This window comes from Glycine soja, chromosome 12 (assembly GCF_004193775.1).
Source record: "Glycine soja cultivar W05 chromosome 12, ASM419377v2, whole genome shotgun sequence".
Lineage (NCBI taxonomy): Eukaryota > Viridiplantae > Streptophyta > Magnoliopsida > Fabales > Fabaceae > Glycine > Glycine soja.
In genome coordinates this window covers 15165344-15237432 of record NC_041013.1, presented here as the reverse complement: position 1 = coordinate 15237432, position 72089 = coordinate 15165344, and the positions used below count along the sequence as shown (strand labels likewise).

The 72089-nt window shown below is 35.0% G+C and overlaps 1 protein-coding gene across 5 annotated transcripts; it reads right to left on the bottom strand.

Annotated features, from left to right (window-relative positions):
• Positions 1 to 14955: 14955 nt before the first annotated feature.
• Positions 14956 to 40570, bottom strand: LOC114379148 (stromal processing peptidase, chloroplastic-like). Of its 5 annotated transcripts, XR_003659424.1 has the most exons (7): positions 40018 to 40570; positions 39783 to 39837; positions 39568 to 39719; positions 38651 to 38769; positions 37332 to 37404; positions 36973 to 37049; positions 21755 to 26733 (listed from the first exon to the last, which is right to left on the bottom strand). XR_003659424.1 is itself a non-coding variant. In XM_028337747.1 (6 exons), exons 3-6 carry the CDS (start codon positions 39625 to 39627, stop codon positions 14995 to 14997), a joined length of 315 nt encoding a protein of 104 aa, XP_028193548.1. In that variant the 5' UTR covers positions 39628 to 39719; positions 39783 to 39837; positions 40018 to 40570; the 3' UTR covers positions 14956 to 14994. The 5 variants fall into 5 exon arrangements, 3 of the variants coding, with proteins under 3 accessions (XP_028193548.1, XP_028193546.1, XP_028193547.1); XM_028337747.1 differs by lacking the exons at positions 21755 to 26733; positions 38651 to 38769 and adding an exon at positions 14956 to 15045 and having other exon boundaries at positions 36973 to 37103; XM_028337745.1 differs by lacking the exons at positions 21755 to 26733; positions 38651 to 38769 and adding an exon at positions 21279 to 21738 and having other exon boundaries at positions 36973 to 37103.
• Positions 40571 to 72089: the final 31519 nt, after the last annotated feature.

Below are 72089 nucleotides of genomic sequence, written 5' to 3'. Positions count from 1 at the left end.
GATTAAAAAGGTTACAAAATATTTATATATAATATGAATCTTATCATATATATATAACTTATCCCCTCAACCTATTTCATAGGTATAATTCTGACTATTTTAAAATAAATTTGTATTTCATAAAAAATTTGTCATATTTTTATTTTTTAAGCCAAAGACGTAAGATATATTATTATAAGACCACGAACTGTGACCTATCAAAAAGAATTACAAAGACTCAAACTCTGTAACGCCGTCACAGACAAAGTCTAAAATAACAAAACTATATAACAAAAACAGAACTTCCTACCACTACTACAAAATCACTACTTAACCGACTTAAAATGTCGTATTTCTAGTAGTGATACAGAACTGAACAGAAAAATCAAAATGTGTGTGAATCCCTTATAAATTAACCACCCCAAAATTTGAATATGTAAAACCATGCACAGATAAGATATGTGGCTCAGAATGGCCATTTAATTACATTTTTTATATTTTAGTTTCAGAATTGTCTCACCAAACCGAGATTTCGTATCAAAACACTTTCATGATAATGATAAAATCACGTACATAATATACTATAATAACTTTGGTTTGCATATAGTATTAATAATCTTCACTTTTAGTATTACGAAAATTAGTTCAATTAATTAGTTATCATTGTAACTACTTTCAGCTGATAACAGTGATTGTATATAATCACCTACTCGATCAGTTTTATTTCTTCACAATTCAATAAGAATGAATTGATCAATTCTCTCACAAGCTTTCCTGGGAGTTTCTTCCACCCCTCTGATAATCAATATAGATATTTAATTATCATTTCTCCAAGTTTCGAGGAAATAATTAACTTATTTTTTCTTCTTCTTTATATACACTCTTAGAGGCGAGGCTTTTAGGTTTTATATATTTAATAGTATTATGTTTTAAGTTGAACAAACCCACTATTACTTGTTTGACTATTCCGCTTACTTTTTCAATTAAGCTTAAATTTTACTACTCCCCCTCTTTCATAATAATTCTCCCAAGAAAAAAAATTATTTTAAAAAAATTATTATTTTAATTTTTTAATATAATATTATTATTTTTACTTATATTCTTTAATATTAATGATATGAACTATAAAATTAAAAATAAATTAACATTCATAAGGTTAATTTTACAAAATTATTATTTTTTTATTTATTAATTTTTCTTTGTCTATATAAATTAATATAAGACAATAATAATAATGAAATGAAAAAATAATCGTTTTTAATATATATATATATATATATATATATATATATATATATATAAAAGATATCTCTTGAACATAATATGAGTTTTATATATAAAAAAATTATGTTTGTACTTTTTTATTTATAAATATAAAAGATAATTATAAAAAATACAATAGAATTCACTTATCCTACTTAATAAATTGAAATACACCCCTCATATTGTTTTTACATGTGTGGAATGTATTTCTCAAATATTAGTTGAGACAAGACTATTCATATACCAAAGTCGAAAGGATATGACTACGTAAGTAGTACTAAGCACCGCTAGAGCTGGCTACTGGGCAAATATGCTTTCCGGGAACATGAAAGTACTTTTACCAAAATTGTAGAACATAGCCATGCATGCAATCAACGGTGAAACTAGCTATTTCAGAAAACAAGAGTGCTAATAACACATTCTATACATGTTTCTTTTAAAACAAATTTTTATTATCAATTAAAATTTATTACAGATTACAAAATCATGAGTATTGTTTATTAAATAAGAAGTAAAATGTTCAAAGTTTTATAATTTGTAATAAATTTTAATAAATAATAAAAATTGTATTAGAAATAAATGTATTAAAAAATATATTATTATATCGTCTCTCTTTAAAAGAAAAAAGCAAATACCATATATCTAATCTCCACCAGAAAAGACATGGACCATATAGGACACATGCATATTTTCTAAAAATTAAATCTTAGTGACCATTTTGTCTAGGACAAAAAACACGAGCACTATCCCGAATAGTCGTTGTCAATAAAACCTTTCGTAGCTGAAGTTTATAGGGTGGATATATATCCTCCCACTCCCGAGTGCAAGCTTTTAATGGAGACAATGAACAGAGACAATGAACGGAGACAATGAACAGAGACAATGAACATGTGGCCATCAAATGCCAAAAATCTTTGTGTCAGGAACATTTGATTGCTAAACACAATTCTGAGTCCGGTAAAAGTTGCAATTTTGGGTCATTCATTAAGAAATTTTATAGTAAATTTCAATAATATGTTCATGCAGCATTAAAAGTTGATTTGGTATTTTATATAACTATTATTACATTCAAGCCTCGTTATGATGTACCAGATATTAAATAAAGATATCGCATATTTATCTCGAGGAGTAACCAAATTATATTAAGTCAATCTTATAATAATATTTTAATGGGTTTATTTTAAAACTAATGTAATATGTATTTTAAATATATAAAATTAAAATAATTAACTTGATACAAATGATTTTTATGTGATAATGATTATTGTATTCTTACACTACTAAAAACGTGTTTTTTATGTTGATGATTCTAAGACGGTTGTAAAGGACTGTATTAAAAAGTCTGACAGTGACATTTTTGTAATTAACAGGAAGCATCATTTTCACAAACCCGTCTTTGAAGTGCATGCAATGACAAAGTTGTAAATTTTTTATTAACATACAAAGACGATCTAGTCTAGAAGACTGTCTTTGTATGATTAGTGATTTTATGCACGTGATTGTCCTCGAACTCTCGTGACTACGTAGCTGTGTGAATTCGATCCGTTCTGCAATAAAGCATTGTTTGTGCCCTAGCAACTCACTCCCTATCTTCGGTGTCATCCGTGTTGACATCGCAACCAGCTCCACCATTTTCCATGCCGGTCCGCCACTTGCCATGCCGCGCCGCGCCGTCATCTTGCTTTCACTAGTACTACTTGGTTGAAGTACATAAGGTTCTCGGACGTGAAGCTGAGCCCCAATTTAGGTATGTCTCCTAATTAAATGTTGTGCGTATTACATTCATCTTCTAGGTTGGCTTATTTTTTTGTATGAATACATGCATGGACAATGATTTTTGGGTGTGGGTCTTAAATGGCGTTGATATTTGATATAAACAACATGAAGTTTACGCTTAAAAAATATATATTGTATGGATGTTGGGGGCATGAATCTAAAATCCAAAACTACAAAACAACAGGGGGAGTTTGCTCGATCATTGGGTTCACAACCAGGAAGATATGATATGTTGTTTTGTTGGTTGTAGTTTTGCATTTTAGAATCCCCTAGGGTATGTGTTGTGGTAGGATTTGTATTATGGTTAATTGACTTTGTACATTCGGTTGACAACTACGAAGATATGATATGTGAGTGAGACTCAGACAAATTCCAAAAACCAACAAACACGTAGAAAGCTACCTTACCCTCATTGTTTACTCATTCCCACCTTGGAATTTGGATGGAAAATTATGGATTAAAAAAAGCCTTTGTGGATTAGTGGAGAAAAGACTCATTGGACACAACCTTTTTAGCCACCATTTTGAGGCCACTTGCCCACCAAATCTTTGAATTTTCACTTAGATACTAACTTTCTTAGGCCCTTTGTATTATTATCGACATTTCAAAAGCTTGCATCTCTCACCCATAGTTTACGCTTATAAGTACCCCTTACATACTTTACTATTAAATTTTTTATTGATATACCACAGTGGGAAAAACCCACAAAGAATAACACAACATAGTCATACATATTGTAATTGTGTACACGAGGGAATTTAATTACTAGGAAGGAGGGAGAAGGAAGGCATTTTTTTTATGGCTATGGTGGTAGGATTTGTTTTATGGCAAGAGAAGCCACCACCACCTATTTGGGGGTAGCTACAAAGAAAATTCAAAGTTGAGTATACTAAATTGATTTTTGTTTGTTTTGTATTATTATTCCAACTCAAATCTAGTGACACTAAAGAAGGGCCCTTGTTTGAATGGTTTGCGACGTGGTGGGGTATGCATATGATGTTATCCCCAACTACCACGCATAACAAGAATACGTAGACCATCGAAGTTCCCAGGACACAATGTCAACTATTTTGCTAATGTTTCAAATAATTATTTTATTTTGGATTTTGCTTTATTTTATTTTCCCTCTTCATGTTTTCTTATTTTATTTTGGTTTTTAAGAAGCATTGATTTTGCACTTTTTGGTATTGGCTTTAATCGTAGCAGTGTCGTTGTGGATCCATAAACACTACATGAGGCTGAGTTAACATCTCAATTGGTAAGCCTTTTTTTTCTCTCTACTACTTATGCCTCTGAAATACCAATTCCCAAGTCTGCTATGTGCACTATCTTCCAGACCCAATTCAACCTTATCAAATCGCCTACAATCATATGGAAAGGAACTCTCAAATGAGCTACAATCAGTCAACAGGGTTTCCTTGACTATTACAATTATTTTTTTTACAGCCATAGTTGTTTCTCCAAAATATACAGATATGCCTTACCTGCAAGGAGGACCAAATCATTGAAAAGGTTCAAAACTTGCCTGGTGAATGGAGCGTATAACTATTCTTCCATCATTTGCAATATTTGAAAAATAACAAAATCACATACAAAGCAGCTGCACTATCCAACCTAGTAGTTTGTTCATCCACAAGCAGTACATGAGGTTGAGTTAAGATTGCAATCCCTATGGTAAACCTTCTTTTCTCTCCACTACTTATGCCTCTGAAATGCCAATTCCCAAGTCTGCTATGTGCACTATCTTGCAGACCCAATTCAGCCAATATGTTGGTTAGAACCTTATCAAATGACCTGCAATCATATCAAAAGGAACTCTTAAATGACATGCAATCAGTCAACAGGGTTTCGTTGACTATTATAAGCTATTTTTTAATTGTAGTGTTTTGTTATTGTGCATGTTGACTTTGGTTGGCTTGGAGGAAAGGACTAAGTAGCTTGTGTTTGGTGTTTAAATTGTTAGTAAATATGATTTTTTTTTAGTGTTTTGGGGTTTGAGTTTTAGGAGAATAAAAAAAACTTTCACTTTCAACTGCTTTTGGATCCGAGACATTGTTGCGAGTATGGGTCTTAAATAGTTTATATGACTTGGTGATTCAAATAACAAAAAATATAAATTATGTATTTGGGTTGTGGAATTTTTTTTGTATGGTTCAAACCGGGATCACTTAATAATGACATGTCAATATGCCATTTATGAAGGAAGTGGTCTTCATGGTTGTCTCTAATTTAGAGTTGTTATTGATCTACCAAAATGTGATGTTTGCTTTTTCTAGCAGTCAAGTTTTGTGGCTACTAAGGCCACATTGTATTTGGTTCTAGAAACCCCTAGTACAAATAAAAATCCCTGAATTCATATTCTTTGGAAGAGGCCTCTTTGGTGATGGTGTGAGTTTATTATAATCGCGATGTGAGGCTAGCATCCAAATTAGAATTTAGTATATGCTTTGATGTAATTGACAGATTGTTGGTGGTTATTCATGAGTTAGTTTAGTATTGAATATTTGCAAGGAAATAGCATTGTACCTCCAATTTATGATTCTTTTTGTATGAATTATACATATTTTTCTTATTCTGTGATTTTATAAGATAGAAACTCCATTTTTGTGACTTAATGTTGAATCCAACTCAGTTTCAAGCCAAAGAAGAAAAGGTTCAAGCAGTTGATGACTCGCTTAGCGGATGGGAAACCCTAGAAAAGGAGAAGTCAGAGATTTGCGCGCGTAGCACGCAGCCAGCCCGCCCAGCGAAGAAGTTGTTTCTTCTTGCGCTCAGTGCGCCCATGCTCACTAAGCGAAAATTCACTAACTCTCACTTAGCGAGCCAAGCGAGCCTTCAGAAGCTGAAGAGTCCAAGAGCCTTTAAAACACTGAGGTTGGTGGAGTTTCAGAAAGATAGATGAGTTTTGAGCAACAAAGAGAGCTTAGTTTAGAAAAACTGAGTTAGGGTTTAGAGGCTGGAGGAGACATCCTCCATCATATTCTTCCAAGTTATTTCACCAAAAATAGCTTCTTTCTTGTAGTTTTGAGGTTTTGCTTGTTATGGAAGGCTAAACTTTTTTGTTGGGGAGTTCTACTGAACAATCTCGATGTAACATTCTTACTATCTATTTAATGTTATTTTTCTGTGTTCATTTCTTCTATCTATGCTTATTTTTTATGCTTGTGGCTTGATCACCCATTTGTATGTGTAGTTAGACTTTTTAGTAATGGGAAATGCTTCAAAACTTGATAGTTGGGGATAACATCATATGCATACCCCAACGCTCCCCAACGCTCTTAACTTGATAGTTTTAGATATTTATTTATGTTCATATAGATTTTCTAGTACAGAACTCAACATTTGCCTTATTTTAATCCATATAAGTGTTTACATACTGAATGTACATGGTCTAGGTGAAACAAATTCCCTGAGGATATGATACTCGGTCTTACCATTTTATACTACTTGTGCGAATCGGTACACTTGCCGAAAGTAGTAATCAACACAGATAGATTGGGAAAAAAACAGGACAGAAAAGAGAAGGGGTTAAATTAATTAATTCCTCTGGTTTGATGAATTAACTTCTATGAAGTGCTTTGCTAAATAAGAGGTCTAAAAAAATTGTTCTAGAGTAAATTTGTAATTCTTTATAGAGCTATGGACAAATCATGTTTAAGTAGTTGTTTATATGGACGGCTGATTAAGGTTCCCATGGTAGTTTTCTATTCTAAATGCTTGTTATTTTAACTATTACTCTGTAATTTTAAAAGATTTAAGAGGATGGATTGGAGAGGGTAATGCATATAATATTTTCTTTATATATCTTCCACTTTTTCTCGTTCACATTTGCGGGACATCATCAACATATCATATACTCTAGTTTAGAATGATGTTGGGATTTATCACTCATTGATTCATCCATCCAAAATATTGATAATTAATTAATATATTATGTGCAAATCTGGCATGACATCATGTCGTACAACAACATTGCTGACATCTGGTCAAAACTTTTATATTCCCTGGTGGTAGTACAATGTTTCCTGATGGAGCATAAAAATATATAGAAAAACTTGGTCAATACATTCCCATAATTGAAGGTGTTCTGAGGACTGCACTTGACATGGGGGTTCTGTGGTAAGACAGTAATAGTTGTTATATTGTTTTCCTTTGAGATCATACTAGAATTTATTGTTGTTTAACATGCTAATACATCTTATTTTTTCACAGCCTGCTAGTTTTGGAGGATATATGTTGCCTAAGAATATTTTAACCATATCTTTTAATTGTATTTAAGCTTAGTTCATTGGAAAGAGGAGTACCAACTTTTGTTGCTATGCTTGGCACCCGTAGACTCCTTTTTCATGCGTTTGGATTTGACTTAGTTCATTGCTCTAGGTGTTTGATCCCATTTACATTCCATAGTAAGTTCTTCATTGCGACTCACTTATGCATATATTCCAATCTTCTGCATGCTTGTCCTTTCCCTAATGTAACAAATGTGCCTTGCAAATGCCTCTTATTTCATTGAAGTGGATAGATTACTTCGTCCTGGTGGATATTTTGTCATCTTTGGTCCCCCTGTAGTCAGTGGCCTAAACAAGATAAAGAATGGTCTGATCTCCAAGTTGTGGCAAGAGCCTTGTGTTATAAACTGATTGTTGTAGATGGTAACATTGTGATTTGGATGAAGCCAATTGTAGAATTGTGTCTTCCTAGAGATCACAATGTTAAGTGTACGTGTCTTGAGATGCATCAAATGTGTGTAGGTATTTGCCTGACCTCCCTGCATATGCTCAAAGTGGACAACTTGCTTCATTAGTCTTGCAAGACCTTTAAAGCCACATTTTATATATAATGTTTGTTATAGATGCAAATTTAATAAGAGACATTTGGCCCATCGATCATGATTATTGTATATATATAGTTGACGATAAAAATAAATGGCATTTAAAAAAAAATCATCACTTTCTAAGACGGTTCTGTGAAAGACCGTCTTAGAATGTGATATATTCAAAGACAGTCGTGATATCGAAACCGTCTTAGAATGTATTGTATACTAAGACGGTGATAGTTCTGTAATCGTCTTAGAATGACATACATTCTACGACCGTCTTGGTGTCACGATTGTCTTGGAATGACGTCATTTTAAGACGGTCCTTTGAAACCGTCATTGTAGATCCCAACTCTTTTTACGACACTCACTACAATTACGTCTTACAACCAATGTCATGTTAAATATAACGTTGAATATAACCGATGTAAAAGACAAGTTTTTTAGTAGTGTTTACATTAATGTAAATTGATTTTTCTATTATAAATTTCACATTGATAATAAATATAAGATTAATGTCTTCCATTCATTCGACGCTTATTTTGGTCATACATTTCCCATTTAATAAAGTTGAATGTTTAAATATCGACCTAATTTGGAAACATGATGTAAGCATCTAATAAGTTTTATCTCCTACGTAATTATACAGCCTCAATTCAATGTTTAACTAGGAGTTAGAAAACTCTAAACTAACTTTCATAACAAACCTTTTTTTTTATGGGCATCATAACAATCTCTCTTCAAATGAACAAAGGGGCACTAGCTAGACAAATTAATTAATTATTGTTTCTGTTACAGGGGTCCTTTAATTTGCTATGGAATCAGACAACCAACGATGGGGCATGCCCACCAAATGTCGCCTGCATAGTAGACTTTTGTCATCTTGTAAGTAAGCATTTTTCTCTTTTTTAGCCTTTTACTCTATTCCATTTTTGCCCTCTTAATTCTAATTGGCCTATCTATTTTCAACATCAAAAATATTTTCTTTTAAAAAATAAAAATAGGTATATTTTTGCTATTGATTTAATTTGAACGTAATTTATATCAATTCATTAAAAATTAGACGTATATATATTTTATCTATTAATTTTATAAGAGTATTTACAATGAAAATAGTTTATGATCCCAATATTCTAATATATCATTATCAAATTTACCCCATATTGATACTGTAAATATTTTGATTATGGCATAAAACAATTAAAGGAGTCAATTAAAGTTAAACATGCATGGTTTAAATCACTTTCCTTTTAATTTATAATAATTGCAATTAAGTTAGGTAATATGTATACGAATCTAATAAATAAATAAATTGATATATATATATATATATATATATATATATATATATATATATATATATATATATATGTATGTATGTATAGATCTTGAGAGAGAGATGTTTCGACATCACATTCTAGAATAATGGTCGATCACGACAAGGCTACAAGACTAAATGGTACGCTAATTATGGGTCACTAGTATAAGTCATTCGAATGTGAGACAACTTTTTTTGTTTATTAGAGTTGTTGTGGATTCGCACAAGAGAAACAATTAATTAGAGGCTGATTAAAATTAATGTCATGACATGGAGCATTGAGTTGAGGCCACCAGATAGTGGGGTCCATACTAACATGACTTCTGAAGAAATTGTTCCTAATTTAGGTCAAATGCCTTTGTATTTTCCTTTTCAAAGACGTAATCTAATCAGGGATTCCGGTCATAGTTAGAGGAATGGCCCTTTCAGCTACATAATTGTCCATGTCAACATTAATACACATAAGGGTGAAATGGCACGTGGGGCATTAATACACGTGCGGCCTACCCGTTTGCTTTTAACATGCCAGCCTGTGAAGCCTTTAGTTACTATGTACACCTATCACAAATGGATACCAAATCTCTTCATATTTTTTTTTTATGAAATTTGTTAATATACATATTCTTACTTTTTAAGTATAAGCACACTTTTAGTATAAGCACGTTAATAAATTATAATTAGAGATTATTTTAAAATATATTAATGACATAATTTGTTAATAAGACTCATTATAAAACAAGAATGTGTATGTTAATAAATGATGATAAAATTCATTAACATATATACTTATTTTTTAATATGACTACATTAACAGCTCATAATTAGAGATTATCTTAAAATATATTAATGACATAATTTATTAACATATTTATATAAAAAATAAAAGTGTGTACGTTAATAAATTTCATCTTTTATTGTATAAATTTTTCCGCAAACCACATATGCACTGAGATAGTCCTTAAGTTCATGAATCAACATCATTACTATGGTGTCACAGAGTTGAGTTAGAACACATAATCACCCACGTAAAAGGAGCGAACAATCAACATTGTTTTTTTGGGACAGTTCCAATCGGATAAAAGAGAAAAATCTTCAATCTAATGATTTGCTTCAGAGAAATTAATATAAAGGAAAAGAAAAACTAAACGTGCAATTTTGATGACGATAGCATCATCATAATATATCTGTTTTATTTCAGCATATTTAATTCGTTCATTCTCTTTTCATATATTCACGTACACTTATGATTATGAACCTCATTAATTGAATATCCAAACGACCTAGACACGTTTTTTTTTTCTGCCGCTCATAGCCTCCTATTATTCAGTTCTGCTTGCACTACGAGAACTAAGAATCAAGCATTAATCTACTCCTATTTGTTTTGGCATTATGCAGTTTTTCATTTTGCAGTGAAAGATATGCTTCTCATCATCAGTAGTATTACTATTATTTTCTTACGAAGTATGTAGCAGCAAAATATTTTTGTCGATTCTTTTATCCGATATATGAGATGTATAAGGAGATATAAAAAAAAAAAGACTTAAAGATGTCGCCTTAAAAAATTGAACGTTTTTATTGAAAAAATTATTTATTCTGTTAATATACAAAATTATTCAATATTTTTTATGCAATTAAAAATATCCAAAAGTTTATATTTAATATATACTCACTTTATCTCTAATTATAAGACTCCTTCAATTAATTTATGTCTCTTAAAAAAATAATTAATTTAGTTAATCACATTAAATATATTAATTATGTGTATTATTATTTTAAAATTATTCTTTTTTTTATTCACTTAATTATTCATTAATATTTGAAAAGAGAATAATTAAATAAAGATACGTAAAAAAATAATTAATACATCTAAAAATTAAAAAAAAATCTTATAAAAATATAAATTTTTTAAAAGAGTCTTATAATTAAAAATATATGAAGTATTTAATTTTTTTTAACGGAAACATTGAGTTATAAAAGTGTATTAATTTCCTTTTTCTGACTACTAGTAAAAATAACCAAAGGAGAATCAACGAGAGACACACACATGGTTCTAAACCTCCTCCTAAACCACTAGATGGGGAGGGAGAGGGTGGGATATTTTGAGTTTCTTTTCAAGATAAGATGATGGCGAATCAATCAGCGATACCTAGGAAGGAATGAGCGGACTTGATAACGAGGAAATTGTTTCAGATTGAGTTGGAGGACGAAGATTGGTTGAAACTGAGGTGCTATGTAAAGGACAGTGTGCTGGAGGATTTGTGGAAGCCTTGGAAGGATGCGGTGATTATAAAATTGCTGGGGAGGTTTTTAAGTTTCTTTGTGATGAGAGATCATTTGAAAGTAATCTAGAAATTAATCGGAGGTTTCGACATGTGGATGAAGTTTGATCTGGCCCAGGATAGAGAAAGGGTCATTGGAGAAGGTCCTTGGATGTTATTCAATCATTACCTTGCAGTGTGCAACCATGGGTACCCGATTTTATAGCTTCTAAAATAAAGATAAAAAGTATGTTGGTTTGGATTAGGTTTCCATCACTAAGGTTGGAATATTATGATGAAAGCCTGCTACTGGCAATGGCGGCGGTAGTAGGAACACCTGTGCGAGTAGACTTTCGTACGATGGATGCGATGAGGGAGATTTACATGGATGTGTCAATATTGATCTAAACAAACTAGTCATGGGTAGGGTTCGGTTCCAGAATCATTGGTTTAGTGTGAGTGTGAAGGTTTACACCGAAGATTTAATTAATTGGGCCTTAGACATGATGGAGAATCATAGGAGAGAAAAAAAATTATTCCATAGCATCCGCCAAGGTTATTTCATTTCCTACAAAACTTCACTTCATTTTTATTTGAGCTTTATTGTTGTACAAACCTACAATTACTTAGTAGCAAGGAAGCATAAATAGATATTTAATTGTTCATCCACAAGAGAAAAGGAAATGACATTTAGTTGAAATTTTCATACTTCATCTTTACACAACCTGTTAAAAAACACATTGGTCATCCAATGCATCCTCAAATTGTGGTTATATCTGACCAAATGATTCCACAAGATCATTCTATGTGCTGCGTGTGTGAAGATTGTGCAACTAGCACTACTCTTAAATTAGGTACTTAAAAATACGACTTTCAACACCATTATGCTCCATTGGTTGCTAAACACAATCAATCCTCCACACATCCTAGTTACCTTCTACAGTTAAAAAACATTTATTAAAATCAATCCTACCCAACTTTAAAACTAACACATGCTATAACTTTCTAACATGTTCTCAATAAAAATTATTTAGCTGAGTTTTTAAAGGCTAAATTGCTCTAGAAATCAAACAGACATTCCACTATTAGTCTATGATTAGGACCTATCAGTTTGTGGGATGAATGATGAGCTAAATACTTGTGTCTGGATGCTATATTATTAATTATACCATAGAAGTTTCATGTTCATACAAAGACCATAACATTAGAAACATATAGCTTCCATAATATACCCTGTGCTAGGTGATTTGTGTGGGTAATATGACTAGAGCATTCATGGAGCCACAAGTTTCAGTTTGTTTTTCTCCTTTCTTTCGTCTCTCCTCAAAACATAAGACAAAAACACAAATTCTAGAACAATGGATACCCGGTCGTGATGTGCGAATGTGGGATCGACAAAGGATGCATGAATGAGGGTCAGAGGACACACGAATGTTGATCGGCGTGACAGAGTTAGTGAGTGACTGAGACAAAGTGTGATTGAGACGAAGTGAGTGAATGACTAAGACAGAGTGAGTAAGTGACAAACCAAAAGCCTTGATGAGGTGCAATTAATCCTTGTAACTTTTGTGACTAGCATGAAGAAATAGGGGAGGAGCATACGAAAGCAAGGAAACCAGAGTGACCAACGCGGCTAGGGTTAGGTTGTTTTGTTTTGGAAAAATTTAATTTTCCGATGAAATTTACTGATGGACAAAATTATTTCGGAAATTTTTTAATCTGTCGGTAAATTCTGTCATAAATTCAAAAATTTCTGATAGAATTTATTCTTTTTGTAAATTCCATTGGTAATTTTTGAATTACCGACATAATATTTTCCGTGGTAAATATTCCGTCAGAAAAAATGCTTCTTCTTGTAGTGTAGAAGTAGTATTACGTGTGGGCCAACTAATACTTTGGTGTTTCCTGAAAGGTTAGTGAAGATTGTGAACGTGAATATAAAGAGTGAGGTTCAGGGAGACAAATCCAATGGAAAGAAGGTAGCCTTGTCGGTGATAAATAGAAGAGATAGTCAAAACTATGGAATTAAGATAGTAATGTCAATGAAGTTTGTAGCGCCTAATAGGATGGTGTGGGAGGATGAATCAACTCCTTCAGATATATTAGGAGCGAACACTCAATTTCAGGGAGATCAAATTTTAGCAAGTTCGAGTCAAAAGGTGGAGGAAATGGAGGGAATTGTGAGTATGGTAGTGGAGATGTCGCCGGGTTAGCTTATCAGAATCTTAAACTTCTTAAATCTATAGTTGTTATGATGTTAGGGGTTTAAAAGGTGTCTGATTCTATCCTAGAATACCCGAGGGTTTGCGAATAAGAGAAGTTTTCAACATAGGTATGAGTTGATTTCCATGTATCATCTAGATGTGATTTTCATCTTGGAAACACTCATGAATATTTTGAAATCTTTAGGATTTTGGGATAGAATATGAAGTTATTGGAGTAGAGGAAGCACAAGGTCAGGATTGAAGGATATGGGGGCTTTGTCTCAAGGGATGAACTTTAAAGCCACAATGGAGGAGTCTATGCATCAATGTGCGACATTGAAGCTAACGAGAGGTCGCCTTGCCTGGTGTTGCTTCGGGGGGTATGCAAATCTTTCTTTTGCAATAAGGAAATAAGCGATGCACCAAAAGTTATAAACAAAGTATATCATGCACCAAGAGTAGTTATAAACATTTTAAAGCAAAATATATCATAAATGTGTTCAGCATGTTCCAATATTTCTCACAAAATATATCATGAAGACTTATAAACAAAAATTTACAATTTGGTAATAGTAGAATAGTAATGTGCTTTAGTTACAAACAAGTCCAAAAATAAACAAAGTTAGAAGTTTTGCATTTGAATTTGAGTTCTAGTAAGCAAATTTTGTGATTGTGCAAAATTCCTCCATTCATTTTCAATTTTTGCAGTCTTCCTATAATGATTATAAACTATCCTACAGTCCATAGTCCCTTCCATGTTCAAATGGGTGAAACTTGCAACTTTCATAAATGAGTACATGGTACTCGGCACATCCTGAAATTAACATGAAATCATATTATATATGCATATGATTTTAAAATTTGACATACAGAGGAGTGTTTAATTCTCACCAAACTATTGCAAGTCGTTTTGTACTTAGTCAGTAGGACTTTAAAAGTGATTAAGTTAGGAACTTGGTGGTACAATGAGGGCCATTTAGGGTAAGCTTTTGGTTCAGAGCTTCTTTTGAAGATGATGAGGAGGAAAACACTTTATCCAAAATGGATCAAGGTCACCTGATGATTTCCAATGAGGCCATAAAACTCTTTAAGTTTTGTCCATCCAACTAGTAGAGATGGGCTCACTAGATATTAATTATATGTAACAGAGTGCATACTACCACAAGAGTGTAGCAGATGCCAAGTAGGGTCTAGTTCATCCTCCCATCTTACAGCAAATGACCTACTAACTTTATCATAAGGTTACATTTAACAAGCAAAGTAATATAAGCAAATGTGTTATATCATGTCATTTTTATTTGAGAATAGTCTTGAAATTTCTAACCTGATCCATAACATGAATAGTGTTGAACATTTCCTCTACTTTTTTGTTAATCTTCATCATTGTGTTAGCCATTTTCTTCTAGTTCTGTTGATCTTCATACATCGTTTCTAAACTCCATTTACAATATAAACATGACATTAAATAGATTTTGTCAAACCAACTAAATCCACTAAGTGATCCATTCACAAAGTGACTATGCACCATGCTTATGAAGGAGCTTATTCCATGCAACTAATATAATATGCATGATACATTTGACATAACAATATGATACCAATAAATATGCAAAACCAAGAATTCTTCCACCAGCACAAAGTCTGTGGTAGAATGATATTCCTATTTTGTAAGCCAACAATGATATTCCTATTTTGGAGACCTAAAGCTATGGTAGAATTCTGACAACAGCACAAAGTCCTATTAACAAACATTTTCATGTTAGTAATATGCACAAATTCCCATTATTAGTATTTATATATCCAGAAAATAACGCATGTTTTCAACAACATACACAAAAACAAACATTTTTCATGTTAGTAATATGCACATTAACAAGAAGCAATACACGTATAAACACATAAACAAGCATTACCATCACCATTAAAACCAAGAACCAGCCCTAGTTTGTCGCTTACCATTACCATCAAAACCAAACACAGAAACAAGCATTTATAGAAGACTAACCTTTCGTGAGTGAGTGAGAGCACTAGAGTGAGAGAACGAGAACGACAGCGTGAGAGTGATTACGAGAATGAGACCACAAGTGCGAGAACGAGATGATAGCGAGAACGAGAACAGTGTGGCCGCACGACCGCAGAGAGTGCGTGAGAGTGACAATGAGACAAAGACAAATTTAATTTAACTAACACAACATTGGTTTTTCCAAAAATCGACATTAACAAACTCGTGTTATTTACGAATATTCCACCGTGTTTTTGTTAACATCAATTTTCTAAAAAATCAATGTTAACATAATGATATTATATCCATTCTTTATATTGGTGTAGCGAAGAGGTTAGATAGAAGGTACTCAGACCACAACCCTCTTCTAAATTGTTGTTGTAATGCTCGTACGGGGAGACCTAACAAACCTTTTCATTTCTAAGTTATGCGGTGTACTCATGAGGATACCCTATAGTGGTGCATCGAGCTTGAGAGATGTGAAGAAAAAGTATGGCTATGGCTTTGTAACATGTGTTTGAGGACTCTTTGAAGTTTAATACGAAGGTCTTCAAAAGTGTAGTAGGCAGGAAGAAAGAGACTGAAGCCAGACTTAGGAGTATTCAATGCACTCTAGAGCAAAAAGATTCAACACAATTATGTATTCTTCTAAATTAGATATTGGAAGAATATGAGAGAATTTTATTCCAAGAAGAAACATTATGGTTCCAAAAGTCGAGAGAGAAATGGATTCATCTGAGTAGATGGAACACGTCCTTTTTTCATGCTAAGACAATTAATTGTTCGTTAGAAGAGGAATAAAATTCATGGCCTTCATATCCTTTTTTCGAGAAGGGTGCACTAATGGTGAGGTGTTGAAGAAAGAGGTTCTTAGTTACTTCTAGGCTCTTTTCTATACAAAAGAGGCTAGGGGAGGTGAACTGATTGGTGAAAATATAGTAAGGCTATCTCATGAAGCAAGGCTGGAGTTGATAGAATCAGTCTCTAAGGGAGAGGTTTATAGAACACTCATGTTTATGAAATCATATAAGGCGCAAGGGCTTGATGGTTCCCAACCAATAAGTTTCAAGATGTATTGGCACATGGTGGGGGATGATATATGATAATTTGTGGCAAAAGCGTTCGAGATTGGCTCATTTGATGCCCGAGTACTAGAGGCTCTAATGGTGCTCATTCCCAAAGAGGATGTCCCCTTTCATTTTAAACATTTTTGACCTATCAGTTAGTTGAATGTAGTGTATAAATTGATTTCTAAGGTGTGTGTTAGTAGTTTAAGACCTTACTTACTGAAGATTGTGAGTCCGTTACAAAGTAGATTCATCTAGGTAGGGGGACAAAAGATAATGTGATTGCCCTTTAAGAGGTTATTCACCATATGTGAAAGTCTCAAAAGAATAAAGGGGGACATCATCATTTAGCTGGACTTGGAGAAAGCTTATGATAGGGTGGGTTGGGGGTTCTTGAAGTAGACATTGAGGTTTGTTGGATCAAGTGGCCTCAAAATAATTACGAAGGGGGGTTGAATTAATTATCCCTAAACCTTTACTAATTAAAAATTTACTCTTCTAAGGCTTTTACTAAGTTGTTAAGTGAATAAGGAATAGAAGAGAAACTAGACTAAAAGTAAAAACGAAAATTAAAATGCACAGCGGAAATTAAAAGAGTAGGGAAGAAGGAGACAAACACACAAGAGTTTTAAAATTGGTTCGGCAACAACCTATGCCTACATCTAGTCCCCAAGCAACCTGCGGTCCTTGAGATTTCTTTTCCAACCTTGTAAAAATCCTTTTACAAGCAAAGATCCACAAGGGATGTACCCTCCCTTGTTCTCTTTGAAAACCTAGTGGATGTACCCTCCACTAGAACTGATCCACAAGAGATGTACCCTCTCTTGTTCTCAGTCAAACCCAAGTAGATGTACCCTCTACTTGTACCACAAAGGATGTACCCTCCAATGTGTTAAGACAAAGATCTCAGGCGGTTAAACCTTTGATATATACTTTGTGAATGGGGATACAAAAGAATTCTCAAGCGGTTAGTCCTTTGAAATCTTTTGTATAAGGGAAAGGGAAGAATCAAAAGAATTCTCAGACTGTGTCATTTTGAATTCTTTGACAAGGGAGAAGGGAGACACAAAAGAATTCAGGCGGTTAGTCTTTTGTTCTTTTGGAAAAGGGAGAAGAGAGACACAAAAAGAATTCAGGCGGTTAGTCCTTGGCGAATTCTTTTTGGCAAAGGGAGAAGAGATGAAAATAATGAATGGCACAAGTTTTCAAGGTTTAGAAAACCAAAAAACTTTTGGAAAGCTTTTGGCACAAAAGGAAGAAGAAGAAGTTCAAAGAGATTCAAGGCTTGTAAAGAATTGTATTGGATTGATATGATTATTAAATGCAAAACAAAGTCTTACTTTTATAGACTCTTCATGTCTGGTCAAGAGAACCATTTAGAAGAGTTATGACTTTTAGAAAAACTTAAAACCAATTTGAAAAAGTAAAAAACCATTTGAAGAGTTACATCTTTTGATTTATTCAGAAACAATCATTGGTAATCAATTACCAAATCAGTGTAATCGATTACACAAAGCTTTTATGTGAAAGGATGCGACTCTTCACATTTGAATTTGAATTTCAACGTTCAAAGGCACTGGTAATCGATTACCAAAACAATGTAATCGATTACAACTTTTTGAAATCAATTGGAACGTTGTAAATTCATTTGAAAAAATTTTCAAAAACATTTTGCTACTGGTAATCGATTACAACAATCTGGTAATCGATTACCAGAGAGTAAAAACTCTTTGGTAAACATGTTTTGAGAAAATCCATGTGCTACTCAGTTTTTCAAAAAACCTTTTCATACTTATCTTGATTAAGTATTCTCTTGATTCTTGAATCTTGAGTCTTGATCTTGATTCTTGGAAGCTTGAACCTTGAATCTTGATTCTTGATTCTTGAAATTAACTTTCCTCTTGAACCTTGAAGTGTTCTTGATTCAATCTTGAACATCTTAAACATCTTGAACTCATTCTTTGATTGACCTTTAAGCTTTTTGTCATCACCTTTGTTATCATCAAAACATATTTGAATCAATCTTGATTCATCACGAAGCTTTGCTTCTACAAGGTTGTTATGTTTTCCAAAAGTGATAGTTTGTTAATCATGCATCAGATTCAATCAACCAACATTTTAGTGTTGTGAAATGGGGACAGGCTAGATAGCTTTATGTCGAAAAGAGGGCTCTGGCAAGGGCCCCCTCTATCCCCTTACTTATTCATACTTTGTATGGAGAGGCTGGATGCTATGATGGTTAAAGAGGTTGAGAAATAGAGATGGATCCTATTCAAGTTTCAAGTTTGGGCCCTAGCATATCACATGCATCTTTTCTTCGTAGATGATGTGTTGTTATTTGTGAAGGCTACAAGCACTCAAGTTGTGGTTGCTCAAGATATTTTGAATTCCTTTTGTGAATATTCTGGTATAAAGATTAATATGGAGAAATCTTGAGCTTTAGCCTCAAGAGTAGTCACTAAGAGAGCCTAGGGAAGTATCTAGCTTTAAAAATGGCTCATAGGAATTTGGGAAGTGATGACTATAAAGAGCTTGTTAAGGAGGTAAGCTTGAAACTGCCAATGTGAAAGGGTAAGCTTTTAAATAAGCCAGGGCGGTTGGTGTTAGCCAATTCGATGTTAGGTTTGTTACCATCTTATGATATGCAGGTAGTTTGGTACCCCCAATACATATGTGAATTTATTGATAGATGTATAAGGGGTTTTATTTGGAGAGGCAATAATAGTAGAAGGGTGCACTTGGTGAACTGGGATGTGATCACTGAGCCTAAAGAAGGTGGTGGCTTGCGAGTGAGAGTAGCAAGAAACCATAATATTAATATATTGGGCAAGTTAGTTTGGGATCTCCTTCACCTAAACAACCAATTATGGGTTTCATTGTTAAGAGATAAGTATTTTCTAGATGAGAACCTATTCATGGCAGAAGGTAGAAAGGGGTCGATGACTTGGAATGCAATCATGAAAGTGATGAAGCATTTTCAAGAAGGGTTAGAATGAAGTTGGGTAATAGGGAAGTTGTTTTTGGTATGACTCTTGGATCACTAAGAAGCCCTTGCCATTTCAGGTCCCATGGATTGATATCTATGATGGGTTGAAAGTGAGAACTATGTGGAGTAATAGGGACTGGAATTTGAACTCCCTATACATAGCAATATCTGATGAGATTCATAACACTAAAGGAGTTTACTCATGTAAGAATGCATATGACTTTCTTCAAGAAGTTGAGGAGGTGGGTGATCAGGAAAAGACCTGGAGTTGGATTTTGGAAGATGAAGGTTCCAGCTTTGGTTCAATTTTTCATGTGGCAGGCAAGTAGGAGTTATTATAGTAAGAAGTTTACTAGAAACATAGAGGTATTATGGAGTTGGATATTTTCCCAAGGTGTAGTTAGGGTTCAGAAGCCTCCTTTAGACTCCTCCAAAATGATATGGGAGGAGTGATGTTTAGCCGGCTTCAACTTTTTGTTTTTTTACCATTTTTATCCTTTTTTTTGAATCAGAAAAAATTAAGAGTATTAATTTTTTTTTAATTTCTTTTGATGCCTTCAGTTCTAATATAAACCCTTTTCATTCTGCTTAGCCCTATCTCCCCCTAGTAGGGGTATTTTAGTGATAGGTTCTATAAGAATTGGACGATCTTATTTGGTCAAATACCTAGCGACAAATTCCTATGTTTCTTTCATTATAGTATTTATGAACAAGATCTTGGATAATAAGCCTAAGGATTTTCTTATTGATGATAGTGACGATATTAATAATAGTTACGATATTGATGATATCAATCGTGACCCATATATATATATATATATATATATATATATATATATATATATATATATATATATATATATATATATATATATATATATATATATATATATATATATATATATATGGTGATGATATCGATCGTGACCAATGTCAAAATGTCAAGTTGATGCTGATCAAAACTTTTAAAATTCATCCTCTTTAAAAAAATTTAATTGTCGTAATTGAAATAAAAAAGTTAAAAGTTGTTTATTTTTAATTTATTAAAAAAGCTCTCAATAAAGGAAAATAATTTGATTTGATATGTGCACACAATATTAATCAAAATCGAAAGAATTAATTTTTTGAAGAACCAGAAGAATTGTAAGCTCCAACTGAATGTGTGTTCTCATTTCTATAATTTTTTACCAAAATATATTTTCTATGGGTCATTTATATCAAATTTAAATTCTATAGTTATTTCAATTTTTTTTTCTATTGGATTATAGTCAATATAAAATGATTTTTTTATAACTTTTTAATAAATAATAAGACATTTTAATTTCTCTACAACAATATCTGTATGTATATTTTTAAATTATATAATCATACTAGCAAATTATTTATAAATAATAAAATAAATTTTATCATATATGATTTAAATTAAAATATGTTAAAAAAAATTAAGAGCCTTGATAACTATAGGCCTAAGGCGTCTTCATTTGCCTTGAGGTAACACGGCCTGGAATATTCCTCAATTTATATTCTTATAATGTATATTACTAAAAAAATCCCATTTTCATATTACAGCCCATTTATAGTTTGCTTGGATAATACACATAATTGATTTCACCCTATAAAATCATGATGAAACCATTAAAAAGTAGAAATAATTATTTATTACTTCGCTCTCCAGAAAAATTAATTGTTTTTTTCTCACTATAAATCTATTTCAAACGCACAATTAAATGTTCTATCTAACTACGAAAACCAGCCACAAAATTTGAAGCAAAGTGTGATAGCTAGTGTTAGTGTTGCTTTGAGATGATTGATTGAAAATTGTGGTAACCTGGAGCATGTATAGGGTTGTAGTTCTACTTTCCAATAGTGATACAGTGATTTGTACATATACTTGAAAGCATAATTAATGTGGTTGAAGCTGAATATGTCACATGGGTCATGATGATGAGAAATGAGTTAGTAGTATATGCCAGGAAAATCACTTTCGCAAGAAACAAACGGAGCTTTAAATGCAGCTTAAGATTGGTCACTTTCTCTGTAGCATTTGCCTTTGTCGTCCAAGGGAAAATCTAGGTCCACATAAGATGTAGATTCACTAACGGGTATATCATTATATATGGAAACTGATGGATATTGAAAATGCAGAAATCAAGACACAAGAAATATAGAGAAAAAGTAACTGTATTTTATTTATTGAAAACCAAGAAAATACAGAAGGATAGAAATATCCTATTACCTAGAGCTTGGCTCCTAAGAAGTAGCCATAAAGGCTCCCTCCCCAAAATATCAACCAAGAAAACAGAATGATCCTCGAATCCTCCCTTCCTCCTACTTGTAACAGCTAATACTCCTTTTTCTCCCTCTTCTAACGAACTTATTTCTCCTACTGTGCCACATCATCATTCCTAGGCTTTTTCCTCACATACACCCTACCCCACCTATTCTTACCTTTCTCTTCTTGGATCAAGGGCTCTCTAGGCCCAGTAGCATTTGGGTCTGTATCAATACCTTCTTCTTGAAATAAAGCCTTGTCCTCAAGGCCAAATTCTGGAAACTGGCTGTGAATGGTAACCTCATCCTCCCACGTAGCCTCATCCACAACTTGCTCCTTCCAATGTATCAACAGTTGTTTTTTGGTCTCCCCCCCTTTTTGTATTGTTCCTAGTAGCCAAGATAGCCTTGGGTGTCATTAATTCAGCTCTATCATCCTCCAGCCCAATAGGAAGAACCTCCTCCACCTTGTATTTCCCCACAGCCTTTTTTAATAAGGACACATGGAACACCGGATGAATTTTTGAAGATGGTGGCAATTTCAAATGATATGCCACTTCCCCTATCTTCTCCACAACCTCAAAAGGCCTATAAAATTTAGCACTCAGCTTGGGATTGACCCTATTCATTACAAAATGTTGTATGTTCTGTTTCAGCTTCAGAAATATGAAATCACCCACAGCAAAATACCTCTCCTTTTGATGCTTATTTGCTTGAGCTCTCATCCTGTCCTGAGCTCGAAGTAGATGAGATTTCAACTGCCTTAAGGCTTCATCCCTCTCGATAAAATCCTGTTGGACAACCTCTACTCTCACTTCCCCTTGAACCATTAGAACAAGTTTGGGTGGTTGTCTTCCATACACCGCTTCAAAAGGAGTCATTCCTATAGATCCATGGTAAGTTGTGTTAAAGCAAAACTCAGTCCAAGGCATCCAAATCAACCAAGTTTCGGGTTGGTCAGTGATGAAGCATCATAGATATGTTTCAAGGCACCTATTTGTTACCTCAGTCAGTCCATCCGTTTACGGATGGTAGGCTGTGCTCATTTTCAGTTTGGTTCCTTGCATTTTAAAGAACTCTTTCCAAAAAAAACTCGTGAATAAAGGGTCTCGATCACTCACAATAGAATTTGGAACTCCATGGAGTTGCACTACCTCCCTCACTAAAATTTCAGCAAGAGCCTTTGCAATATAAGGATGTTTAAGGGGCACAAAATGGCAATACTTCGTCAAACGATCTACTACCACCAAGATTGCTTCAAATCCTCTAGATCTTGGTAAGCCATTGATGAAGTCAATACTAATCTCTTCCCAAACCCTCTCCGGAATTGGTAATGGCTGCAAGAGACCACTAGGGGCCGCTGTAACATATTTTTGTCTTTGGCATGTGTCACAAGCTTGGACAAACTGCTGAACGTCTGCCTTCATTCCCCTCCAATATAAATTTGCCGCTATTCTTCTTTATGTGCGATAGAAACCAGAATGACCACCTTCAGGAGTAGCATGGAATTCTTCCAGAAATTTTGGAATCCAAGCTAATTTCTCTGGGATGACGAGGCGATTTTTATAATAAAGTACCCCTTGTTTATATACAAATCCAACATTGATCTTCTCCCCCTGTCCTTTCTTCACTTCTTCGATTATTTTTCTTAACTTCTCATCTGTGTGCACCTCAGCATTGATTTCTTGCCAATCCAACCATACCGGGAAGTAAATCACATTGTTCAGTTCCATTTCTTCTCTACTACGGGACAGAGCATCAGCTTGTCGGTTCTCCTTTCCAAGCTTATAAATTATCTCAAAATTATACCCTAAGAGCTTTGCCAACCAATTTTGCTGCCCTCCAGTTATGATATGTTGTTGTAGTAATTGTTTGAGGCTTTTCTGATCTGAGAACACAATGAATTTTCGCCCCAGAAGGTAAGGCCACCAGTGCTGTATTGCCAGTGCTACCGCCATCAATTCTCGTTCCTAAGCTGACTTAGTTAAATTATAGGGACTCAACACTTTGCTGTAATAAGAAACTGGTTTCCTGTCCCAGATGCATTGCACTCCAAAGAAAACTCTTCATCAAAATTTGGTAATTGCAACACCGATGTTGTGGTAATCTTCCTCTTAAGCTCCTCAAAAGTTGCTTGAGCCTTTTCATTCCAACTGAAACCATTTTATTTTGTCAACTCAGTGAGGGGTTTGGCTATCTTACCGTAATCCTTGATGAATTTATGATAATATCCCATAAGTCCTAGAAACCCGCGAACCCCCTTTACATTCTTAGGGACAGGCTACTCAACAACACTACTGACCTTGACAGGATCAATTGCAACTCCTTGTATTGATATAATGTGGCCCAAGTACACAATGCTTTCCTGCCCAAAGGTGCACTTTTCCTTGTTAGCAAACAACATGTTGGCCCTCAGCACCCCCAACACCGTTTCTAGTAATTGCACATGTTTCTCCCAGCTTCTACTATATACAAGTATGTCATCAAAGAACACCAATACTCCTTGTCTTAGCAAAGCACGAAAGACTTCATTCATGAGTTCTTGGAAAGTAGAAGGGGCATTCATAAGCCCAAAAGGCATTACGAGATATTCGTAGTGACCCTCATGTGTCCTAAAAGTCGTTTTTGGAATATCCTCCTCTCTCATCCTTACTTGATGGTAGCCTGAACGAAGATCTAGCTTTGAGAAGAACCTGGCCCCATATAACTCATCCAAGAGCTCTTCTATCACTGGAAGAGGAAATTTGTCAGGTATGGTGGCTTTATTTAGTGCTCTATAATCCACACATATCCGCCATTTGTTGTTTTTCTTCTTCACCAAAATGATCGGGCTGGAGTATACACTCTGGCTATGCCTCACATGACCCACCTCCATCAATTCCCTTAGCTTGTTTCTCAACTTCATTTTTTTGGTGATATGCATACATGTATGGTCTAACATTAATGGGACCTTGCCCTAGTTAAAGGATGATCCTGTATTCCTTTGCACGTACAGGTGGCAGCCCCTTTGGTTCAACAAATACATCAACAAAATTCTGCAACACCTCATCTAGGACACGTCTTTGTTCTTGGCTCAATCCATTCTCTTCACTTCCCCCTTTTTCCTCCAACAGGCCAAACATTGACACCAACAACGAATCTTCACGGGGTACTCCTCTTAACCACCTCTCTCCTTGATCTGTTTTGATTTTCATCACCTGATTTTTCCAATCCACCAAGGTTTCCCCTAAGGTGGTCAACCATGGCATTCCCAATATCACGTCCATGTCCTCCAATTTGAAGAGGAAAACATCAATTACAAATTCCCTTTCATCAAACTCCACCTTAATCCCACGACATACGCCTTGCATTTCAGATTTGTGCCCATCCCCCATCAAAATTCTCATCTGTTTTGTTCTCTCCCACTTCCAACCCAGAGCTTCAATTAGCTTCCGTGATATAAAATTATGGATTGCCCCACTATCAACCAAAAACAGTATTGGAATTCCACCCACCTTACCTCACAACTTCATCGTTCGTGGTTGTTCCTCCTCCTTCTTCTTCATCGAACAGAGACTCAATGTCGTACAGGCCCCTTCGACATCCCTATCATCCTCTGTAGCATCTCCTTTGATATTTTTTTCGTTTTCTTCGCATTTAACTCAAATCTCCTCATTAATCATTATGACCCGGAGGTGTTTAATGGGGCACTGGTGGAGTGGTCCAAATGACCCTCCACACTTAAAACACAATCCCCTTTGTTTTCTATTCAGCAGCTCTTGATAGGAAAGGTGACGAGCCCCTATATCTTTGGGTCCATTTTTTCTTTTCTCACCCCCATCATTTTTTCCACTTGGGTCTAGCCTATTTCCTCCCCAATTTCCATTATTCTACTGCAGGCCAGTTTTACCTAAAATACTGGAAATGGGTCGGTTTCTGGTTTGGGCCCTACCATCTCCATATATTTCGCCTCTTCCCTGCCACACTCTGCTTTGTCCAGAGATTTCTACGTCAATTGCAAAGCAACGTTCATCATTCATCCCCTGGTCAAAGGATTCGCGACGTGCAGGCTTCGCATTCTCGCATGGATTTCGTCCTTCAATCCCTGGGTAAAGTACAAAAAATACTACTCATCGTGCATTCGAGGCACCTGGGCAATCAAACATCCAAAGCTACGAATGTAATCCTCCATACTCCCTGATTGCTTCAACGATGCCAATTGATCATAAACATTTCCTTCTCCCCTTCCACCATACCGCTCCAACATCTCCCTCTTCAAATCCTCCCATGACAAATTTTCATACTTATTCAACAGAGAATGAAAAAAGTGTATCGTACCTCCTTCCATACAGAGTTGAGCAAGGCTCACATGAACAGCTTCGCGTGTTTCTTGAACGCTGAAATAGATTTTGGCCCTCACAATCCACCCTACTGGGTCATCACCGTAAAATGAAGGTAGTTCGATTTTCTTCATCAATTGATGAAACTCCAGCAAATCATCGCGTTTGAGTGGTTTCAGTCTCGGATTCCCACTAGATTTCCCTGTCTCAGTACTTGGTTGCCCATGTTTCACTGATGCCTAACCTTCGCCCTCTTCCTTAAGTCCCTTCGAAAAGGTCGACATGAGATTGAGCAGCCGCGTCTGATTATCAGCGGCTTCCTTGTGCATCACCTCCATCTAATTCTGGTTCTGCAAAGATTGTGCAACGAGCTCATCTACTACGGCTTTGAGCTTGGTGACCTCTCCTGCTACAAACTCCACTCTCGTGTCTCCGTGCTCCTTAGCTGCTGGTTCTCCCAAAGCAGTGTTCTTCCTTGGTGGCATTATTTCCGGCCAGATGAGAATTATTCAGTAGGTCAGACCAATTGATGGATATTGAAAATGCAGAAATCAAGAAACAAGAAATATAGAGAAAGAGTAGCTGTATTCTATTTATTGAAAGCCAATAAAATATAGAAGCATAGAAATATCCTACTTCCCAGAGATAGGCTCCTAAGAAGTGGCCATAAAGGCTCCCTCCCCTAAATATCAACCAAGAAAACAAAATGATCCTCAAATCCTCCCTCCCTCCTACTTGTAACAGCCAATACCCCTTTTTCTCTCTCTTCTAACGAACTTATTTCTCCTATTGTGCCACATCATCATGCCTAGGCTTTTTCCTCACATACACCCCGCCCCACCTATTCTTACCTTTCTCTTCTTGGATCAAGGGCTCTCTAGGCCCAGTAGCATTTGGGTATGTATCATAAACTATATGATACCAATCATATCTCTATAAGGTAGTGTTGTGGTCATTCATACATCAATGTTTTCATAGTTCCCATACCCATATGCAATATTATTTGTTGTATTAATTCAACCTATTTATTTATATATTTATGTTGTGATTGAGATTTGTTGCTTAGTACCATTGTTTTTCTTCCCACAAATTAATATAGCAGGATTGGCAGGTCGCTATATACAGCACAAGAACACATTCAGTAACTGATTGCAGAGCTTATGTTTATCCTTTATGTGCAGTGCACTCATTTGTCCTATATATTTATCCCAATTATACTCCTTCAATAAAATAGAAAAATGACAATAGATAATTTAAATATTCTATATATATGTATTGGAAACAAAATTGAAAAACGTAAAAAAAGCAGTGCTATTTGACAGAAAAGAATAATAGTGTAAGAATTATATTAAAATGTTTGTATGTGTTTTTTTTATCTGTAACAATTCAATTTATTCTAAATATCAACAAATTTATAACAACTCAATTACTTGCATATCGATGTAAGAATGTATTTTTATAGCAGTAATACTAATAGGCACTACTAAAAAATTACTTTTTTATGACACATATTCTAAGACGATTATACATAACCATCTTAGAATGTCACGCGGTGATAATTTTGTAATTAAGGAGAGTGAATTTCTTTTATGGAGTACATTCCAAGACGATTTCGTAGGAACCGTCTTAGAATGTACAATGGCATAAGTAGGGGGAATGAAAATGACAATGATTTTATGTGTAAAATCATCGTCATTTTCGTTCCTCTAATTACAAAACTGCCTCTGTCCTATGTCCTTTGAAGTCCCTTTTATTTCTCCCTCCACTCTCTTGCGCTTCCCCTCTGACTCTTCGACTCAGCCACCAGTTCAACACTGCTTAAGGACCACAAATTTAAGATCCAAATCTTCCATGGCTTGAGATTAGTAAAATGCATTGTGTGACAAAGCTTCACTTTCACTTATGAGTTTCCATTCTTTCCTTCTATTTTGCGTATGTGAATTTTTGCAGTACGAGAAGGTTGAGCATATACGGTGTCGTTTACAAGGGTCGTGACCACGTCTCCAACGAGACCATCACGCTGAAGGAGATTTCCAGGGGCTCTTATCCTAATTCAAATGTTTCAGGTTCACACTTTCGCCCTAAGATTCTAATTCCTCTTCACCTCTTTTTTTAAATTGTTATTGAAAAAATGGGATTTCCGTGAGGGTGGGTCACTCTTTTGGGTTCTTTCATTTTTTTGTGAGATAAGAAAAATAGCCTTTCTTTTGCTTTTTATTTCTTAAGGTTCTGCGCTCTCCATTTTTTTGGGGGGGTTTTGGTTTGGTTTGGTTTGGGATTTCTTAGATTTTTAGGGTTTTCGTATTTTTTTCTGTTGTTTTAAAATTTGAGATTTTTTTTCGTTGCGTGTGACCTCTGTGATAAGGTTTGAGATTTTTTTTAAAATTTTGATTTTTTTGTGTCTTTGGTTTAGGTAATTGAAATTGAATTTGTTGTTTCTGCATTTAATTTTTCAGATTCGTCTTCTAGGGATGCATCTATGGTGGGAAAACATGGTTATGAACCTGAAATTGGATCCTTGAAGGTATTGCTTATGCTAACATAAATACCCCTTTTATCTTGTTGATCTGGGTTTGTTTTTCGACTCTTTTTAAACATGGCTAATATAAATGAAATTTATAGGAACCAATTCCTATCACTCAACTTGTTAGGGATGTTGCCGCTACAATGCAGGACTTTACTCAACCTTGGTAATTATTTATTTGTAAACTTATCACTCTTTGAGATATGTTTTGACCACTGAAATGTACCCTGACTACGCACAACATAAAAGCTTATTTCATGCATATACATGAACCCCCCTCCCAATAAAAAGAAAGAAAAATAATTCCCCAAGAAAAGTGGGGATGAAAATACTCAAGGGTATAATTCATGTATAGTCTTTGGCAATTGGATCCCTTAAATTTGAGTGAGTTCTAGCTCTATTTTTTGTTTTTTCTTCCTTGTCATCCTTTCTCCATAATTTTATTGCTACTTATTCTCTTCTTGACAAATTAATTTTTATAATAAACTATTTATTTTGAAATTCTCCATTCCAGTGAACAAGTGAACATGATTCATATGGCTTTGATTGTTGAGGGGGATGATTTGCCAAAGTAATAATTATCATTAGCTTTTGGAACATGAATATAAATTTTGGAAATTGGAAGCTTGGAATTAGTATAAACCTAGGTTCCTAGAACAACCTTATCTTTCTATGAAACAGCAGATACCATATATATATATATATATATATATATATACATATACCCACCCTTTGTAATAGAGGGAATCCAAGGTTGTGATTTGTTTTTTCTGTAGGTGGATCCATCAAGTTCATATTTTTCTTGGAAAGCTTCTACTATGGGGAAAAGTGTTTCTAATGTAAAGACGTTTCTTGAGAAGAGGTAAGCTTTTCATCAATAGTAGTTTTGAAAGCAAAAGCATGTGTGGAGTGAATTAGAATTTGTTTATGTGTTGTGTCCATTATGTGTTGTTACACCCTTGTAGATACTGATAAAATCTAGAAAACTGTCAATGCTGACCATTAACCGTTAATGTATGTTAAGGTGACGCAATAATTAATGATTGTTAAGATACTCAAAAGTTACTTAACGAGAGCTTAAAAATCTTTTAAATATGCTGAGATGGCTCAGATGGTTGCTAACGATACATTGATGTTGTAATCTTGAGAGGAATCATAATTCATAATAGCTGAAGTGATAGATTCGTGAATGCACACTTTAGAAATTATTTTTATATATTATTATGTATTATAAATAGATTTGTCTGTTGTGTCTATTTTAATGCATCTCTTGCCTTACAAAAAAATGCATATCTTCAAAATTTGTCAATTTTGTGGTTTGAAAGTTTTTTCTATTATGATTATATAATATTTCTTTGAGTGATTTGAGTTGCATTAGTTTTACTTCATTTCATTTTCCCTATCATTTCTATGGTTGACTTGATTGTCCACTTACAAGTACACATATGATATGGAGCTTAATGATGCAGTCCACACATCAATATTGACTCTGAAGGAAGGGTAGGAGCATGCCATTTTAAGTTTATGCACTAAAATTTATTTTATATTATTTGGTTATTTTCATCTCTTTTTGGTAAAATTTTATTCTTCAACCATAAGTAGTAATGCATGATAGCTTGTGTCTCACAAATATTGTGTTGGGGAGGAAAACACATCTAAGATTTTGGCTAATTTAGGTTCATGTGAGAATATTGAGGCTAATCATATTTGGGATATTTAAGAAAATAGTTATCTTAGATCCAATATCGGAAAAAAAAACATAGAGGATGCCCTAGTGAAGCTGAACAAGAATCAAGGCATGACAGTCATCATGATCTCTCATAGCATCAAACAAATCCAGAGGATCGCTCACATAATGTGCTTTCTTGTTGATGGTGAAATTGTTGAAGTTCTCAACCCTCATTATCTCTGTTAGGCCAACCATCTGATGGTTAAAAGGTTTCTTCAACTCAATTCTTAAAGCCAAGATAAATCTACTTGCACATACTCATTTATCAGCCACATATATATGTTCGCCTCTCCTTGATTCATATCTTTCAATCAATTATCTTCCATATATGTTGCTTTAATTTCAAGACATGCAGGTTGATGGCATATATATGATTTTGTGATAGTGGAGGTTTAGTTACCAATATGATATTGCAAAATGCTACTATAGAATTACTATGATATATTATCTTTGGATTCTTGATGATATTATACTGACATGGTCATTTTCTTTTACTTGCATGAGGAGGTGTGTTAGAGAGAAATGGTAGTGCCTCAACCTAAGAGTTCAATCTTTTTGCAAGACTTGATTCAATTTAATATGATCTTATAAAAAATATAAACACACTTGTGCTACAGTTTCTTTCTCTACAATTTACTAATATTTTAAAGTCATGTCTCACTACTACAAATAAAGCATTTTATGACGCACATTCTAAGACAGTTATCTGGGACCGTCTTAGAATGTGACGCGGTGACAAATTTGTAATTAAGTTACCTGAAAATTACTTTTTACAATGTTCATTCTAAGACTGTTGTTATTAACTGTCTTAGAATGTGCTTTAGTGGCAAATTTGTAATTATTGACATAACAGCAACGACGGGTTTTAAAAAAACTACCTTCATTTTAATACGTTTTACACAGCTGGCACCAATAGCTTTTTCATGATTCCTAGTCTCGGTCGCGACACAACTGCTTCGTGACCTTTGAAATCTCTTTCATTTCTCCCTCCACTCTCTTGCGCTTCCCCTTTGACTCTTCGACTCAGCCACCAACTCAGCGCCGCTCAAGCACCGCTCATGGCACAGGGTCGTAACGGAAGGTGAAGCACTCCGCTGTGTCGGGGTCTATCTTAGTCATGAGTTTTCCATCAAAGTCGTGACGGCTGAGCGTGTCGATGTCACCGTCAGTGGATTACGTGAGTTTTCCTATTAATAAATTTGTAAAAGGCGTCGTAACCCGTAAGTGAACTGAGTTCCCTCTCCGGCGAGACAGTAACAAGCTTTTCAATTTCTCCATCGTTTCGCTTCCAATGGCATCAAATACCCACTCACCACCTTTCGAGATATTAAGTATTCACTATCACAACGCAACACATTTCGATTCAATTTCTCTCTCTCTCTCTCCCTCTCTCTAACTTTTGATTTTCGTTTTCGTTCTCTCAGTTGGAGGACCAGAAGATTTCTCGCTCTGGACCGAACCTCCCTTCGCGAATGGTCAACCAAGTATCAAGGTCGAGAAAGTTGCTAAATGAATATGAACAGATTTGAACTATGTAGAAGACAGTGTTGGAGGGCCTGATGTAACTGTAGGAATTTTGCCGAAGCTGGATAAAGTGACACTTCTTCAAGTTAATTTTTGTGTCTTATTTTCTCCGTATTTTCTTTGAGAATGAGAACCTTGAAAATGTTAATAAGAAATTAACCACTATATCATTATTATGAAAAACATGGAATTCGAACTCCAGTTTATTTCTTTAAAATTTTCTCTAGTATTCACTGACTGTCTTATTCCTTAAATTAGAATGGAAAAGCTCCTAGTTTAGTTTTATTTGCACTAATTTCTTTTGATACTCGTTGTAGATGGATTCTAAACTACCAATTGACATTTTGGAAAATGTTATGCAACTGGCAATTGAAGGTTGCAAAGCAATAGCAAACTATATTCGAGAAGTAAGAATCTGTTGTCACTCTTGTGATTATACTAAGAGAAGTCAAAACATGGTTTACATTCATTTCATAGATTAATTCCTGATTTTTTGTCGGTTGGCAGATTTTACTGGCGAACACAAAGCAACTTGAGTATCGAAGAGGTGCATAGTTTTATAGCAGAAGTAGTGTTTCCTATTTGCTTCCAGTTTATGTTGGTTTATGCTCGCGCATGATTATGATTGCCAATGCTCTCTGGTTTTTCCAGATTTGTAGGTTCATTCTTTCAGCATTTGTGCATTTTCATTTTTTATTACAATTCTCCTGTATATACTTGTTTCTCATTTGTAGAGAGGTGACTGTAGTCAACAACTAACATGTTTAATGTCCTGAATTGCCTTTTTGTTTGAAGATAAAGAAAAAAGAAAGCTTGTTATTTAGTGGTTGTATTGCAGTTAAGTCTCAACAAAGGTAGTTAAACTGAGAGATAATAATAAAATAATCTACCATACTTTTTCTCGAATTTTCTTGTGTCTAATAACTAACAATTGACTTTGGTTTTTATATAACTTAATGTGATTTAAATTAAAATTGAAAATTTGGTAATTCCTCTAGTGGAACATTTAAAACTTATAATGTAGCTAGAAAGTGAAATAAATTGTTAGAGTACAGAAAGAAATGAGGTAGGCAATCAATTTCATTGTTGTTCTCTTAGATTTCAGAAATTTAAGGATTAAAGTGACTTGGACCGAAAACGTAATTTAGTTCCTGTTGAGCTTTGACTTCTTATTCATAGGTTGTCCCTGCCTCCCTCCCTTTACTTACCCATTAGCGTTTTTCAGTCTTGGGGATGTTGAATTTTTAAAATAAAATATTGCTTTAGATATATATCTTTTTTTTTAGTTAATATACTTTGATTCTATATAGTCTTTTGATTGAAATTTTTTTTCTCCATCAATTAATACATAATTTCCTAGTTTTGAATTGTCATTTTGTTGTCTCATTAAAAGACACTTCCTGTGTTATGGCAGCCTATGCCTTCTGCCTAGGTGGGGTGCAATGGACGCAGAAGCATATCCAGAAGCATCAAAGAGTGTGCTACAAATTTTGTGGGATGTAGTTACCTATGGTCAGGGTAGACAGTGGGGAAAAGCAAGAATTTCAGCCCTGGAGGCAGTTGCTCAATATGAAGTATATCCATTGATGAAAATGTTGCTCTGCATGAGTGGACTATTATTTTATTAAAATAAAGAGTATTCCAGGTGCCACAGCTTAAGAATAGTATTCCAGATTTCAAGAAAATGAATTTCAAGTTATTCTTTTCTGAGACAAATCCCAAAGTACTCAAGGCTAGAGTTTCATGTCAAGTTAATAACATATAAGCACATGTAAGCATTGCATCCTACAATTGATTTACTAATATTGGATGGTATAATAATATGATTCAATCTATTAATTTTCTATCCATTTGCTTTAGAAATCGTCAGAGAGTAGTCAAGGAAAAAAGAGTTACAGGAAGCAAGATTGAAAAATTGATGGATGTATTTCCACAGGTTATATTCTCTTCAGGTATAGTGGTATCAGCTGTCTATTTTGTCTCTTGCTTCTCTCACCGTTAGAAGCTCCTTTCAGAACCTTGGCCTCCTTGAATCCATTGCTGGTGTCCAAACCAACAACTCCTCCATTATCGATCTTGCCCTCATCCAAGCTTTTCAGGTAAATTGTTTTTATTATCATATTCAATTCAATTATTTCCTTTGCCTAATTAACCAGTTTGTTGACTAATTTGAATCACCTCATCATCCTTATCTTCTCTTCTATTAATCTTATCATCGCTGATGTGTTGGCGCATATTCGCGGCGATTGACTTTGGGTGGTTATTGAAAATAGCTCCCACCAACTTCCTGAGTAATTGTCATTTATGTTACAGATATTGACTAGAATATCTTTTTCTTATTTATCTTAATTTACAAACAAATTCTCGGTTTATACTTTCTCATTCCAATCAACATCGAGCATTAAAAATAATTAGTAATTTAATTTTTAATATTTTAAATAATCATATGTTTTATGAGTTTAATGTCTATGGCTAAATAATTACATTGAAATCAAGTTCAGGATTCTAAGTAGCATGATATTCTGCAATGGCTTTGTTGGCGAACTAATATGTTTTTTTGTTCCCTTTTCAAATTTTGAAGTCATGTACTTAGTTGGGGATGATATATATTTTTTTTATTTCTTGAATTCTTGTTTAGGGGAGTTGTACTCAGTTGCCTGCAGCCCAATAGATGCAGCCTTGGTGGCTACTACAGGCGGTGATGACAGAGGATTTCTCTGGAAGATTGGCCAAGGGGATTGGGCTTTTGAGCTTCAAGGTATTTTGTTAGTAACAACAAGGACAATCAGCACACCTAGCAGCACATAGGCCATTTCGGCAACCTCACGTAGGTCATAAAAGAATTAGTTACCCAATGTTATGCAATAGTGCAATTCTGTTAGGCAAATATTCTCACTAGTAGACAAACAATTATATGTATAAATAAGCACTAAGTGAATGGAAATGGTAGAGAAGAATTATGAGATACTTGTTAGTGTAATTTAGCATAGCTAGCTTAGTTTCTATTCGTAACAATTGGTCCGACCTGCCCCCTTCTCCGCCATTCTTCAATGGCAGATACCGAACCTCTTGACGCCAGCCTAGACCGACTCGAGGCAGCTATGACCAACCACGCTGTAGTGGATTCAGATCTCCATGCATCTCACCTTCCTTTAGGTGTGCTCCACGCTTCCATGCTCTTCAAACTAGATCTCATTAGCCTGAAATTGGATACCCTGATCTCCCGCCAACCCTCCTTGTCACCTTTTTCGATGCAGCCACCACCTCCACCGCCGCCACTATTCCCTCCTTTAGTGCAACCACCACCCCCATCACTACCGCTACTGCCGCCGCCATCGTTTCCTCCTTCAGCGCAACCAACACTGACACCGCGAGCTCCTCCGCCTCGCTCTCACGTGCCTCCTCCCATGGCTGAACAACAAGATAGTCCTGTTATTGGAATCAATTCCAGCACCATCGACTTCCCCGTCAGTGTGTGGCAGCACCGTGTCGACCTCAACCGCCACTTCCGGTCCATCCAGCTGTGGCCTCTACCGCTCCGCACCAACCCCCGCCGTTACCGCAAGATCCCCTACGAAAATGATATCTTCCTGCTCGGGGACGCTGCCGTAGCGCACCGGATTCGTCCGCATTGGATTTGGATTCTCTTCGCTACTGAGACTCCGCTTTGCTCCGTTCGTCATCGGCGTCAACGACCGCCGCCACATCCACCACCACCTCTGAAGCCACCGCCTCCACCATCATCTCCGCAACCTTGGTTCACACATTCTTTGACTGTTCCACCCCACGGGTCACACACACTACTTCAAAATTTTTTATTGTTAGGCCCAAACCAGCCCACCAACAAAGCCACTGCACTTACGTACCTTTTATTTCCTAAACTCACCCCTATTTTTCGCTTGTTTTTAATTGCCCAACCTTGAGGACAAGGTTGGTTTTCTAGCGGTGGGTATTGTTAGTAACAACAAGGACAATCAGCACACCTAGCAGCACATAGGCCATTTTAGCAACCTCATGTAGGTCATAACAGAATTAGTTACACAATGTTATGCAATAGTGCAATTCTCTTAGGCAAATATTCTCACTAGCAGACAAATAATTATATGTATAAATAAGCACTAAGTGAATGGAAATGGCATAGAAGAATTATGAGATACTTGTTAGTGTAATTTAGCATAGCTAGCTTAGTTCCTATTCGTAACATATTTGCATGACACTATAGTGATGGATTAATATCTCTTCACTACTAAAAAAAAGGCCTTCTACATCGGTTCTAATGGCCATTTTACATCGGTTATGACGCGTGGTGGTAGACCCCTATCGTTGAATAACAACATCGGTTGAAGAACCCGTCTTAGAATTGTGGACATTCTACATCGGTTCTGAAGGTAGAACCGATGTAGAATGTGGACATTCTACATCGTTTGAACCTTTAGAACCGATGTAGAATGTGGACATTCTACATCGTTTGAACCTTTAGAACCGATGTAGAATGTGGACATTCTACATCGTTTGTACCTTTAGAACCGATGTAGAATGTCTACATTCTACATCGTTTACACCTCTAGAACCGATGTAGAATGCTGTTTTTTTATTTATTAGTTTCGCAAAATTTTTGTGGCATTCTACCTAGGTAATGTCTCATATGAGACTTAATTTATAAACTCATGTCAAATTTCAGCTATCAAAATAGTTAAATAACAATTTATCATTTCACTTACACAAGGTATATGTACAAACATGTAGTTATGATCTAATAGCTACAAACAAATATGTAGTTATAAAAATATAGATGTCATTCTAGGGAAAAAAACAACTTTTGAATGTAATCAAATACCAAATACATCGACAAGTCATCAGTCACTAGGTGAAAATCAATTCTTCTAAAGCCAAATCAGGATCAACTAACAAGGAATTAAGTTGAAGGAACAAATACCTCAGGCTCTGGCTGAATAGGTTCATCCAATCCAGCTTTGATAGCATCCGTAATTTCAATTGATGATATCTTGAATCCTGTTTCACCAGCTCCCTCAATGTGAACTTTTTTTGGAACACAAGCAACAATTGCTACAAGAAGTGGTGCAAGATGACTTTTAAACATATTAAATTTAATTTAAAATATAATATAAAATATTTAGTACATTTTGTTTAGTTTGTCAATAAAAATTGGGAAAATGACACAACAAATGAATAAAATACTAGAAATATAACATGATAAAGGAACATTTAAAAACAACTTTAGAAAATAATGGACATGTGAATATATTAAAGTGTAGGAAATGGGAAAAAGAGTACTTGTGTTTTTGTGGAGTTTGGACGGGAGTTTTGGGCTTGAAGAAGCATCTCCAGTCCATTTGGTTCTATGTACCTACCAAAAACACAGGTAATAGGAAAAACTATATTTAAAGGGCCGATTCCAAAACCTCAAATTCAATTAAGAAAGCGGGTATCAAAGAGACAATAGGAATTACAGGAAAACACACCAGAAGAATCAATATACCAAATTCCCCAACCTTTTATTTGATAAAAGAAAAATAATAAAAAAATCAAGTGACATAAGGAGGGACTCTAGTTCAAAACTCTGCAACTCATTCAGCTTCCTTCAAAACTTTAAATACCAAAAAAGAGAAACTTTTAAGATAGAAGTTGATGGAATCTTGTAGGATATCCATAATTTAATTCACATCCACTATATATACTCTTAGTAAAATAATTATTAATAACGTTGTCTTCTTATTATCATATAACCAATAACTGATTCCAAGATCTGTTAATAAAAGAAATGAAATCATGTTGGATTAAGTTAGAAACTACTACTATATACAATAACATCTATTGATCTACGATTGCAAATAGTGTATTAGTATTAGCTAGCTAGTATTGCAATTAGAGTATTAGTCTTGCATTAACTGCTTATATCCATATTTCTTCCAATTTTAGTAAGGTTTAAGTATGACTTTAAGTCTAATAATTAAAATGAGTGGTTATTTTTTAAGTATAGTTCCTGTAAAAAAAAATATGAAATACGAAATAATTGTTTTAATCTATATAAAATGAGTAAACTTTGGTTTTAACTCTTCTAAAATCATTGTTTTTCATTCTCTATGAAATTGCTATTTTTATCCCTAACATACTTTAAGGTACATAGATAAATACGTATTTATTTTGGAGATCTATAAACCAGCAAAGCCCATGTCACACTTCAACCTCTAGAATCTTAGTCTAAATTCCACCTTAGCATGTATATATATAAAAAATACACATTTCATGAAAAAAAGGGAGTATGATATCACTTTATAAGAATAAAAAATGAAGCGTCAAATTTAATAATAGCCAATAGGGTTCATGTAAAAGTTACTAACAATTAATAATATCTGAATATTTAGGCTGTATTTTAATAAGATGAGCATTTATAAATTCCATTAATTATTCGAGCTATGAGGCTATGTCACAAATAAACTAATAAAGTAATATTAAAAATCAGGAATTATTTTTTCTTTTAAAATAGGGAAAGACATTAGAGAGTTTTAATAAAAGCAATCTAAACTGGAGTACCAATAACAATGAGAGCTTCAGTTTATTTCCCTCAAGCACATCAAGCCAAATAATCTCACCAATGTTTTCCCAAGCAATGCAGCCTAAAATCCACGCTATGCAGCATCAGCTAAATGCAGCTATCCTCCCATACCATTCTTTGGCACTAGTATACGCTAGCTCAAGGTTAAAGCTTATGCTTTGGGCCCACCAACAAAAATATATTTGTTATTAGCTTTTTATAAAACATTTGACTCAAACTAAAGTTCAGAGTGCAATCATTCAAAGATCAGAACAAAAAATTGCCTCAAAAAGACCTTCAAATGTATACATGACAATGCCTAGTTTAAAATTTGAATTTATTAATTCAGCAAAACTAAAGAGACAACAAGACATTACACAATTGATAAAAGGCACCTACTGCACCTCACATGCACAAAATGAGTTTATTTTACACATTATAGCAAAAGTCTAAAACAACCACCAATACCTTCCAACTTAATCATCCTCAAAATTTTAACCCACCATCTTACATAGCAATTAGTACGCAGTAGTTTTAAACTCCAATCCATAACAGGAGTCTTGGTTCAACTCATTTGTTAATGTAAATTGTAAACTTTAATCAACAAAAGAGAAAGAAGATCCACAACAGTATTGTACAATTTGAAAGCAACATCGTGTCTTCTCCTCTGTTACCCTTGAATACCCTATTACTTTAACCCAGCAGAACTATCTTACCGAAAGCACAGCAATACAACTACTAATTCATCAATGAAAAACATTAAAAAACTAAACAAATTAAAAAAATACCCAGTTTTGCTTAACACCAACAAAAAATGCACCCACTTCTTAAGCAGAGTTATTGGACTGTTATCAGTGTCCTCCACAAACATTGGCACGTGCAAAGACCCAGCCACACATGCCTTCTGTCTCTCACAGGTTGGCCTAATATCAAGAAGAATATGTATATGTTCATCAAAAACAGATTAAAATATACCTGGCCACCAGATAAAAGCAACACAGCTAATTTGCCATCAAAAATGGCCTTCAATCCCATTTTCCACCATCTCTCTCGATCCTCTTGACTTCTCTCCACCACCGTCGACACACTGCTCTCCGGCACAGGCTCAATGGCCACCACCGGCAGTCCTGAAAGCAATCGCAATTTAGTTACACGTGGCAAAACACGTAATCACTAATTAACATCCAGACCTTGAGATCGCAGCGAACATTGAATAATCCGGTCAATTCTTGAAAGATCTAAACTCTGCAACATGCAACATATTAATTAAACAAAACAGAAACAAAAATCACACAATAAGGAGGTCAAAACGATCCGAAATTGGAAAATGAGACAAATACGATTCACAAATCTGAAGTTCCGAACTCGAATCGGAGGCGAATTCGGAGGAGAAGAGAGGGAATTGGATAGGAAGGAATAACTTACCTCAATGTCCTTGACGAGAAACTCGCGTTCCTCCTAAGAGAGCTCATACCAGAGGGCGAAAGCGTGTTCTTGATCGTAGTCTTTCAGTCTCTGGAGGAGAGCTTGCGGCGGAACAACGTCGTTGCCTTCGAATCCCACCGGTGATGGCTCCCTCATTTTTTTCTCTCTCTCTCTTCGGTTTCGGTTTCAGTTTCGATTTCAGATCTCGAAATTGTGAAGAGAGCGAGTGAGCAAGGTTCCGTGTTGGTGTTAATGTATGGTTGGTTGGTTATGGAGACAGGGGAACAAGGGAGGGGCGACGAGGGAGGGTCCGACGCCGAGGGAGGGGTCGGCGCCGACCTCCCGCGGCGGTTTATGGAGGTGAGGGAGGGAGGACAAGGTTCCAGCGCCAGACAACACTCGCGTCTCCATGACGAGGAAGGAATAGCAAGAAGAAGAGAGTGTGTCTGAGAAAGAGAGTGTTTCGGGAAGAGGAAGAGGCATTACATTGGGGAGAGAAAAAAGGCATTGGAAATCACTGTAGCGATTGAGGAGATCAAGAAAGAGGTCAGCATTTAAATTCAAAATTACACAAGTTTAAAGACGGTTTTTCTTGAAACCGTGTTTGAATAATATAAAATAAAAGCAGTTTGAAAAAAATCGTCTTTAAAATGTTATCGCTATTTACAAAAATTGCCATTGCCTTAAACAAAAACGGTTTCGAGAAACCGACTTTAATTACGTGTCGTAGAATACGCCATTTTTAGTAGTGCTTAGACAAATGTTAGTTTTATAATATTTTATACAAAAGGCTACAGAAATAAAAACAAAAGAAAGATAAAAACATGTGATGGGTAGAATATATATATATATATATATATATATATATATACATGATGTGTTAATTAATGAGTCCTCTTTTGATTAATCAGTATTTAGTATTTAGTAATGCTAATTAAGGAGTCCTCTCTGTAATCCCAAGAATATTTGGGCCAATACGACTTATGCTTCTTTTTGTAAAAAAAATTATTGTGATATGGTTGCTTGTGCACGCTAAATCTTGTTTTGGTTGGCAAGTGTTATCTCTTAAGTTTTGGTATTTTTTTCATGACTGCTTGCCATGTTTTGATTTTATGGTTAATGCAAAGTTAATTGTCTATTGCAGGTATCATTATATCTTGATTGTATTCAACTGGTTTAGGAACTACCTTTCTTTTGTATTAATACAAAGAACTCTTTGTTACTTTGGATCACGAAGATTTGTCTCTAAGAGCAAAGGTGAGTTTAGTTAGAATTGACCAATCTTGAGTTTAGTTTACCCGGTTAAACCACATAATCATAACAAAGAACTAGAGGCAGAGTTTGATCTTCTAATTATTTATTAGTGTAACTACTAAACGCATTAATGTTTTAAATTCAAAGTATTTAGTTGTGTTAAATATTTGAAATGAGAGTGCCATCATATGATTTACTTAACTAAAAATTTAACCTAAAATAAAAATTGAGAGATTTTCTTTTACTTTAAAATTTAAAAAAATAGTGATATATGAGATTTTTTAGTTGACATATATAATTTTTTTTACTTTCAAAAAAATTAATAATAAATAACCTGAGGCAGAGTTTGATCTTCTAATTGGCTACAAGGTAACACTTTATATTATACTTGTATTTTAATAATATTTTTTTATTAAATATATATTGATTTATATAAGTTTGGTAAAACCTTTGTAATATTCTAAATATAATTTACAGGTTTTAAAATATTGATTTATTTTAAATTTTAATTATAATATAATTTATAAATTTAAACTATTTAATTATTAAAAATAAAAAATTATAGTTATGTAAAATTAATATTTATCCCTCATTCCCTTGTAATAGACAATCAATATTTAATTGAAAAACAAGAAAATATAATAATTAAAACCGAGGCACATCAAGCATGTGAGCATAACTTGATTGAAGTAATTAGCACGATAACTTAAGTAATTTGATTTTGAGTAATCATCTTTTTGTACATTGTGACTTGGTTGAAGAAATTAGCACTCCTGTACACAAGTGCCGGCAGGGTGTTATAACAACGATGGCGAAAAAGCACGGTGCTTTCGTTTTCGAACTAATGCCATTAGGAGAGTTTTGTTTTCGTTTTCGAACATCCTCCTACTCCGGCAATTGGAAACCAAATGTCAGCAAGGCGGCAAGGGTGTTGAATCTCCAGTGCACGGAGCGTGTCAATCCCATTGTTGAATTCCGAACTCACTGTGTTTACAAAACATGGTAGGAAGAGTTTGATTGAGTTTGTTTTTTTGTAGCTTTCTTTTTTAATGTTGGATATCGTATACGAGTTGTCTTGTTTTATGCATTTCAAGTGTTTGATAAATTTCCAGAGTGGCCATAAGTATTTTTTGTTTTATTTTGAAAAATGCTGATATGGATTGATTAATGATTTCTTAATGGATCTTTAGATTTGTAAGCTAATGCAGATTAACTTCGGTTCTTTGTTTGATTATTGTCGGACAAGTGTCTGCCCCTTATACACTGCTGGGACACTTTTGAGAAACATAGGTTTCTTATTCCTTGTGCTGAAATTACACTTTTATATTGTGAAGGATAAAAGGTTTTGTTATATTGTTTGACATTATTGTGTTGTAGCCCATTAGTTTTCTTTCTGCTTTGACATCATGTAATGAACCAACTCTCCAATAGGCGTTAGGCTTTAATTATTTAGTGAATTCTCATGAAAGGTTCTTTATTTAACACTTGTATTGTGTGTTGTTTTCTTTATTGTAGGAGGCTGCTAAGAAGTCCCTGGAAAAAGCTACTGAGCGTGTGAGATGCCTTGAGGATGATTTAGCAAAGTCTAGGTAAGGTTTCAAATTTGCTATATTTTCAGAAAAATATTGCATCGGTGTTCATAATTTTTTTAGAAACATGGTTGCTACAAGTAATTCTAGATTTCTTATAAATACTACCATCATGATCACACTCAGCCTTTAAACTACATTATTTTGCCATATTTTATGAATTGGGGGGAAAATTTTCATGAAAACAAATTTTTAAGAGCAAAATTTGCTACATTGTAAAACTTTAAGAGTAAAAAATACAGTTAATTTTTTTTTCGTTCATGACTTAATGTAACACCCTAAATTTTAAATATTAGGACAAATAGAAAGGGGAGAGAGAGAGTAAGACATTATGTTTAGTTGTGACAAATAGAAAGAATAGAGAAGATAAAAGAAGAGAAGGAAGGAAAAACTTTGAGATTCAAACCATGGATAAGGGTCTCTCTTTATCTCATTAATTCTAAAATACTCGGTTTTCTAATTCTTTTATGTAGGACTTGAAATTGTGGCATTCCCGTGAAGAGATTGTGCAGTTTGCTTGTACTCGCTAAGTTTCCCATTTTCGACAAGGTATGTAGGTTATGTCCTTAATTAATTCTTCTCAGTTAATTAATTAATTCTTCTAACTTGTAAACTGTATCTTTCGTACCTCTGGTACTCAATTAATATATATATTAATCTTTGCTGATAAAAAAAAATCTTCTCACTTATCTCATTCTTAGAATCATCGATCTGTTTCATCGAATTAGGTGAATGTGAATGGTGACAATGCAGCTTCACTGTTTCATTATAACTAAAGAGTAGTAACTATAATATATATTTATAATAAATTTATTTTAAAGTGACATAAAAATATAAAAAAATATCAAAATAAAATACCTCGATGGGAGTTATAGTAGGGGAGGAACAGGCAACATTTTATAGAAAAATAAAAACAAGAACAAAATTGAAATTAAAGCTAGTTACATCGAGAGCTTTAAGGTGTCTCTACAATTGAACTGTGTAATTTTGATCCATTCATTAATTTTTCATTCAATAAAAAATAACATACCCCAATGCCTTTAAGGCTCCTCTCTTTGCGAAGGTTAGGGGGAGGGTAATTGTACGCAGTCTTTCCCTCGTATAGGCAAAGAGGCTATTTTGAGATTGGAGCTCATGACTAGGCAGTTACCAAGGCACAAGTTTACTGTTGCGGCAGGACTCGCCCTCTAACTTGACATTCCCAATATTTAATGACATTGCTAACTTGGCACTCTACTGCACATCCATGTCAACATTTCTATTAAATATTGAATGTTAATTTAACGAATAAAAAAAATGCACACTTAAAATAGTGGGAGGATCAAATTCACAAAAAGAAATGGGGAAGGGGGGAACCAAATTCAAAGATAGTAATGGGGCCAAAAGTGTAATTAAGTCAATAATTAATCTGGTAAAATTGATATATGATGGAAATACTTATCCTGTATTCATGAATAGCTTGCAATATGGACTGTGGAGTATCACTTTCTTGTTGGAACTTGATATCTTTTTACATGATAAATCATCTGCAGAAACAGAATAAATCAGTTGCATGAGAAATATTTTGAAGCACTTTTTACCAGAGATGCAAAATGTTTGTTTGTGCTCGAGACTTTTTGTGCATGGCTCCTATCATATCTTCATTCTATTAATTCTTTTATCTTCAAAATTACGTAAGCTACTTATTTAGAAAATTGTTAGAGCAGTATCACTTGTGACCTTGTTCGGTTGGCATAGCAGGTAAATCAATCTTCATCATATTATTGTCTTCTATTTCTCAAGTAGCTATTGTCTTGTGTTTGTCAATTTTTCTCTCAGCATCCCATGGATAGCATCCTAAAGTTTATTGATTTCGCAGATACTATATTGAGTTCTTTCACAATTTGTGATGGATCTTTGAGTAAAAAATTGAACTTTAATGGTTCCACTATAATTACGGGATGCAAAAATTCTAAATTTTTATGTATGTTATTTTGTGTTCAAGCATTGCACTATGACATCATTTAATCTGTGTAGTTTTGTTACAAATAGCAACTTCGAATCTCAGGCTACAAGGCCCAGAAGAAGGAGCAACATTCCTGGGCACTTGAAGGACTATGAGCTTCAAGCTTAGCAGATTCTCGTGGAGGTACAGCAGCACGAAGGACGTTGAGGGATTATTCTAGAAGCTTAGGGGCAGGGATGTAATCATACTATAGGCCGTTAGAGTTGTTAGTTAGCTGCTACATAACTAACTACATGTATAAAAGCCATGCACGAACCCTGAGAAAGGATAGGAAATAATATTCTCATTCTGCACTTAGATTCTCTCTCTCTCTTTTCCCTCTAGAATATTCAGTCACGAGAAAAGCAATTCCTAACAAGTTTATCCAACCTATAGGGGAAAGACTTTTGCCATGTATATTTTTGTTGAAACAAGACAATTTGTTAATTGTGCACAGTTTGATTTGATAGTGCTTTGTTACATGCCCTTTTGATATTTGATTTTTCAGTTATCTGACTAATGCTAAATGAACTTTTCACTTTGATAAGTGCCCTGAATTTCTTCCATTAATAAAGAAATGGTGGTTTATTAATTACTGCAACAATGAACCATATGCAGGAATTCGATATGCAAATCTATTCCCTTAGATGCAATATATGTTGGCCTTGGAACACAGTGCCATCTAGAAACTTAGGTTCATTCAAAGATGCTCTCTTGGCCACAAACTTGTATGTTAATTATCTTCAAATCAGTTGAAACTTCTACTGTATAGTAATGTAAATTCTTGCAAAATTGTAGACTCTCATTAATTATGTAAATTCTTCTATTATGTAATTAAATGATTTTTAATTGTTGAAAATGATGAGTATACTTTTGCTTCAAATCAATTTTTAGTGTTGTATTAGTTAAAGATATTCTAAGAAATTATAACAAATAAAACAATAACAAAAAATAAAACCACCCCCAAAAAAATTATAAAAAAATACTGAACTTTCTAAGACGGTTATGGTAAAAATCGTCTTAGCAAGAGAGACATACTAAAATGGTTGTTGAAAAACTGTCTTAGTATGTCATTCATAAACTTGGGAATCTAAGACGGTTATCAAAGAAACCGTTTTAGAAAGTGAAACATACTACGATGATTGTTGGAGAATCGTTTTAATATGTCTCGTTTTTTAAGATGGTTTTTGTCATAAAAGTCTTAAAATACCAAGTCCGCCAATAAAATACTAGAATGGTTATCCAACAATCGTCTTAGTATGTCTCGCTTTCTAAGACGGTTTCTCTGATAATCGTCTTAGAAAGTTCAGTATATTAAGACGGGTATGGACACAAAACTGTCTTTGATGAGCGACATATTCCAAGACGGTTATTCGAATAACCGTCTTGGAAAACCCACTATATGAAGACGATTTAAAAACCGTCGTTGTACATATTTGACCATTTTACGACACTGGCATTTACAATGGTTAAAAACCATCGTAAAATGTCCAAATCAACCGACTTAAAAACTACTTTTGTAGTAGTGTCTCTAATTTTGTAGTTTATGGGACTATACAAATGTGGTCATGAATTTCCTTTATGAATCCAGTGAGGAAAATGAGAGGAGTCCCAGTATAGATGGTACTAGGTAGGAGATTTGCATGCAAAAAGAGGTGAGCAAATATCTTTTTGCAAAACTTCTTTGCATTAACTAAATATTAATAAGAGACGATAAAAGATAAATGCACTCCTCGACACTATAATTAAGGAGTCAATTAAGAGAGGTTCATCAATTGAAAAGTATATGAAGACTCCTTACTCCTGATATAGGCTGTAATGGTTAATAATATCATGTCACAACTAGTTAATGCATTATTGACACATGCATAGATACTAGATAATTTGCTTACCAAAATAATAAGAGTTAGTGGTTAATTAATTTACATAGTGAACATTTTTCGTCCATTTTAAACTATTTTAGTAAATCTAAACTTTAATGATTGTACATTAACTTGTATTGGGCTGGATAGAATTATAAGAAGAGCCCCATAGAGGAATTCTAAGTTTGAACCTCTAATTTTTATGTGTGTCATATCGTGTTGTCCGGTGCTTGCTCCTTGATGTCCATAAGAAACGTATTGATGTATTTTCTTGTTAGACTCTTTCCATAGTTTAATATTCATGCTAAGCTTGAGACTTTTTTTTCTCTATTGCACAATATCAATTAATGTAAGATAAAATCAATAAAAGATATTACACTCTTTTAATCCTTTAATTAGGATATCTTACCCAAAAACTCTACTGAATTAAGTGGGAAAAGTCTGCCTAACATGTTTGAATCCCAATTATATTAATTACTTTTTGGGGGAATTAATGTAATATTATTTTTTGGGGGAATTCTCTAATATTATTCCTAAGTAAAATTATAATAAAAATTAAAAATAAAGAAAATAGATTTCAGCCCATTATTCTAATAGAAAATCCAAACAAAAATATTGGGCCAAATGACCAATCAAATTTATTTTTTGATTTTTTCTTCTAGTTTATTTTCCTTATTTCTCAAACAATTGACGAATTTGGGTGTGAGCTTCATGCTTTCCATTTCAGATTGGTCTTCATTCACCATTTTCTTAACACATGCTCTTGTGGTTGGTCCATCAAAATTACATATTATTATCTCATTAATTATTTTTTTTTCAAATTAATCCTCTATTATTATTTTTTAAAATTGTAACTTTTAAATTAAAAAATATGATTAAAAATAACTTTAACAGGCTGAATCCTAAAATATTTTGACTAACTTTCAACATTTTTTATAAAAAAAATATTTTTGGATTTAGGATTTAAAAATTTCATATTATTATTTCTTAAGCATAAATTTTATAAAAAATGTTAAATTAACTAAAATAACTTTAAAATTAGACTTTTAAAGTTATCTTAAATCATATTTTCTAATTTAATAAAATTAGAATTTTAAAATTTTAAAAATAATAATTAAAGACTAATTTGAAAAGACAAATAAAATAATTAATGAAAAATGGCATATAATTTGATTGGTTAAAAATTATAAGTATTAAAACCCCAGAGGGACACTGTAGAAACTCTCCCTAAAGCTTCAAGTAGACATTGCAAGAAAACTTGTACTCGTGGGTAGCCCGAATCCGTCTCGACTTTGACGAGTAATACCCAAGTTGACCGGGTATGGGTTCGGGTTCGGGTTTTCCCCGATAACCAAAAGTCGGGTACGAGCACGGGTATGAGATTACTAGACCCGTCCCGACCCTGAACCCGTCCCGCCACTTAAAATCTTTAGAATTTTTACATAATTTAATCAAAAGGCATAGAATTTTTATTACTAGTTAATTTTATTTTAGAATTTTTACATAATTTATTATTATTTTCTTAACTATTTTTGTAGACACGTACGCTATAATAAATGTATTGATATATAAGTAGTTAAAAATAAATGTTTAACAATCAATTTATTTTTTTAAAAATCAAATTTTTAATATTTTTTTTACAAAAAAAAATATTTTTCTAATTTGAATCGTGTATGGGACGGGGTTAGGGATATCCGATACCCGACAGGTACCCAACGAGTACGAGGATGAGACAATAAACTTAAACCCGTCGGGTATCGGGTATAGGTATAGGATATGTTAGGGAGTCGGGATAAGGGATTGGGGAGACAATACCAGTACCCATCCTGCCCCATTGCCATGTCTAGCCTCAAGGCAGGTTTTCAAACAATTTACATTTTCGGCCACAGGTAGCTGATAGACTTTTCATTCTGCAAACGCTTTGCCCATTTTTTTTAGAAAAACTTGTCCACTATTCTATACAGTACATATCATCATCAGTGTGTGTGAGGCTTTCATCTTCTGCAATGGCCTGTAATAGCATCCAAAGTAGCTCTTCACTATGCACAAGAAATTTTGATGTGTTTCTAAGTTTTAGAGGTACAGATACTCACAATGGTTTCATTGATCACCTTTTTGCAAGTCTTCCGAGGAAAGGTGTTGCTGCCTTCAGAGATGACCAAACAATAAAAAAGGGAAACTCTTGGAGCCTGGGAATCTTGCAGGCTATCGAAGGATTGCGCGTTTACATTGTTGTCTTCTCAAAAGACTATGCATTATCCACATGGTGCATGAAAGAGCTAGCAAAGATTGTTGATTGGGTTGAAGAAACAGGTCGTAGTGTGCTCCCTATTTTCTATGATGTCACTTCTTTTTGAGGTCTGAAAACAGAGTGGAGAGTTCAGAAAAGCTTTTGGAGGGAAGCTCTAAAAGCAATTACCAATAGTTGTGGGTGAGATGTACTAAATAAGTACTTAACTATATTTTTTTATATAATATATATGAACTTATTTTTTAAAGTCTCATGTCTCAGTGGTGATTTTGGGTCTTTGCTCTACTTTGGTGTTTCTGGCCACAATATGAAGAAATTGAAAAAATTGTTGAAGAGGTAATTAACATATTGAGTCATACTCAAATTTTGAGTTTGGGGGATGATTTAGTTGATATGCTTTCTTGTGTGAAACAAATGGAAGAGTTTCTAGATCTAGATGCAAATAAAGATATTCGAGTTGTAGGAATTTGTGAAATGGGTGGTAATAGGAAAGACAACACTTGTTATTGCTTTGTTTAATAAAATCTCTTCCCAATATGATACATGTTGTTATAAGGATTTTGGACCAACAAGTTGCCAAAAACAACTTCTTTGTCAAGCTCTAAACCAAGGAAACATTGAGATCAATAATCTTTCCCAAGGAACCATGTTGGTAATTACTAGGCTATGCAATGTAAAGACACTTATTGTTCTTGATAATGTTGATTGAGTTGAACAATTAGAGAAACTAGATTTGCATCCTAAATATCTAGGTGCAGAGAGTAGAGTCATCACAATATCTAGAGATAGTCACATCTTAAGAAATTATGGAGTGAATGAAGTTTACAATGTTTAACTTCTGAATAAGAATAAAGCTCTTCATTTACTTTGCAAAAAAGCTTTCAAATCAAATGATATTGTGAAAGATTATAGACAGTTGACATGTGATGTACTAAACTATATGCCAATGGGCTTTCATTAGCAATCAAAGTATTGGGATCATTTTTGTTTGATAGAGACGTTTCTGAATGGAGAAGTGCATTGACTAGATTGAAAGAAAATCCAAGCAAAGATATGATGGATGTTTTACGAATAAGTTTTGATGGGTTGGAGGAAATGGAAAAGAAAATATTTCTAGATATTGCTTGTTTCTTTCCTAGTGGATACTTTTGAGGAAGATGTGACGGAACTTCTAGCTTACTGTAGATTTTATCCTAACATTGCTATGAAAGTTCTCATTGAGAAATCACTCATAAGTTGCACTGAGACTAGGATGATTCAAATTCATGATTTGTTGAAAGAGTTGGATAAGAGCATTGTTCGAGAAAAATCACCCAAGGAGTCAAGAAAGTGGAGCCGAATATGGGACTACAAGGATTTCCAAAATGCCACGATAGAAAATATGGTAAAATAATTTTTGAATATAAAATCCTATGTTCTAATATTTTAAAAATATATAAATTAGAAAAACCAAACATTTTTCTTTCCTTTTTGCAATGTTTTAGGAAGCCGAAATTCTTGAAGCCATAGTTGTTAAACAATATCCAAAAGAGTCAATGGAAAAAGTATTGAATGTTGATGCTATATCAAAAATGAATCATCATAAGTTGCTCATACTTGAGAATGTGACTTTTTTAGGAACTCTCAATTATGTTTCTAATAAATTAAGATATCTATCTTGGGATAGATATCCTTTCAAGTCTTTATTATTAAGTTTTCATCTGAAACAACTTGTAGAATTGTTCCTTCCATGTAGCAATATCAAACAATTGTGGGAAGCTACAAAGGTATTATATTGTTCTTTTACAATTTTGTCTTTAAATGAAAAAATAAAAAGATAAGTTATCTCACATTTTTTAACTTTCATCAACTTAAATAAACACAAGAATGTCATTAACTTTGTGTCCTACTATTGACTAAATTTTGTTTCCTAGTATTTAATGGATAGAGATTTTTCTTACTTTTGTTTCTATTACAGTGTTTGCCTAATTTGAGAACTCTAGATCTCAGACACTCCAAAAATCTTAGTCAGATGCCAAACATGAGAGGTGTCCCCCATTTTGAGAAACTTACTTTTGAAGGATGTATAAAAATTGACCAGATTGATCCATCCATTAGTATTCTAATAGAGCATACTTTGTTGAATCTGAAAAATTGTAAGAATCTTGTCCTTAATCTGAATATCATTTTTGGGCTCAATTCTCTTCAGGTGCTAGAGCTCTCAGGCTGTTCCAAAATACTTAACAATCAGTTCGTAAAGAAACCAAGGGAGACAGAACATTTGGAGAAAGTTCATAAAAACATTAGTGTTGTCCAATTATCAACATCCTTGTATATTAAATTCTAATGTTGCCTTTCTATTTTTTTTCCTTACGAAAACATGAAGATTCATTTGGTTTGTTGTTGCCTTATTTGTCTCGTTTCCCATGTTTGCTTTATCTTGATCTGAGCTTCTACAATTTACTTCAAATCCTTGATGCTATTAGGAACTTACATTCATTAGTAAGCTTAAATTTGGGAGGAAACAAATTTGTGGCACTACCTTCTACCATCAAGGAACTTTCCAAACTTCGAATTTTGAACTTGGAGCACTAGAAGCAGATGAAATATTTGCCTGAGTTTCCAACAACAAAAGCAAAAAGAAATTGTCTCCAGGGATTATACATCTTTGATTGCCCCGTATTGAGTGAGATAGAACACTTTTATAGCATGGTTTTTTCTTGGATGATGTAAAACCTTAACTTGAGGTAATGACTCCACCCTTCATTTCCTATCTTTCTTTTTATGTGTACACTAATTATACATAACTGAATTTTCTGGTGTATCAGGATTCCTTGCAACCCTCTAGTTCATTAGGTAAGATGGATATTATTATTCCTGGAACTCAAATTCCAAAGTGGTTCAATAAACAAAACTCGAGTAGTTCAATAAGCATGGACCCATTTCCTGTTATGGATGATCCAAATTTGATAGGTGTTGCCTGTTGTGTACTATTTGTGACACATGATGATCCTTCTAATTTGGGTGATAGATGGCATCCTTGTGATTGTCCAAGTTTTGGATACGGTGTTCGAAATAAACAGCTCGAGTGTGAGACCTATTTCACGGTTCCAATACTTTTCAAGAAAGATTTGGTCACAGTGGAATTCCATCACTTGTTAGTAATGTTCTTTACTCAAGATCTTTTCATTCCTCTAGTAAGTGAATGCTCAAATGAAATGCAAGATCTTGATACGATGGAATTTGCACCCCTTATATACCCCCCTCCTGGTTTGCATTTGGAGGTGAACAATTGAGGGTATCGTTGGATATTTGAAGAGGATCTTCAACAATTCAAATCAAATGTGATGTTTAGTGGAAATTCTTCATCTCGAAAGCGAAGGCGTTTGACAAGTGATTAACCACAATTCCATCAATGAAATTCCCATCCATTTGAGGTAAAATTTAATAAAGAAAGGCATAATTATTATTATAAAATTAATACTTATTTACAAATACTCTGTTTTTTCTATTACATTTCCAGATTATGGTCAATGTTACTTGAGAACAGTGTTAAAAATGATGATAAGCATATTTGGTCTTGGATTGTCCTAAGCTGTAAACTATTAGCCTTAGCTAGTTGTAGCTATACGTTAAAGTAGAAGTTTAACAATGATCTCTTTTATTGGTGAAGTAATTTACGGAATCTAATTCCTGTCATCAGTTTACTAGAGTGAAATATTTGGTATTTCATTTACAATTTTCAGACAAAAGTGTGAAATGTTAACAAAAGCTAAAAAAAATATAATATCATACATGGTATAAGATTGTTTATACCTTGATAATCTGCTTTTAGAGTTAACTGCATGTTAGGAAATGCAATTTTAGGACAAAACTCGTATTGTTGACGTAAAAGCTATCTCTAAAATTTTGGGTTGGACGTGGAAAATCGCATCATGGATCCGTAATCAAACATGCGGTAAGAGAGTTATTTGTCAATTTACAAGAATTATATGTATATTATAACATGTTCAAATGTCTTGTATCTCATTGGTACATGTTTAGCATAATCATTGTGCTATGTGACTCAAAATCACTAAAGGCACAAATGGGAAGGATTCTAGTGGTGTTCTGATAACTGAATTCAGTTGTCATAACTGTATTGGTCTTGGCATCAAAGTATAGCCTTTGTTCCTAGAGCTAGCAACTAGAGTGTATATATATTTGATCATGTTATTCATTAAGGGATTTTTTGCAGAAGAGAAAAACAGAGAGTTCAACAGAAAAGGAGAGCTAGGAGATTGAGAGAGGTTTTGAAAAGAGAAATCGAGAGAGATCAAGCTAGCTGCTGCTTGTATTGAACTTGTAATTTCTTCATGATCAATGTGATGATGATAAGTTGCCATTTCTCGTGGATGTAGGCACATTACTGAACCATGTAAATCTGGTGTTGATCCTTGGTTGCTTGCTTTGTTGTGTTTTCTGTTTTTCTTCAATCTTATGTTGTTTCTACAGATAGCAAAACAGGTAGAAGAACCAACAAGTGTCGCCGTCTGTGGGGATCAAGATCAAGAAAGATGGGAACAACAAAGTACGATATTGAGAAGTTCTCAGGGGAAAATGACTTCGGGTTATGGAGGATCAAGATGGAAGCAATCTTGATTCAACATGGTTGTGCAGAAGCTCTTAAAGGAGAAGAAAGGATGTCTGAATCTCTAAGCTCAAAGGAGAAATCAGAAATGATTGATAGAGCCAGAAGTGCAATCATACTATGCCTTAGAGATAAAGCTTTAAGAGAAGTTGCAAGAGAAAGGACAACAGCCTCAATGTGGCTGAAACTGGAATCCTTGTAAATGACACAAGTCTCTGGAAAATCGGCTATGCTTGAAGCAACAACTGTACACCTTCAAGATGATAGAATCAAGAACAGTCACTGAGCAATTGGCTAATTTCAATAAGATCCTTGATGATTTGGAAAATATTGAAGTAAAGCTTGAAGAGGAGGATAAAACTCTTTTGCTTCTGAATTCCTTACCAAAATCCTTTGAACATTTCAAGGAAGCAATCCTTTTTGGCAAAGATCAAGACATTACCCTAGAAGAAGTCTAGACCTTAATAAGGACCAAGGGGATGCAAAAACAGCAAGACTCCAAATCTGAGGATAATGGTGAAAGCCTGAATATTTCAAGGGGAAGGAGTGAAAAGAAGGGACTAAGAGGAAAGAAGTCCAAATCAAGGTCAAGGGATTCAAAGAATGGGAAAAAAATAAAGTTCAACTGCTTTAATTGTCACAAGACTGGTCATTTCAAGAAAGACTGCCCAGACAGGATTAAGAAAGGATCTATGGACTCTGCTGACATAGTTGAAGCCTTTGAAGGTTATGAAAGTGCAGGTGTTTTAGTAGCTTCAAATACCAAAGCACAAACAGAATGGATTATGGATTCTGGATGCTCATATCACAGTAGCCTGAGAAAGGACTATTTTGAAACCCTGAAACTAAAACCAGCAGGAATTGTACTGCTAGGAGACAACCACCCTTGCAAGGTACAAGGCATTGGAACTATGAGATTTAAGATGTTTGATAACAGAGAGTATCTACTGAAAAATGTAAGGTACATTCCAGAACTCAAAAGAAATCTTATTTCCATAAACATGTTTGATGATCTAGGATATTCAACTAGAACTTTGGATGGTGTTCTTAAGGTTTCAAATGGATCTTTAGTCATTGCCAAGGGTAACAAGAATAAAAGTAGTGGCTTGTTTATTCTTGAAGGTTCCATTATTATTTGACATGCATTAGTAGCTAGTAATACATTGATTGATAAAACAAAATTTTGGCATTTGAGATTAGGTCATGTTAGTGAAAGGGGATTAAATGAACTTGAGAAACAAAGTTTGTTAGGTGGTGATAAACTAGATAAACTTGAATTTTGTGATCATTGTGTGCTTGGTAAATCACATAGAATAAACTTTGGCACTGGTATTCATGTTTCATCTAGGCCTTTTGAGTATGTGCATTCTGATTTATGGGCACCATCTAGAGTGAAAACTCATAGTGGAAGCTCATACTTTCTCATCATCATAGATGATTTCTCAAGAAGAGTATGGTTGCATGTTTTGAAAAACAAATTAGAATTTTTTTCAAAAATTCAGAGAGTGGCTGATGCAAGCTCCATTGGAGCTTGTAGGCCTAGGATCTTCTTCATCAATGGATTCCTTTGCTTCTTGGAAGATAAATGGCAGCGGAATGGATAAGGAAGAGAGAGAGGAGACGCCACTTCAAGGAGAAGATGAGTCTAGAAGAAGCTCACCACCATAGGAGGCCATGGATAAGAGCTTGGAGGAAGAAGGAGATGAATGAAGGGAGAGGGAGAGAAGAGCACGAAATTTTGTGCTCAAAAGGAGCTCTGAAATCTGAAGTTAATATTCAAATGATCAAAGTTGAAAAAAATACACACACATGACCTCTATTTATAGCCTAAGTGTCACACAAAATTGGAGGGAAATTCAAATTTCACTTGAATTTGAAATTGAATTTGTGGAGCCAAACTTTGGAGCCAAAATTTCACTAATTATGATTAGTGAATTTTAGTTATGGTTCAGCCCACTAATCCAAGATCAATTCCAAGATTCTCCACTAAGTGTGCTTAGGTGTCATGAGGCATGAAAAGCATGAAGGACATGCACAAAGTGTGACTATATGATGTGGCAATGGGGTGTAGTAAGCAAATGCTCACCTCCCCCTCTAAAATTTAATTGGATTGGGCTTCTACCAATTCAATTAAATTTATTTCCAGCCACACACATCAAATATCCACTTAGTGCATGTGAAATTACAAAACTACCCCTAATACAAAAACTAGTCTAGGTGCCCAAAAATACAAGGGCTGAAAAATCCTATATTTCTAGGGTACCCTACCTACAATATGGAGCCCTATATACAAGGACCAAATATAATGACATCCTAGTCTAATATGTACAAAGATAATTGGACCCAACCTTGGCCCATGGGCTCAGAAATCTACCCTAAGGTTCATGAGAACCCTAGGGCCTTCTTCAGCAGCTCTAGCCCAATCTTCTTGGAGCCTCTTGCTCATGGTTCTAGTGATTGGTCCCTTCCTAGGGAGGATTGCATCATCCCCTTCCCCTTGAAGAGGATTTGACCTCAAATCTGTTAGTTCCTCCTCCTCAATATCAGCTCCACCTGCAAAAGGAGTTAAATCAGAAATGTTAAAAGTGGTGCTGACTCCATACTCTTCTGGGAGGTCCAACCTATAGGCATTGTTATTGATCCTCTCCAAAACCTGAAAAGGTCCATCCCCTCTAGGGCTAAGCTTGGATTTCCTTTTAGTAGGGAATCTATCCTTCCTAAGATGGAGCCAAACCCAGTCACCCTCATTAAGAACTAGCTCTTTTCTTCCTCTATTGCCTTTAGTTGAATACACCTTTGTTTGGTTCTCTATTTGGTTCTTAACCCTCTCATGCATCTTCTTTACAAATTCTGACCTAGATTCCCCTTCTTTATGTATAAAAGAAGTGTCCAGTGGGAGGGGAATGAGGTCTAACGGTGTTAGGGGATTGAACCCATAGACAACCTCAAAAGGGGACTGCTTGGTGGTTCTATGAACCCCCCTGTTGTAGGCAAATTCTACATGAGGAAGATACTCATCCCAAGACTTATGGTTGCCTTTCAGAAGAGCCCTTAAAAGGGTGGATAAAGACCTATTCACTACCTCTGTTTGCCCATCAGTTTGTGGATGACAAGTGGTAGAGAAAAGAAGTTTAGTTCCTAACTTAGCCCATAAGGTTTTCCAGAAGTGGCTAAGGAACTTAGCATCTCTATCTGACACAATGGTCCTAGGCAAACCATGGAGTCTCACAACTTCCTTGAAAAAGAGTTTTGAGATGTGGGAAGCATCATCCACCTTGTGGCATGGTATAAAGTGTGCCATCTTGCTAAACCTATCCACCACCACAAAGATAGAGTCTACACCTCTTTGGGTTCTAGGAAGCCCAAGGACAAAGTCCATACTAATGTCTACCCAAGGTGCAGATGGGATGGGTAAGGGTGTGTATAGCCCATGAGGCATCACCCTAGACTTGGCTTGTAAACAAGCCACACACCTAGTGCAATGCTTATGGACATCTTTCTTCATATGGGGCCAATAAAACTTTTCTTTGAGGAAGACAAGGGTCTTGTCTATCCCAAAGTGGCCCATGAGCCCACCCTCATGGCTCTCTTTCACAAGTAATTTCCTAATGGATCCTTGGGGTATGCAAAGCTTTCCCTCTTTGAACAAATACCCATCAGCCAAATAGAATCCATCTTGGGCCTTTTTCCCACAACTCTCATAAATGGGAGAGAAATGTTCATCTAAAGCATACAAGTCCCTAATATTATCAAATCCTAAAATTTGAGCTCCTAGGGAGCAAAACAATGTGTGTCTCCTAGAGAGGGCATCAGCTACCACATTTGTTTTTCCCTTTTTGTATTTGATAACATATGGAAATTGCTCTAGGTACTCTACCCATTTTGCATGCCTCTTGTTTAACTTGCTTTGCCCTCTAATGTACTTAAGTGATTGATGATCACTATGAATGACAAATTCCTTGGAAACAAGGTAATGTTCCCAAGTTTGGAGGGCTCTTATTAAGGCATAAAGCTCTTTATCATAGGTGGGGTAGTTGAGGGTGGCACTATGAAGTTTTTCACTAAAATAAGCAATAGGGTGCCCACCTTGTAACAATACAGCTCCAACTCCCACTCCAGAGGCATCACATTCTAGCTCAAAAGTTTTAGAAAAGTCAGGAAGAGCTAGAACAGGTGCCTTAGTAAGCTTTTCTTTGAGCAAAGCAAAGGCTTGCTCTTGTTTTTCACCCCAGGTAAATGCCACATTCTTCTTCACCAGCTCATTGAGAGGTGATGCAATTGTAGAGAAATTAGGAACGAACCTTCTATAGAAGCTTGCTAACCCATGGAAGCTCCTAATATCTCCCACACTTTTTGGGGTGGGCCATTCTTGGATGGCCTTGATTTTCTCAGGGTCCACTTGGACCCCATTTCTACCAACTACAAAACCTAAGAAAAATATATTATCTACACAAAAGGTACACTTCTCTATATTTGCATAGAGGGTGTTTTTCCTAAGGACTGAAAGAACTTGTCTGAGATGTCCTAAGTGATCATCTAGGCTCCTACTATACACTAAAATATCATCAAAATAAACAACTACAAATCTACCTATGAAATCCCTTAAGACATGATGCATAAGCCTCATAAAGGTGCTTGGTGCATTAGTGAGCCCAAAAGGCATCACTAGCCATTCATACAAACCAAACTTGGTCTTGAAAGCAGTTTTCCACTCATCACCCTTTTTCATCCTGATTTGGTGATAACCACTTTTAAGATCAATTTTTGTAAAGATATTGGCACCATGCAACTCATCAAGCAGATCATCAAGTCTAGGAATGGGGTGCTTATACTTTACAGTGATGTTGTTGATGGCCCTGCAATCTGTACACATTCTCCACGTACCATCCTTTTTGGGCACCAACAACACTGGCACAGCACATGGGCTTAGGCTCTCTTGGACCCAGCCCTTCTCCAACAATTCTTTAACCTGAGACTCTATCTCCTTAGTCTCCTGAGGGTCAGTCCTATAGGCTGGCCTATTAGGAAGGCTTGCTCCTGGGACTAAATCTATTTGGTGTTCTATTCCCCTTAAAGGAGGTAGCCCAGGGGGTATCTCTTTGGGAAATATATCACCAAATTCATGTAAGAGTTCTTGGACCTTTGGGGGTAAGGTCTCAAATGTAGGAATTGTGGCAGTGCTAAGGGATGTTTCCCTTGATAGGAGAAGGTAGAAAGATTGTTTAAGAAGGAGTGCTCTTTTAATATCACCTTTTGTTGCAAAATGATTTTCCTTCTTAACAATCTTCTTGGAGGAATCCTTTCCCTCTTTTTCCTTCCCCCTGGCCTTTGAAGACAAGACCTTACTATCCTTCTTTTTCTTTTGTTTTTCTAATTTTTCTTCCTCATCCCTCTTATCTTTCATAGTTAGTTGATCTTTGGCCACCTGTGAAGGTGTTTGAGGATGCAACACAAATTTAGTGCCAAGATGGGTGAGGCTAATCTCATTAGTTAGGCCATTATAAATGATCTTCCTATCAAATTGCCACGGCCTTCCTAAAAGAATATGTCCTGCCTCCATGGGAACTATATCACAATTAACTTCATCCTTATATGTCCCAATGGAGAAAGGTACCTTCACTTGTTGGTTAACTATCATTTCCCCTTGCTCATTGAGCCATTGAAGTTTATAAGGTTTTGGGTGGGGAATGATAGTGAGGTTCAACTTGGAAACTAATCTTGTGCTACAACAATTGCAACAAGATCCACTATCCACAATGAGAGAACAAGTTTTATCTAAAATTTTGCATCTTGTATGAAAGATGTTCTCTCTTTGGGATTGAGATAAATCACAAGATTGACCTCCAAGGAGCCTTCTAACCATTAAGAGGCCACCTTCTTCATGAGGGTAGACTTCCTCACTAGACTCTTCACCCCTTACTTCATCTTCACTTCCACTAGAGGAAGGGCAAGAAGTAGTCTCCTCTTGACTACTATAAATGTCTTGACCCCTCATGATCATGGTTTTCTTTGTGGGGCATTGAGAGGCAATGTGACCTCTCCCAAGACATTTGAAGCATTTAATGTTGCTAGTCCTTTCTTGAGAACTAGTCTTAGGGGTGTATTTCTCTATGGTCTTACCCTTATCTTCCTTGGGTTTTGAAGGTGCAGCCCCTAAAATTCCATGGGCTTGGTCCTTCCTTGGATAAGAGTGAGAGCCATAAGATTTTGAAGAAGACTTTCTTTTAAGTTGTTGCTCCACTCTTATACAAAGTTGGACTAGCTCATCTAGGTCCCTATATGGAAGGAGTTCAACCTTGTCCCTCACTTCCATATTGAGCCCACTAAGGAACCTAGCTATGCTTGTTCTTTCCTCCTCCCTAAGTCCAGCTCTTAAAAGGAGTAGTTCCATTTGTTGTCTATATTCTTCAACACTCATACTCCCTTGTCTAAGCCTTTGGAGCTTGTCCATAAGCTCCCTTTCATAGTAGGAGGGAATGTGCCTCTTCCTAAGGGCACTCTTAAGATCATTCCAATACTCTACTGGAGGATCCTCATGAATCCTTCGTTCTTTAACAAGGGAAGTCCACCAATAGAGGGCATACCCTTGAAAGCTAAGGGTAGCCAATGGAACTTTTCTCTCTTCGCTAATATGATGGCAAGCAAAGAGTTGTTCAACCTTCATTTCCCAATCTAAGTAGGCCTCAACATTATCTTTTCCGTGGAAATATGGGAGGCTAATGTTAACCTCTTGAGGCCTTCTATCCTTTTCTCTTCTTTGGGAGTGATGTTTAGTATGTGAACTATGACGCCCTCTATAATAGTCGCTAAGTTCTTCACTTAAACTTTTGCAAGAGTCATGACTACTATAGGAGGCATGTTTTTCTCTTTTCATTTCTTTCATTATTTTTCTTCTTTCTTCCTCTCTTATTTTCTCTCTTTCATCTTGACTTATTTTGTCCACTCTTTTTTTACCTTTTTCTTTTCTCTCTTGTTTTTCTTTCCACAACTTAAGGGATCTCAACTCATCTAATATCTTATACAAGGGGTCCTTAGGAGTAGAACCCTCACCATTAACACTAGATGAAGAATGAAGACTCATGTTGGTTCCTAAGTTATGGTTCTTTCTTGTTGGGGGTTTGAAAACAAAAGGTAAAAGAAACTATGGTTGAAACTAGCCAAAATAAACACTAAAAAAGGTGTTAAAGATAAGGTAAAAACTAATTGGTAAAAGGAAAGCTATCTAGGCGGTTTGACAATGGAGGGTAAAGGAAATAAGCTATGAAAGTAAGCAAGAAATTAAAGTGCAAGAAATGCAAACTAGGCGGATCCTAAGAGTGTTTGGATGACCTCATTTAAGGTTCCCAACAAAACACTCACTATCCTAAGGGAAAATTGCCTAAAATTATTACACACAAATGGAAGTAGGGTGACCTAGCGGAGGCTCCCAACTTACTTCCAATGAAAGGCCTTTTTGTTACAAAATTTGAAAGCAAAGCAAATTGCCAATTACAAAATTACAAAGAAAAAAGTCCTCAATTGTGGTGGCTATTCTCTCTTTAGTGTTTCACTCAATTTGGAGTGCTTCTTAGTCCAATAGCTCTTAAGGTGGTTGGCCCCTTGCTTCTTGACTCAAATTCTTCAAGATATGGCACCAATCCTCCTTTCCAATTCCCTATATGGCAACTCACAAGCAAGGAAACAAAGAGACAAGCAATAACCAAAGACAAAAAAAATGAAATGAAAGCTAAACCAATAGAGTTTTAACAAGACAAATTTCCAAGGATTATTCAACAATTAAAGCAATGGAAAGCACAAAAAAGCAAGCTAGGACTCAAAGAGAAACCTAGAATGGCTCTAGAGTAGAGTAGAAAAACAAAAAAAAAAAAAAAAGACTCAAGAAACCTCTAGTTTTGGCACTTGTTTTCACAATAATTTTCAATTGAAATTTCAGAACTAGGATTGGTATAAAATAGGCACCAATTATAGAACAAATTTTGAGCCAAAACAACAAGCACACTTTCCTTTCACCTTTTTTTTTTTTCCTGGACACTGATTTTTCTGCCAACTTGTGAGATTTTTCTTTATTTTTCCTTTAATCCAAATCGCTTGGTTCTTTTTTTATAATTTTGGTCCAGATGTCTAAAAAATTCAGTAAAAGTTTCAGCTCAAAAAACGTAGTGACCAATTCCCAGTAATTTATACACTTTTGTATGTTCAAGCTGCCTGCACCAGCGATTTCAACCTAGAAATCAAGAGTAGTGTTTATGTTGCTTAAGGCTTGGATAGTTACAATTTGTGTTTGCTTATGCTCAATTATCTTGAATAACACAATTCAAGAGAGCTTAAGACTTATTTGATTCACAAATCCAGCCACAACTCAGCACCACAACTCAACTTCATCATAGGCATCATGTAGGAATCTTAGAAAACAAAAAAGAGTTCAAGAACAAGACTACTTCTAGGAATTGATTTAGAACATGTTATGAACTAAATAACATGCATGAATTAGACTCAAAATTCAAAAGATAGGCTAAGAATGACAAGAATACATGAACAAATGTATCTAGAATTCAATCAACAAAATAAAATTCAACACAAACTTAGAACATAATGTGACAATTACTATGACTAAACATGACTCTAAGACAACATGGATTAAGTGATTTACACTTAGATTTTTGTGTTTTTTTTTTTAATCAATATTTTGGAAGAAAATTTAGATCTAAGGTTCAGCACAAGAATATTATGAATGAAAAATGATAGAACCTAAAATCAACACAAAAACAAGATTCAAGAGTAGATCTACAAAATTTGAACCATAGAAATGCAAGAACAAGTGTAGATCTAAGATTTAATCGGTTTATTTTTTTTTTGAATCTACTCTAAAAGCACCAAACCACAAGACAATGGAGGATATACATGGAGAATAAGATGAAGAACAAGGAATTAAAGAGAATTCACCGAACAAAAAGATAGAGGAAGCAAAAGAACATCACCTAGATGAAGATGCTCTTGATACCACATGATGCAAGCTCCATTGGAGCTTGTAGGCCTAGGATCTTCTTCATCAATGGATTCCTTTGCTTCTTGGAAGATAAATGGCAGCGGAATGGAGAAGGAAGAGAGAGAGGAGACGCCACTTCAAGGAGAAGATGAGTCTAGAAGAAGCTCACCACCATAGGAGGCCATGGATAAGAGCTTGGAGGAAGAAGGAGATGAATGAAGGGAGAGGGAGAGAAGAGCACGAAATTTTGTGCTCAAAAGGAGCTCTGAAATCTGAAGTTAATATTCAAATGATCAAAGTTGAAAAAAATACACACACATGACCTCTATTTATAGCCTAAGTGTCACACAAAATTGGAGGGAAATTCAAATTTCACTTGAATTTGAAATTGAATTTGTGGAGCCAAACTTTGGAGCCAAAATTTCACTAATTATGATTAGTGAATTTTAGTTATGGTTCAGCCCACTAATCCAAGATCAATTCCAAGATTCTCCACTAAGTGTGCTTAGGTGTCATGAGGCATGAAAAGCATGAAGGACATGCACAAAGTGTGACTATATGATGTGGCAATGGGGTGTAGTAAGCAAATGCTCACCTCCCCCTCTAAAATTTAATTGGATTGGGCTTCTACCAATTCAATTAAATTTATTTCCAGCCACACACATCAAATATCCACTTAGTGCATGTGAAATTACAAAACTACCCCTAATACAAAAACTAGTCTAGGTGCCCAAAAATACAAGGGCTGCAAAATCCTATATTTCTAGGGTACCCTACCTACAATATGGAGCCCTATATACAAGGACCAAATATAATGACATCCTAGTCTAATATGTACAAAGATAATTGGACCCAACCTTGGCCCATGGGCTCAGAAATCTACCCTAAGGTTCATGAGAACCCTAGGGCCTTCTTCAGCAGCTCTAGCCCAATCTTCTTGGAGCCTCTTGCTCATGGTTCTAGTGATTGGTCCCTTCCTAGGGAGGATTGCATCAGTGGCATACTCTTATTGGAAATCAACTTAGTACAAAACTAAAAGTTTTAAGGACTGACAATGGCCTGGAGTTTGTTTCAAAGCAATTCAATGAGTTTTGCAGGAATGTAGGTATTAAAAGGCACAAAACAGTCCCTCACACACCATAGTAGAATGAATTAGCAGAAAGAATGAATATGACCATTTTGGAAAGAGTGAGGTGCATGTTGCTAAGTGCAGGACTACCAAAGACTGCAAACGTAGCAGCCTATGTGATTAACAGATGTCCATCATCATCTTTAGACTTCAAGACACCAATGGAAGCTTGGAGTGGTGAACCACCTGATTACTCAGGATTGAAGGTGTTTGGATCACTGGTCTTTGCTCATGTTAAACAAGGAAAACTAGATGCAAAGGCTGTAAAGTGTGTGTTCATTGGCTATCCTAAAGGACTTAAAGGGTACAAGCTTTGGAAATCGGAACCTGGTGAGACAAGATGCATCATCAGCAGGGATGTAACCTTTAATGAGAGCAGAATGACAATGCTAAGCAAAGAGAAGAAGGATAACAACTCAAGTAGTGAGAGTACCAAATTTGGGGTGGAGAATCCTGAGATTTCAAATCATGGCAATGGAGATGCTATTGATTGCACTGATCAAGCAGAAATTGCAGATAATTAAGAGCTAGTTGTTGGATCAAGTGGTCTCAGAATAACTAAGAGGGGGGGTTGAATTAATTATTCATAAAACTTTACCAATTAGAAATTACTCTTTTAAGGCTTTTACTTTTGTTGTTAAGAGAATATGGAGTAGAAGAGAAACTTAACAGAAAGTAAAAGCGAAAATTAAATGCACAGGGGAAAGTAAAAGAGTAGGGAAGAAGGAAACAAACACACAATAATTTTTATACTGGTTCGGCAACAACCCGTGCCTACCTCCAGTCCCCAAGCGACCTGCGGTCCTTGAGATTTCTTTCAACCTTGTAAAAATCCTTTTACAAGCAAAGATCCACAAGGGATGTACCCTCCCTTGTTCTCTTTGAACCTAGTGGATGTACCATCCACTAGAACTGATTCGGAAGAGATGTACCCTCTCTTGTTCTCAGTCAAACCCAAGTAGATGTACCCTCTACTTGTACCACAAAGGATGTACCCTCCAATATGTTGAGACAAAGATCTCAGGCTGTTACACCTTTGATACTTTGTGAATGGGGATACAAAAGAATTCTCAGGCGGTTAAACCTTTGAACGCTTTTGTATTAGGGAATGGAAAGAATCAAAAGAATTCTCAGACTGTGTCGTTTTGAATTCTTTGACAAGGGAGAAGGGAGACACAAAAGAATTCAGGCGGTTAGTCCCTTGTTCTTTTGGAAAAGAGAGAAGAGAGACACAAAAAGAATTCAGGCGGTTAGTCCTTGGCGAATTCTTTTTGGCAAAGGGAGAAGAGAATGAAAATGATGAATAGCACAAGTTTTCAAGGTTTGGAAAACCAGAAAACTTCAGAAAGCTTTTTGGTACAAAGAAGAAGAAGAAGAAGAAGTTCAAAGAGATTTCAAGGCTTGTAAAGGATTGATTGGAAAAGCAAAAGTATTCAAGATTGTTGTTAGAAAGATTGATTTAAAATGCAAAGCAAAGCCTTGCTTTTATAGACTCTTCATGTCTGGTCAAGAAGGCTATTCAGAAGAGTTATAACTTTTAGAAAAACTTAAAACCCATTTGAAAAAGTCAAAACCTTTCTGAAGAGTTACATCTTTTGATTTTTAAGAAATAGTCACTGGTAATCGATTACCAAATAAGTGTAATCGATTACACAAAGCTTTTGAGTGAAACAATGTGACTCTTCATTTTTAAATTTGAATTTCAACGTTCAAGGACACTGGTAATCGATTACCAAAACATTGTAATCGATTACAGCCTTTTGAAAATATTTGGAACGTTGTAAATTCAGTTTGAAAACTTTTTCAAACTCCTTTTGCTACTGGTAATCGATTACAACAATATGGTAATCGATTACCAGAGAGTAAAAACTCTTTGGTAAAGGTTTTTTCAAAAACTCATGTGCTATTCAAAGTTTTGAAAAAACTTTTTAATACTTATCTTGATTGAGTCTTTTCTTCATTCTTGAATCTTGAGTCTTGAATCTTGCTCTTGATTCTTGAGATCTTGAATCTTGAACTCTTGACTTGTTCTTGATTCACTTGAGTTGTTCTTTGATCTTTTGAGCTTTTTGTTCATCACCTTTGTCATCATCTTTTGTTGTCATCATTGTTATCATCAAAACACCTTTGAATCATTGTTGATTCATCATGAAGCTTTGCTCATGTTTGGGGTGGAGCATCCTGAGATTTCAAATCATGGCAATGGAGACGCTATTGATTACACTGATCAAGCAGAAATTACAGATAATGAAGAGCTAGCTACTCAGCATGACTTGTCCAATTATCAATTGGGTAGAAATAGAGAAAAAAGGGTGACAAAGCCTACAAAGAGGTATGGTCATGTTGATATTATCTGCTATGCCCTAAATGTTGTTGTGGAGATTCAAAATTCAGAACCAAAGACCTAGAGGGAAGCAATTGAAAGTGAAGACAGTCAGCTGTGCCTTCAGGCAATGAATGAAGAAATGGAATCCTTAAGAAAGAACAAGGCCTGGATATTTGTGGATCAACCCAAGAAGCATAAGGTTGTTGGATGTAAGTGTATTTTCAAGAAGAAAGAAGGTATTCCAGGAGTAGAAAAGCCTAGATTCAAGGTAAGATTGGTAGCAAAAGGCTTTACACAGGTTGAAGGAATTGATTACAATGAGACTTTTTCACCAGTTGTGAAACATTGCTCAATAAGAATCATGCTAGGTCTGGTAAATCAATATGATTTGGAACTTGAACAGCTAGATGTTAAAGCTGTTTTTCTTCATGGAAATCTAAAGGAAACCATTTACATGAATCAACCTGATGGTTTTGAAGAAGGGGAGAACAAAGTGTGTTTGTTGAAAAAAATCTTTGTATGGACTGAAGCAAAGCCCACAAATATGGTATCTGAAGTTTGATGAGTTCTTGATTAGGTATGGCTTCATCAAAAACAGGTATGACAGTTGTGTATATTTCCTAAAAAGGAAGAAAGAGTGTGCTCTATACCTTCTCTTGTATATGGATGACATCCTCATAGCAAGTGCTAACAAGGAAGAGATTAGACAACTCAAAGAAAACTTGAACACAAAATTTGAGATGAAAGATCTAGGATCAGCTAGAAGGATACTCGAAATTGATATTCGTAGGGGTAGAGCAAAGGATGAACTATTCTTGTCCCAAAGCAATTACCTCAAGAAAGTGGTGGAAAGGTTTAGGATGCATCAAAGTAAACCTGTTAACATTCCACTTGGCCATCATACAAAGCTATATGTTATTCAAGCACCAGAAATAGCTGAAGAAAGGTCTAAAATGAATCATACACCCTATGTCAGTGGTGTTGGAAGCATAATGTATGGAGTGGTATACAACAGACCTGACTTGGATCATGCTGTAAGTATTATAAGCAGATTGGGAGGCTTTGAAGTGGACACTAAGGTATCTAAATGGATATTTGAAAGCTGGATTAAGATACAAAAGGACAACACATGAGGTAGCAATCACAGGCTATGTAGATGCAGACTTTGCAGGAAATGTAGACACAAGAAAGTCCTTAACTGGATATGTGTTTACTTTTTTTGGAATAGCAATCAGTTGGAAAGCAAATCAACAATCAGTTGTTGCTCTTTCAACAACTGAAGTAGAGTACATGGCCCTAGCTGAAGGAAGCAATCTGGCTAAAAAGAATGGTAAATGAACTTGGAATGACACAACCTTGTGTCACAATTCACTGTGACAATCAAAGTGTCATTCACTTAGCAAATCACCAAATTTACCATGAGAGGACAAAGCACATAGATGTGAAACTACACTTCATCAGAGATGTGATTGAATCTGAAAAGGTAAAGGTGGAGACGGTTTCAACAGAAGAAAACCCTGCTGATATGTTCACAAAGTCCTTATCTAGTGTCAAGTTCAAGCGCTGCCTGGATTTGATCAATTCTGAAGATGCCTAAGGAAGATTAGCAGAAATCTAGCCTGGAATCACAAGATAGACACTTGCTGATTTGGAGTCAAGGTGGAGATTTCTGGTATGTGACTCAAAATCACTAAAGGCACAAATGGGAAAGATTCTAGTGATGCTGCCATAACTGAATTGGTCTTGACACCAAAGTATAGTCTTTGTTCCTAGAGCTAGCAACTAGAGTGTATATATATTTGATCATGTTATTCATTATGGGAATTTTCGCAGAAGAGAAAAACAGAGAGAGAGTTCAACAAAAAAGGAGAGCTAGGAGATTGAGAGAGGTTTTGAAAAGAGAAACCGAGAGAGATCAAGCTAGTTGCTGCTTGTATTGAACTTGTAATTTATTCATGATCAATGTGATGATGATGAGCTGTCATTTCTCGTAAATGTAGGCACATTGCCGAACCACGTAAATCTGGTGTTGATCCTTGGTTGCTTGCTTTGCTCTATTTTCTGTTTTTCTTTGATCTTGTGCAGGTTCTACAGGTAGCAGAACAGGTAGAAGAACCAACAATCACCAATTAGAAAATGTTAGGAAGACGTACAGAATTATGGAGGACAATGCAACTCTTACTCTTAACGTTTGTATCAAACCAAAACACATTGACACTATCTGACAGCAAGGTAATACTGTAAAACTAGGAATTCATTATAAGGAACTTGTTAAAGAGACTAAGTATATATTGATTGTATAACTCTCCAAAAAACAAATTCCTACGAAAAGGAAAGAAAGACTCGATGTTGTAGTGAAATTGAATGACCCCATTGTGACTATCTTAAAACCTTATATATGGAACCCTTTCTATTTATAGGGCTTGTACTACCAGAGCCACCAATCTGCACTTTTGGAGGAAAATGAGCAGCATGAATTGCAAATTGAAGGTTAGTTCAGTAAGTTATTATGCATTTGGAACTGAATGGGCATACAGTAAAATTAATTTTATGAATTTTTACTTGGTCTTCGGCTAACAGGATTCCTATTTTTCGGGAGAACTTATTCCACCTATTGGATTGTAGTCATTGTTTTTGTTCACCCTTTTATGTTTGTAGAGTGATCGTGTTTGTGGTGGCAAATGACACATCAAGGACAACATATGAGCATTCTCATAATTGAGTTTGCTAAAGACTCTTATAGGACACATGTGGAGGGATCCATACACTACTAGAAAAAGGCCTTTCCACGACATAGTTTTTAAGACGGTCGTGATGCAAACGTCTTAAAAATATATGCGGTGACATTTTCGTAATTTGAAGCTTCCATACAAAGACGGTGTTACTCAAACCCGTCTTAAAATTAGTTGTTCAAGACGGGTATTACAGCACCGTAGTAGAAAACTGAATGACATTTATTTTATAAAATAAATTATTTTATTTAAAATAATTTAAGACGGTGTGAATATGGACCGTCTTTGAAGCTAGGAGAGACAACAACGGTGATTTGATAGACACCGTCTTTAATTGGTCTAATTAAAATTTTAAAATAATGCCCGTGTGTGTCTCTTCATCTGCGCCTTCGAAGGTTCTAGATCCAGAAGTAGCTGTGAACAAAGAAGAATACCAAGTGTTTGAAGAACTCGGGCGAGGCCGTTTTGGCACTGTGTTTCACTGCTTCCAACATCGAGGACTGCGGCTGCATCAAAATGGAGGCCTTGGAGGTTGGTGGCGTGGTGGTGGTGGTTGTCGCCAGGGAGGAGACGGAAAAGAAGTAGCCGCTGGAGAAGAAGTCATTGTCATAGTCGTCGGTGAAGAAGTTGCAGAGTGCGTCGATTTGGTGAAGAAGAAGGAGATGGACGGCCTACGCACCAAGATGCCGGTGGCGCTGGCGGAGTGCGTCGTTACTCTCTTTTACTTCAATTTAATCGATTACTTTCAATTCATGCGCGTTGCAATTATTAGGTTTTATATTTCCGATTGATTGCGCGTTGCAATTTAATCTATAATTTAAATATTAATTATTAAATTAATTTTTTTTTTGCAGAGGAGATCGCGAAGCTGTTTCCGAACCTGTTCGGGCAACCGTCGGCAGCTTTGGTGCTGAGTGATTCCCACGTGCCGCCTGTAAATCAGAAGCTGAAGATTAGCGTGGTTCTATCCGGTGGTCAGGCTCCCGGCGGTCACAATGTCATTTCTGGAATCTTCAGTAAAGGATAATCTTCAATTGAATTGAGTTGAATCTGTGTTATGTTTTAATTTGAACGTTTGATTTTGATTTTACATTACCTGCAAGACCTTGCAGAAGGAAGCACATTGTATGGTTTCAGGGGTGGTCCAGCTGGCATCAAGAAGTGCAAATACGTTGAACTCACCTCAGACTATATTTATCCTTACAGAAATCAGGTTTATTTTTCTAAGTGTAGTTTTGACCCAATTTATTTTTTTCATTGTTCTTATGATAATTTATTACTGGTATATTTGGAGCTTCACATATTCCTTTGTTTATTCGAATATGGTTGTGTGGAATAAATATTTTCCTTTCACTGTCATGCTGTTTGTATTTCTTGACTTCTCAATCTGATGCTGTAAAGTTGATGCATATGACTTGCCTTCTATTGGTGGCTCATGCATGTAAATGTTTTCAATTGAAGTATCTTGCTGTTGTTTCAATTTTTTCCTAGAAATAGTAATCATGAGATTGCAACACCTAATAGGAATAATTTCTGTTGGTAGGGTGGTTTTGACATGATTCGCAGTGGAAGGGACAAGATTGAAACTCCAGAGCAGGTTGGCCTATTTCTTTGCAGATTTGCTATAAAGATTGATCATATGAACTCTTGTACTGTTACACGTCTTCTTCAAGTATCGGGAGTAATTTATTTTACATGTACAGTTTAAACAAGCTGAAGAAACAGTGCAGAAACTAGACTTGGAAGGCCTTGTTGTTATTGGTGGAGATGACTCGAACACAAATGCATGCCTCCTTGCTGAGCATTTCAATTTTGGCATAATATTATTTCTTTAATTTTGGCATGATATTATTTCTTTAACCTTGGATTTTGTACATAATTTGTTTTTGTCGTATGTGCTAGCTGATATTTCATATGATTGTATATATTCTCGGTATAAAATGTATTAGCTTGGTGTGCATATGGAATATCCAGGGGCAGGGACAAGTTCAAACACAAGGGTTTGGAGCTGGGCTTAATATAGGTCCTGATACAAGGGGATGGATATACATGTTTAATTGTGTTCTGCATTTTCTGTATTTTGTAATTGAAAAAGATACCATTTACCTATCTTATTGTCAGTTTGTTTGCGGTAAAAAGAGAATAAAAAATATGTAAAAATGAATAATAAAATGAGATTAGATCCAAACATATATATTCTACTTCAATTTTAAATTTCCATTTCATTTTATTCCACTCTACTTCTCTATCAAATGGACCAATAATGAGATTTTATTGGCCCTTAAAAAAAAGTTTTTAGTGTACTATCCACAAAGTTTGAGACATAATAGAAAGACATGAATAACCATTTCCTACCATCTCAAAAATAAAATTGTTAGCAAGTGTCCCAAGTCTACGAATTGGGTCCCCTCCCTAGATACTTGGGTTGGATATATTATGGTACATAGGTCAATAGTAGTCAAGTGAACGTGTTAAAAAAAAAGGTTCACTTAATCTATACTATTTTTATTTTTACTAATCTGTTCCCTGATTAAAATATATCTCAAGCAAAAAAAATTTAATTTATCGTAATTAATATTAAAATTTAATTTAATAATTAATATTTAAATGATAGATTTAATACAAATAATACATAAACCTCTTATTTTTATTTAATTTATCATTTAAATATTTATTTATTAAATAAATTTTACCATTAATATTAATTATAATCATGTTAATATATATTATTTTTAATTATTTATATTTTTTCTGAAGGGATATCAACCTGAAAAAATATAAATAATTAAAAATAATATTCAATTCAAAGACGGTGTTTACATCAGCAACGTCTTTGAAAATAGACATTCTAAGACGTTGCTGAAGTAAGCACCGTCTTTGAATGCTATTTTCAAAGACGTTGCTAAGGTAAGCAGGTCTTTGAAAGTTGCTCATTTTCAAAGACGGTGTTTTGGGACCCGTCGTTGAAATTTTTAAGCTTAAACGACGTCACATTCAACGATGTTCAAAAAACGTCGTTGTATCCCCTATTTGACCGTCATAGAATCGCTTTATTTTAGTAGTAATAGCATACTCTTCCGGAAATGGATATGTACAATCAATTGTTTAACATTTCTAGCTCAACTGAGGACCCTTCAAAGGGTTCACAATATTTGATTAAGGGTAGTATCGGGTCTATTTTTGAAAAATGAAAAAAAATTACTCATTTTGTTTAACTAGGCAAATTATATTTCCATAACACTTTATTTATGCAATTATAAATGGTTAAGTCAATGTAATGCCACGAAATTGACGTTTACTCTTTTCTTCTCTTCAAAATTGATTCTTGCTTGCTCATTCATTGCATTTCT

Excerpts from the sequence above, each read along its gene's own strand:
- LOC114379148 (XM_028337745.1), bottom strand. The coding sequence starts at position 39,627 with ATGGGATTGAAGGCCATTTTTGATGGCAAATTAGCTGTGTTGCTTTTA. Across the intron at positions 37,104-37,331 it reads CAAACTCCACAAAAACACAA|CAATTGTTGCTTGTGTTCCA; the intron begins GTACTCTTTTTC and ends CACTTCTTGTAG. Across the intron at positions 21,739-36,972 it reads CTATTCAGCCAGAGCCTGAG|ATTTTCCCTTGGACGACAAA; the intron begins GTATTTGTTCCT and ends ATGTGGACCTAG.